Source organism: Oncorhynchus keta, chromosome 27 (genome assembly GCF_023373465.1).
Source record: "Oncorhynchus keta strain PuntledgeMale-10-30-2019 chromosome 27, Oket_V2, whole genome shotgun sequence".
In the NCBI taxonomy this organism is placed as follows: domain Eukaryota; kingdom Metazoa; phylum Chordata; class Actinopteri; order Salmoniformes; family Salmonidae; genus Oncorhynchus; species Oncorhynchus keta.
The window spans coordinates 40343683-40402151 of NC_068447.1; the positions used below are offsets into that span (position 1 = coordinate 40343683).

The window sequence follows — 58469 nt, forward strand, 5'->3', positions numbered from 1 at the left end:
TATTCCCTCCGCAAGGCAATCAAACAAGCTAAGCGTCAGTATAGAGACAAAGTAGAATCTTAATTCAACGGCTCAGACGCAAGAGGTATGTGGCAGGGTCTACAGTCAATCACGGATTACAAAAAGAAAACCAGCTCCGTCACGGACCAGGATGTCTTGCTCCCAGGCAGACTAAATAACTTTTTTGCCCGCTTTGAGGACAATACAGTGCCACTGACACTGACATTTAACAACATAGTACCCTCCAGACTCTTGGTCTCAACCCCGCCCTGTGCAACTGGGTACTGGACTTCCTGACGGGCCGCCCCCAGGTGGTGAGGGTAGGCAACAACATCTCCACCCCGCTGATCCTCAACACTGGGGCCCCACAAGGGTGCGTTCTAAGCCCTCTCCTGTACTCCCTGTTCACCCACGACTGCGTGGCCATGCACGCCTCCAACTCAATCATCAAGTTTGCGGACGACACAACAGTGGTAGGCTTGATTACCAACAACGACGAGACGGCCTACAGGGAGGAGGTGAGGGCCCTCAGAGTGTGGTGTCAGGAAAATAACCTCACACTCAACATCAACTAAACTAAGGAGATGATTGTGGACTTCAGGAAACAGCAGAGGGAACACCCCCCTATCCACATCGATGGAACAGTAGTGGAGAGGGTAGTAAGTTTTAAGTTCCTCTGCGTACACATCACAGACAAACTGAATTGGTCCACCCACACAGACAGCATCGTGAAGAAGGCGCAGCAGCGCCTCAGGAGGCTGAAGAAATTTGGCTTGTCACCAAAAGCACTCACAAACTTCTACAGATGCACAATCGAGAGCATCCTGTCGGGCTGTATCACCGCCTGGTACGGCAACTGCTCTGCCCACAACCGTAAGGCTCTCCAGAGGGTAGTGAGGTCTGCACAACGCATCACCGGTGGCAAACTACCTGCACTCCAGGACACCTACACCACCCGATGTCACAGGAAGGCCATAAAGATCATCAAGGACAACAACCACCCGAGCCACTGCCTGTTCACCCCGCTATCATCCAGAAGGCAAGGTCAGTACAGGTGCATCAAAGCTGGGACCGAGAGACTGAAAAACAGCTTCTATATTTCAAGGACATCAGACTGTTAAACAGCCACCACTAACATTGAGTGGCTGCTGCCAACACACTGACTCAACTCCAGCCACTTTAATAATGGGAATTGATGGGAAATGATGTAAAATATATCACTAGCCACTTTAAACAATGCTACCTAATATAATGTTTACATACCCTACATTATTCATCTCATATGTATACGTATATACTGTACTCTATATCATCTTGTGCATATTTATGTAATACATGTATCACTAGCCACTTTAACTATGCCACTTTGTTTACATACTCATCTCATATGTATATACTGCACTCAATACCATCTACTGTATCTTGCCTATGCCGCTCTGTACCATCACTCATTCATATATCTTTATGTACATATTCTTTATCCCCTTACACTTGTGTCTATAAGGTAGTAGTTTTGGAATTGTTAGCTAGGTTACTTGTTGGTTATTACTGCATTGTCGGAACTAGAAGCACAAGCATTTCACTACACTCGCATTAACATCTGCTAACCATGTGTATGTAAATAAAATTTGATTTGATTTAGCTAAAGGGATGCAAGATCCACAGCTATTGTACTCGTCCTGGCCTCAAAGAATAACAGAATATACTATTACTGCAACCTGTACGCATTGTTAATTTATCAATTAAAGGCCATTTGATCCACTTGGGAAGAAGTGAATCTGTTATGGTCACTCTATTCTACAGTGAGGCTAATGGGGATACTTAGCCCAATTCTGCAGCCTCTCACTGAGACACTGAAATGAATATGTCAGACAGATAAATGATCACCAAATTGTACATAAAAAGCATTTTGAGTGTGTGCCATAGTTGTCAATTGTAGATCTGTGGGACCATAATGTTCTGCTCATAAAAGGGGATATCCTGGTCCATAGCAAGGTTGGGTCATCCCATTTAAAAAAATCTCCTCTCAGTGTGAAAAGGCCAGTGTGAAAACACCTAGCTACTAACTGACAAACCCCTTGCGTAACAGACATGCTGTTGTTTCTGTGATCAGCAAATGTTGTTTACTATCCCTTAACTCTAAGCCATACCCAAACATTTGGAAATTAATGTTATGTCCTGAAACTAGATAAACAAATCCATTTTGACATGTAGTCAATAATAATGACTTTTCCCATGTTTTCTTCAGCCCAGGTGTCAATTGGAAACGGAAAGCAGACACAAACAGTGCTCTTAGCAGAACTTGGCTAGGCGAAGTGAACTGTGCTTGCATACTCCCTAAAGACCTACATTTGTCCCTCTTGATCCATCGTAGCAACAGCATAGCTATAACACTTCCTCAAAATAGTCAGAATTAATCTAAAATAAGTTTTTGCAGAGGATGTTTTAGTCACATGCAATGTTACATCTAACTAAGATGTTTAACGCAAATTGCATTAGAACGAGTCATCTGTTGTTGAATGACAACAAACAGTTCATTGAAGAATCCCGTCCATAGTTCCCACTCCTACCATTTAGTTTTACTGTTGACCAATCACCGACAAAAGGGCGTAGACTTCGGCTACCGAACATCGACTTGCCTCAAGAAAAAGAATGTGTGCAGGAACAGCCAAAACCCCCACCAAAACGAAGAAAAAAACCTTTGTTATAATATATGTATGAACTGTTTCAACTGGGAAGTTCATGCAGCCACGTTACAAGTTCAAACACTCTAATTAGTCATAAATCCCCCCATCCAAATTAACATGAAAACATGCATTAGCCTAACATCATTGGTTTAATATTTGAGTCATTCTTTTCTAACATTGATGGAGCTTACACTTTCTAGCGCCGTTTTGAACTCATAACGGGATAGGGATAATAAGGAAGCGATTGGTCTGTGACACACAAGAGCAGCCACTCACCAATAGCCTATGTCAGCTCATACTGCAGTTACACCTCCATATCCGTCGAAACATCTGCTATGTGCATGTCGGCTAACGATGGTTAAAACTCAATCTGATTGACTAGGTCTAATGCTAATCCGTTGACTGACAAGACAGTTCCACCATATACAGTTTTCTTCAATAAGGTCCTGTGATGATACGGTGCTATAACAAAGCAATGAGAGCACAAAGAAATGCACTCTTCTAGTTCAACCCTTTCTTCTGCTGTCAAAGGCATGTTGCTTCTGATGATACCTCCATCCAATAAGAGCTGGACGAAGTAAACACATTTCATGTCCTTTTACATAGGAACATACAGTCCCATTTATTTGTGCTGGATTGAAGAGAAAAATTATTGCGAGACCAGCAAGCAGTGGTGGCAGCCTAGACCAGCTGGACCAGAACTCAGGAGGGTAAATGACAAACGAAGAACTTGTTTTGCTGTCGGTAGCTAGCTAGCAATATAAGCTTTATTTTAACCGAGACAGTGTTGTTCAGTAGAGTACACTTTAGTGATCGATTCAGCCATAAAGGAGCTTGCTAGAACCACTACAAGCCAAGCTAGCCAAGTTTAGATAGCTAGCTAGCTGTGCTGTTTATCTTGATCACTCATATTAGTCTTGTAACTATAGTAACTATACCTGAATGCGGTAGCTAGCTAGCTAACGTGTGTCTGAGTTTTCTCATATTTTACACCATGCTGCTACAATTGGAATACAGACAGTACACAATGATTGCCATGAATGTGTAGCGTTTTCGTCTTTCTGCCACAGACAAAACAGCTTGGCTACAAATAAATTGATGACTCTCAAGAGGAGATGTAAAAGGTCACGTAACCACATCCTTATATAAAAGGTGACTCTGAACACCTCGTTGCACCATCCAAACATACCATTTGCAAGTATTCCCTTTGTACTACTGTAGTATTTACTATAAGCGTTAGTAGTATATTTATTTTTAACTGTATATACAGTGCATTCGGAAAGTTTTCAGACCCCTTGACTTTTTCTCCCCACTTTGGTACGTTACTGCCTTATTCTGAAATTGATGCAATAGTTTTTTTCCCTCGTCAATCTACACACAATACCCCATAATGACTAAGCAACTGTAATGAATACTCAGGGAGAAAAAGGTGTTGATTCACGTGCAGAGAGTGGCAGGTGTTTATTTCGCCTCCACAGAAGGCAGGAATCGTGGTCACAGGCAGGCAATGGGCATACACAGGTAGGCAAACAGGCAGGTGAATCAAAACTTAGACTGAAGGCTACAACTGGTTCTGGGAAAGGCTTAGTAAAGTCTAAACGAACAATACCTCACAAAGGCACAAACAGAATGAACTGAACTAAATAAGGAGCTGATGAGACCAGGTGAGTAACTAACACAGGTGAAAACAATGAATAAAAATGAAAGACAGGGCTACGTTCAATAACACAAAGAAACAGGGCTACGTTCAAGAAGACAACGAAACAGAACACAAAGTTGACAAAGAAAATAAATACAGAACCTTACAGCAATAACAGGTTTTTAGAACATTTTGCAGATTAAAAGAAAATACTAAAACTTAAATATCACATTTACATAAGTATTCAGACCCTTTACTCAGTAGTTTGTTGAAGCAATTACAGCCTAGAGTCTTCTTGGGTATGATGCTACAAGCTTGGCGCACCTGTATTTGGGGAGTTTCTCCCATTATTTTCTGCAGATCCTCTCAAGCCCTGTCAGGTTAGATAGGGAGCGTCGCTGCACCGCTGTTTTCAGGTCTCTCCAGAGATGTTAGATCAGGTTCAAGTCCGGGCTCTGGCTGGGCTACTCAAGGACATTCAGAGCCTTCTCCAAATGTTATTCCTGCATTGTCTTCGCTGTGTGCTTAGGGTCGTTCTCCAGGTGGAAGGCGAACCTTTGCCCCAGTCTGAGGTCCTGAGCACTCTGGGGCAAGTTTTCATCAAGGATACTTTGCTCCGTTCATCTTTCCCTCGATCCTGACTAGTCTCCCAGTCACTGCCGCTGAAAAACATCCCCACAGCATGATGCTGCCACCACCATGTTTCACCGTAGGGAGGGTACCAGATTTACTCCAGACGTGACATTTTGCATTCAGGCCAAAGTGTTCAATCTTGGTTTCATCAGACCAGAGAATGTTGTTCTCGTGTTTTGAGAATCCTTTAAGTGCCTTTTGGCAAACTCCAAGCGGGCTGTCATGTGCCTTTTACTGAGGAGTGGCTTCTGTCTGGCCAGTCTACCACAAAGGGCAGATTGGTGGAGTGCTGTAGATATGGTTGTCCTTCTAGAATGTTCTTCCATCTCCACAGAGGAACTCTGGAGCTCTGTCAGAGTGACCATCGGGTTCTTGGTCATCTCCCTGACGAAGGCCCTTCTACCCTGATTTCTCAGTTTGGCCGGGTGGCCAGCTCTAAGGAAGAGTCTTGGTGGTTCCAAACTTCTTCAAATTTAAGAATGATGGAGGCCACATTAAATACTGCAGAAATATTTTGGTACCCTTCCCCAGATCTGTGCCTCGACACAATCCTTCGACCTCATGGCTTGGTTTTTGCGCTGACATGCACTGTCAACTGTGGAACCTTATAGAGACAGGTGTGTGCCTTTCCAGATCATGTCCAATAAATTTAATTTAGCACAAGTGAACTCCAATTTAGTTGTAGAAACATCTCAAGAATGATCAATGGAAACAGAATGCACCTGAGCTCAATTTTGAGTTTCATAGCAAAGGATCTGAAAAGCTATTTTGTATTTATTTTTTAAACATATGCAAAAAATTCTAAACCTGTTTTTGCTTTGTCATTATGGGGTATTGTGTGTAGATTGATGAGGGAAAAAATGAATTTCATACATTTTAGATTAAGGCTGTAATGTAACAAAATGTGGAAAAAGCGAAGGAGTTTGAATACTTTCTGAATGCACTCTATGTGATGCATAATTGTTCCTGCATACTGTTGTGTAAACTCACCTCTGTCTCCAGAGCAAATAACCTTTGTCTTGAATACAAGCCATGCCTATTTATTTGCTATATTCACAGACTAATGTACTGTTTTATTAAAGCATGTTCACTTGCCAACAAATTACTGTAAATGATACACCAACTCCCAACTCCTCATCATTTGTTTTAGCAGTAAGTCTAAAGCTAGTTTATCTAATTACAATTCATGAATATCACAATGAATTGATCAAGAAGTTTAAGTCAACACTTTAGTCACATGTAAAAAAAATATTGAAAAAATATTGATGACATAAAACACCATTATAAACATACATATGTACAACAGCTAGCAATATCTATACCACAATGCAGTTGTGAGCATACTAAGCATTCTACATTATACTACAACATCAAATCAAATCAGATTCTATTGGTCATATACTGTACACATATTAAGCAGATGTTATTGTGGGTGTAACTGAATATGGATGTTGTGTGGGTTGAATGTTCCAGGCAGTTTCCAGAATGTTCTTCAGCTGGTGAACCTCTTCTTGTGTTGGGTAATGGCAGCTGATTTAGCAAGCTTTGTCACCGTGGCAATGTTGGCAGTGATGTTGGGTTAAAGGGGCTGTGGTCTGATCCTTTCTAAACTCTACAGCCAGGTGGACAAACCTCTCGTGCACTTTCTTCACCACCCACTGCTTCGACCGCTTACAAAAGATTTGTTTGTAACGCAAGTCTCCTGGAAAGACATGAAGACTGACCATGAGGATGTGTAACCATACAATAAACCATGTGTAACCAAAAAAAGGTACAGTAGACTGGTATGTGTTTTGTTACACTCTGAGTCAATAATGCCGAATTGCGATTGGCTTTTAGCAAAGAAGTGAAAGGTTTGAGAGGGGGCTTGACTTGTAGAAAGTCTAGTTATGTTTGGTTGTGTATGAGCACCTACAGTTGTGCTGTTGAGTAGACAAGCACTGCCAACAATAGAGTGAACATGCTAGAAGAGTACACTAACAGCCCCTCTCCTGCATGCCAAAGAACTGACTGCAAAGGTGTGAAAAGTTTGAGGAGCACTTATCTTCTAGACAGTGTATTGATGATTTTGTTTTCTCAAGGGGGTATTGTGCTTTTAAAAATATTGTTGGGGATACAAGTTAGGGATATTCAGCTGTGCGGTTACATGTGGCCATTACAGTCTTCACATACTAAGTAAACTCATAACATTTCCCAAAATCAAATACAAATTCATCACACAGACAGTACAATAATGATCTGAGAGGCATGTACTGTAGGAGTTCTTGTCAACATCAGTCAGTGTGTCTGGTTATGACCGGTTACAATTATGTTCCCAGTTCCCCCATGTTGTTTCTATTAGATTCCAACCTCCGATGGTAGATAATGGCGGGTAATGGGACAGAAGCACAATCAACCTGTCATCTGACTTCAGCGTGAATAGATCGTACTGCTGCCTCCACTTTCCCTTGAGGCTGACAGCAGCAAGCTAACAGAGTATTCCTTCCCACGGAAATGTAAACAATGCTAGCAGGAGTGTTGTGAACCTCTTGTTTGTTTTCTTTAGGAAAGTGGCACAGATGGGCAAATTCCTTCTCTTGGACTAAGTATGTGTAAAATAAACGATATCTTCTGTATTTTAAGTGAAAAAAATAAGGGACTAAGCTCAATGGACTTGACATTCCTTAAGTCTAGTACACCAACTAATCTCAGTCATACACCAACATCTGAAACCAGAAAGACGACACAAATAATCTGCTCTACGGCAGAGCTTTTTATTTTATTTTTTTATTTCACCTTTATTTAACCAGGTAGGCTAGTTGAGAACAAGTTCTCATTTGCAACTGCGACCTGGCCAAGATAAAGTATGATGGTGTGATGGTGAGATATGCCTTGGTAATTATCGGAAGGTAGTCTACCAGTTGATATTGCTACTATAGCTAGGTAAACAAATGGTTTACAAGGACTTCTGCAAGGTTTAAATGAAAATACACATAAAAAACTACATTTTGGTTTTTGTTTCATTAGTCCACTGTTAATATAGTCCCAAAATGTTTTGCACGTTGGCATTCAAGTTTTCAAGATATAGAACATTCAAAACAGAGAAAGTGTAACAGCAAGGTGCGTTTTGCATCAGACGATGATCCGGCTTTGCGTTATAGCACTGGGAAATTGCATTTGAGTCATTTGCTTTCTTGTCCAAAGTGACATGTAGACCACATAAAAAACTATTGATGAAGCAATTGCGTTTTTCTCTTCCTTCCAGTGACATGACTATTAATTCAAGCTTAATCTCTGGCCCTTGATATCTGTTATCAAGCCTGCTCAGCTTTTTTTGTAGCAAGCAGAGCCGTGTTGCAGAGCCGTGCTGGAAGTTGTACTGTGACAAATGAATAGGCCTACTGTACATTCTTCTACAAAATCATCCCAGATGGACTAAGAATCTATCAATAAAAGGATTTGCTGATCCAATGAACGTACCGATTAGACAAGTAAGACACAAATGGCCTACGTTTCACATCCTGCGAATGTGCTCTTATCGCTTTGTCTTGGAGCACCTATAGTATTTATGTGTGCCATTGTCTTGACTCTCTGTTGCGACTAAACTTGCGGTAACACCTTCATAGATTACCCCCTGAAGAGCCCATAAAAGTAATTCAAATTTTAAAAAGCAGCAACAAAAAAAGTCTCCAACAGCAGAGTGGAGCAGTCAAATTCATCCTCTCCTTATTCACATATCTGTGATCACCTGGACAGAATTACTAAACAACCTCAGCTATTGTAGTTGACAGATAGAGATGAGTGTTTTATTGATTTTTCCATTTGCATTACTTTAGCGTTAGTATTGCCCCTGACAGCATAAACAAAATGGCTGCCGTTAGATATGTATTTTTTTAAAGGAAGGCTACAATACACAGATGTACCTCCCTAGTTCTGATAACAGCCACAATAACACATCTAGGTTTCTCCAGTTTATTGTTGAAACTGATGCTGGATAAAGAGGTCTAGGTATTTTCCGCATATATTTAAACTTTGATGTGTTTGTTGTGTCTCAGAATTTGAGTGTGGCCAGGCTGAGGCAGGATGGGTTTTCCGACATGCATAATGCATGTTCACAATGGCTAGATAACTCAAACTGGAGAGAGAGAGATTGTTTATCCACATTACAGGAGTTGAGTTATAATTTGAGATGTATTGATCCATTATTGATATATCGATGTACAGAGAACCCTCCAATGCACACATCTCAGTTTATTGCCCAGACCTCCATCATTACAGTAAAATTCTGACCCATTATATCTAGAACTGCTTAATGAGATGAACACTCAAAAAAGGGTTAACTTCATACCTCTGCTCTGCCCCTGGCTGATGTTCATACTGCAGACCATTGGCTGGGGGGGTATTTGGGAGAGTGGAGAGGACACATCTTCAAATCTTTAAAAAATAATATAGTTATATTTACATGCTTTGGGACATTTTGTATGCTGTTGTTTTTGTGCGCAGAGCAGGTTATATTACTCCAGCATGGTCAGACATATGGTTCTCAGACATGTCACTATCTCCACGCTGCTCAAATGAGTTTCTGCTCCAGCCCCGTTGGTTTGGAGGGGAATTGAGTTTACCACTGGTTCCTAATTTTGTCATTAAAATTGCAATAAAAAGGGAGGGCAAATGGCAGCGAGTCAACGTGCCAATAAATCTCAAATAGAGGACACAAAACCAACTTGTAACTAATTGATTGTTTTGTATTTCGGTCTAGAGAAAGCTTGATAAACAGACTTTCGTAAGTCGTTTTTTTTGTCCTGTATGTTAGACAGAAAATCCCTGCTTATTGAATGTCCAATTGAATTATGTAGAAAAACATGTTCAAAGCATTCTTGCTCTTTAATATTCATATGTTTGTATTAGAATTAGCCCTAGATGTAATACATGTGTCAATATACATTTACTTTAGTGTACTGAATAGTTTGATTCATTATATTCATTGTCAACATGCATAAACATTGAGGAATAAAGACAGGTGGAATTTGATTTCCAGGATATTTTGTCATTGTTTTAATGAACACGAGGGGAGACAGAGAGCTGGTTTCTAGAGCGTTTCTACGAGTAGGGTGAGTCGTTGTGTTTTTTCTACTTGCATGAATGCACACACGCACACACACACACACAAATCAGAACCATGGACAGCCACATCATATTTGTCTTACGTTGATTGGAATAGTTTTTGGTATCTTTTAGTTGTCGCTGTTACCATAGGGGATTTGATGATGTTGAAATGGTCCTGGAATAATGGAGGTAGGTCCTGTTTTATTTGTGACTTGCGGTAACTCTCTGTGGTTCTAAATCAATAGTTGTTGAGTAGTCCAACAATGTTGGAAACATTAACTTGCTGGACCATGCTGTAGGTCATGTAACTGTTTGTTACATGCAATATGCTTTGTGGACTTCACTGGACAGAGGTTGCTCTCCGGTTTTGTCTTGGCCTTAGGCCTACATATCACAGTCGCAAGGCATATTAACTAACATGTTATAGAGCAAACAATGCAATTATCACAACACACAGCCAATAAAATGGCTTTTTTTTCGGGCTTCCCAAGTGATGTTACCCACGCACCACTACTGGCAACATCGGCACTTTCTCAGTTCTGTTTGGAATTATTCAATTAACCAAACACCAAAGCTTAGTTTCTGTCAAGCAGAGCAGAGAAAAGAAATTGGAATAGGCCCAAAAAAGTATAAACATTTGGAATTATCTGCATTTTTGTCCACATTTTGTTATTGACATAGTCTTGTTCTGTTCAATGCTCTCTACCTACATTACCAGTCAAAAGTTTGGACACACCTACTCATTCCAAGGTTTTTATTTATTTTTAAAAACTATTTTTCACATTGTAGAATAATAGTGAAGACATCAAAACTATGAAATAACACATATGAAATCATGTAGTATCCGAAAAAGTAATAAACAAATCAAAATATATTTTCTATTTGAGATACTTCAAAGTAGCCACCATTTTCCTTCATGACAGCTTTGCACACTCTTGACATTCTCTCAACCAGCTTCATGAGGTAGTCACCTGAAATGCAATTCAAAATACAGGTGTGGAATTTCTTTCCTTCTTAACGCGTTTGAGCCAATCAGTTGTGTTGTGACAAGGTAGGGGTGGTATACAGAAGATAGCCCTATTTGGTACCAAGTTCATATTATGACAGTCCATCATTACTTTAAGACATGAAGGTCAGTCAATCAAGTGCAGTCGCAAAAACCATCAAGCGCAATGATGAAACTGGCTCTCATGAGGACCGCTACAGGAAAGGACGACCCAGAGTTACCTCTGCTGCAGAGGATACGTTTTTGAGAGTTACCAGCCTCAGAAATTGCAGCCCAAATAAATGCTTCACAGAGTTCATGTAACAGACACATCTCAACATCAACTGTTCAGAGGAGACTGCGTGAATCAGGTCTTAATGGTCAAATTGCTGCAAGGAAACCACTACTAAAGGACACCAATAATAAGAAGAGACTTGCTTGGGCCAAGAACCACGATCAATGGACATTAGACCGGTGGAAATCTGTCCTTTGGTCTGATGATTCCAAATTGGAGATTTCTGGTTCCAATCACTGTGTCTTTGTGAGACGCATAGCAGGTGAACGGATAATCTACGCATGTGTGGTTCCCAGCATGAAGCATGGAGCAGGAGGTGTGGGGGTGCTTGGCTGGTGACACTGTCTGTGATTTATTTAGAATTCAAGGCCCACTTAACCAGCATGGCTACCACAGCATTCTGCAGCAATATGCATCTCGTTTGCTCTTAGTGGGATCTTTTGTTGTTCAACAGGACAATAATATAATATAATAATAATAAACAGGACAATGACCCAACACACCTCCAGGCTGTGTAAGGGCTATTTGACCAAGAAGGGGAGTTATAGAGTGCTGCAGCAGTAGACCTGGCCTCCACAATAACCCAACCTCAACCCAGTTGTAAGGTCCTGGGTGTCGTGAGGGTGAAATCAGGCGTAGGAAAGCAGAGTTCAATAAAGTGCTTTTTTTAATGTACACATGGTGAACTACGGTTACCCCACTTACGGGTGCTCAAACCAAATGCCCCAGACACAGGGAAACAAAAACAGTCTAGCACTAAGTACACAAACATGTACATCTAATGCAAACACCAGGGTTACAATAATCAATCCCGCACAAAAAAACAGGCGGGCCGGCTGACTAATAAAGCCTCACTAATTATAACCAACTCAAACCAGGTGTACTCAATAAACACATAAGGAGGGGGAGAAAAGAATCAGTGGCAGCTAGTAGGCCGGCGACGACTACCGCCGAGCACCACCCGAATGGGAGCCACCTTCGGTCGGAGTCGTGACACCAGTTGAGATAGTTTTGGATGAGTTGGCCCGCAGAGTGAAGGAAAAGCATCCAACAAGTGCTCAGCATATGTGCGAACCCATTCAAGACCTTTGGAAAAGCATTCCAGGTGAAGCTGGTTGAGAGAATGCCAAGAGTGTGCAAAACTGTCATCAAGGCAAAGGTGGCTACTTTGAAGATTCTAAAGCATAAAATATATTTTGATTTGTTTAACACTTTTTTGGTTACTACATGATTCCATATGTGCTATTTCATAATTTTGTGTAGAAAATGTAGAACATAGTCACAAAAAAAGCAAAACATTGAATGAGTAGGTGTGTCCAAACTTTTGACTGGTACTCTATATAATACTCTAAGTTCCAAATTCATGTTAAGTTCTAAATGGCCTTTATTGTTTATGCCCTTAATGCTGATTGGCTGAAAGCTGTGGTATATCAGACCTTATACCAGGGGTATGACAAAACATTTATTTTTACTGTTGCTATTACGTTGGTTAACCAGTTTATAATAGAAATGTGGCACTTCAGGTGGTTGTGGTGTACGGCTAAGGGCTGTTCTTAGACATATAAATTAGATATGTCTTTATTTCATTTTCAATACATTTCCAAAAACATGTTTTCACTTTGTCATTATGGATATATTGTGTGTAGATGTGTGAAGAAAAAATATATATTCAATCCATTTTGAATTCAGGCTGTAACACTACAAAATGTGGAAAAAGTTATCTTAATCTGATCTGTTTTTGCAGAGAATTTTCCAGCAAACCAGCGGCTTACAGTTAGTGCATTCATCTTAGAATAGTTAGGTGGGACAAGTACATCACAGGCATAGTAGGTACACTTTTCCTCAATAAAGTAGCTATCCGCAAAGTCAGAGCTAGGGGGGGTCCAAGTGCAATTGTGTTGGGGGGGGTCAGTTGAGGTGAGGAGGTTTTTTTTATTTAAGATACTATTTGAAGAGGTAGGGTTTCAGGTGCTTTTTGAAGATGGGCAGGGACTCTGCTGTCCTAGCTTCAGGGGGAAGATGGTTCCACCATTGACCAGGACAGAGAAGAGCTTGGACTGGGCTGAACAGGAGCTGGGTGGGAGGGCCAAGAGACCAGAGGCGCCAGAACGGAGTGCTCAGGTTGGGGTGTATGGTTTGAGCAATTAGGGTTTGAGCAATTTGAACAATTACAATCCACATAATAATTCACATTTCCTGTTGCTGCAGGATTATTTTCCTGCTGAGAAACTGGTCAAATTAAGATAGTAGGCTATATCTGTAACATTTTGAAATGGACATAGAGAATAGGATGGAGGAAGAGGGTATCTGACAGTGAAAAAATAACACTTTTTTTGTACATTGACAATGGTCGACTGTACCTACACCAACCACTAACTCTGGACACAGTGACAGCTGTCGGAGTACACAAGAGTGATGAGGAACCACACTATGTGAACCTCAGGAGGGTAACTTCAGGGGTCGCAATTTATATATATATCTTTATTTAACTAGGCAAGTCAGTTAAGAACAAATTCTTATTTTCAATGACAGCCTAGGAACAGTGGGTTAACTGTCTTGTTCAGGGTCAGAACAACAGATTTGTACCTTTTCAGCTCAGGGATTCGATCTTGCAACCTTCACGGTTGCTAGTCCAACGCTCTAACCACTAGGATACCTGCCGCCCGGAGCTGTATAAATATAAACTGTCCACATGAGTGATTATTCCTGTTTCGAAGGTGGAACCCTCCGCTATGCTCACCAGTTAGATGCTGGTTGCTGTGGATTTCTGTGAAAAGCTCTCAGAATAATGTCAGAATAGCACATCCCACCTGTGATGTCAGAGCTGCGAGACTAGCTGTTGATGTAGAGAGGAAGGGGGAGCCTATAGCCTGTTGCTCATGATCATCAAATAGCCTGCTAGTACTCTATAAGCCTTGTTCCTGTGCGCAGAGAGAGCAGAGTTGGTGTTCGATGCAGAAGCGACAGCAACAGTTAGGACTTCAGGTTTTCTTGTTTTTCTGATCACTTTGTACGAACTAAAACTCACAGCTGTGGGAAGAACTGATACGCGACCACAGTGAGTATTTCATCATATTTGTTCTTATTTACCTCATCTCAGAGGATGTTAATACACATACTGTAACGTATATCAATCCCTTTTGACAGCTCATGTAACAGTAAAATGCATGGCGGTATCAACTAAGTGCTATCAGTATTCACCAAGACTTCAGTAAGTGTGCATCTGTTGATGCTGACCACCCTATCAACATTATAGGGGCTGTAATTTGTTGTAATTTTCAGTATAACACATGATAAACCATTGAGTGGTGTAATATTAGAATTGCTAATGTACTAATCACCCCCACAGTTGCCATGATTATGATCATGTTTATCTAACGAGCATGTTTTTATATTCAGCAACAGTTAGTTGGAAAAAATGAGTCAACCATGTGAAAATATCAATGTGTGCAAGAGTATCATTATAAAAACGTCATAATTCAGATGACACAATTATGACGTTTTTATAATGATACTCTTGCACACATTGATATTTTCACATGTACAGTAGCTACGTGTATATACTGCAAGTTTACATTTCCCCTCAGGTTTTTGAATTTAATATGAATGATATACTGTTCTTCAAGGGCCATTAACATTTTAGCTACTGTCCACTCTGATTGTATCCAATGGGTCCCATCTGTTCATTTATTATAATGTTATCGCTCCATCTCCATGTCTCTGACAGATGACTATGATTAGCATACCGTAGATCACTACATGGGAATAGAGTGGCCGATATACTACATATGGTACATGGTAAGTCACTTTAAAAAGAAAATGTATTTGCCAGATTTTGTTGAACTTCCGTAGCTGTAGCATCCGAGCAACATACAGAAAATATAGTACATGTTCTATTCAAAAGGGCCAAAAAGACTTTAAGCTTCAAATCAAAATAAAATCTGAATTATTTATATAGCCCTTCGTACATCAGCTGATATCTCAAAGTGCTGTATAGAAACCCAGCCTAAAACCCCAAACAGCAAGCAATGCAGGTGTTGAAGCACGTTGGCTAGGAAAAACTCCCTAGAAAGGCCAAAACCTAGGAAGAAACCTAGAGAGGAACCAGGCTATGAGGGGTGGCCGGTCCTCTTCTGGCTGTGCCGGGTGGAGATTATAACAGGACATGGCCAAGATGTTCAAATGTTCATAACTGACCAGCATGGTCAAATAATAGGTCTGGGACAGGTAGCACGTCCGGTGAACAGGTCAGGATTCCATAGCCGCAGGCAGAACAGTTGAAACTGGAGCAGCAGCACGGCCAGGTGGACTGGGGACAGCAAGGAGGCATCATGCCAGGTCTGGCCACTGAGGCATGGTCCTACGGCTCAGGTCCTCCGAGAGAGAGAAAGAAAGAGAGAAGGAGAGAATTAGAGAGAGCATACTTAAATTCACACAGGACACCGGATAAGACAGGAGAAGTACTCCAGATATAACAAACTGACCCTAACCCCCCGACACATAAACTACTGCAGCATATATACTGGAGGCTGAGACAGGAGGGGTCAGGAGACACTGTGGCCCCAACCGATGATACCCCCGGACAGGGCCAAACAGGAAGGATATAACCCCACCCACTTTGCCAAAAACACAGCCCCCACACCACTATAGGGATATCTTCAACCACCAACTTACCATCCTGAGACAAGGCCGAGTATAGCCCACAAAGATCTCCGCCACGGCACAACACAAGGGGGGGCGCCAACCCAGACAGGAAGATCACACCAGTGACTCAACCCACTCAAGTGACGCACCCCTCCTAGGGATCGCATGAAAGAGCACCAGTAAGCCTGTGACTCAGCTCCTGTAATAGGGTTAGAGGTAGAGAATCCCAGGTGGAAAGAGGGGAACCGGCCAGGCAGAGACAGCAAGGGCAGTTCGTTGCTCCAGAGCCTTTCCGTTCACCTTCACACTCCTGGGCCAGACTACACTCAATCATATGACCCACTGAAGAGATGAGTCTTCAGTAAAGACTTAAAGGTTGAGACCGAGTTTGCGTCTCTCACATGGGTAGAAAGACTATTCCATAAAAATGGAGCTCTATAGGAGAAAGCCCTGCCTCCAGCTGTTTGCTTAGAAATTCTAGGGACAATTAGGAGGCCTGCGTCTTGTGACCGTAGCGTACGTGTAGGTATGTACGGCAGGACCAAATCAGAGAGATAGGTAGGAGCAAGCCCATGTAATGCTTTGTAGGTTAGCAGTAAAACCTTGAAATCAGCCCTTGCCTTGACAGGAAGCCAGTGTAGGGAGGCTAGCACTGGAGTAATATGATCAAATGTTTTGGTTCTAGTCAGGATTCTAGCAGCTGTATTTAGCACTAACTGAAGTTTATTTAGTGCTTTATTCAGGTAGCCGGAAAGTAGAGCATTGCAGTAGTCTAACCTAGAAGTAACAAAAGCATGGATACATTTTTCTGCATCATTTTTGGACAGAAAGTTTCTGATTTTTGCAATGTTACATAGATGGAAAATAGCTGTCCTTGAAACAGTCTTGATATTTTCGTCAAAAGAGAGGTCAGCGTCCAGAGTAACGCCGAGCTTCACAAGACACAATGCATTATTGGTACCTAGTAATTTCACAGTCTGACAGACGTATTAAACATTAGAGAGTGAATACTATTGATTGACAGATAGGTCACTCAATATAATATATGTTTCTGGAGTCAAAAACTCATAACAATGTTTTATCATGCTCCTTGCCCACAGTTCCCCATATTTGGTTGTAAGTGTAGAGACCCGCTACATTGATGTATTCAGGGCTTGGAGACACAAGTTAGACAGACATTGATAGATATATCAGTCTGACTACATGAATGTCGAGTCTATGCATAAGGAGCGAAGAGACTTTTGGCTGCTTTAGGCATTTCCACACTCTACATACAGTACCTAACATATTTCTGCTCTACACTGTAAACCCCTACACAGATGTTCTATATTTAGTTGCAACCGGCAACACGAACGAAGCAATGCTCAAAACCTTGATTACATCTCTGAAAGCCACTACTGGAAATTGATTAATGGCAAATTATGAGCAATACCAGACCTAAGAAGGGAAGCAATAAGAGCTGCGTTGATTTACTAGCACCACTGTTGTTGGATCACATATGTAAGAGGGTCATTAATCAATTGTGATACTACCAATAATCTGACCTTGGTTTTCCTCAAATGCAATCGTGCACAAAATGCAAGTTCTTTCTTCAGACCCCTTTATGATGTATGTTGTGTAATCTATAGATCTATTTCACCCACTCTGCAAGGTCATTCCGATTTGAATGAGATGAACTAATGACTTTCTTGTATTTACATCTATGGCAGTCATGCTCCCCCATTCCACTCCGACTGGGCCAGTGCAAGAGTAAATATAATCTGCTTATTCCCAGATGTCTTTAGAAGTGGAGGACCTGAGCGACAAGTCCTTGCATGTCATTAGATCAGACCGCAGAGTCGCCATTTTAACGGCATTAATTAACTTACATTCTCAATGCACCTGAGGAAAATAGTCTACAGAGCCCTTTCTGCTCTCTGGTCAGGGCTAACTGTCGACACAAATTAGGCTGGCATAGGTGGTGTGTGATTGGAGAGCAAAATACTTCACTCTTCCCCCATTTTCACATAACTTGAGTTGAGTGCCTTAAAACGTTGGTTAGTTCCAGCATTAAATATTCTATAGCAATTGATGTACAGTACAAATCTCCCATCTAGAATGATTTAGATATTTTGGGTCTGAGTAATTTGTGCAAACCAACACTGGCTGAACAGTAAGCAGACAGAAGCTTACATAAAAAATGATGTGCATTTAAACAGCATTAGACATTTAGACATTAAACAGCATTAGACATATCCTTTTCTACAATAACATGTTACAGTACAAATCCTTGCTGACAGCAGATTTTAATTGACAGAGGAATCTACTGGCCATCTTTTTGAGTCACTAACCACTCGATCAAAACGATCGTATTGGCTACCAGTACCACTGGTGAAAGTACCAGTCTTCACTCAACACCGCACAAAACAACTTTTCCCTTTGACTCACTACCATTCTATTTGCTACCTCTGCAGAAAATGCTCGCCTTCACTCAACTCCACACAAAACAACTTTGTCCCCTGTTGTAATTTCCTAGAGCCCAGATCTTGTTAATCCATCCCATCAACTTAAGTAGTTTCTCCTCTCTGTTCAGGCTGACACAAATCTAATAAGGGCTTCCAGAAAGACTGTATGTTGTTTTTTTCTCTCATTTTTAGTCCAAAACGATCCATCTCTCATCCCCCCCCCATCTCTCTTTTATCTGTCGTTCAATGTCCTCCCTGCCAGACCATCCCAATGAGGCCTGTAGTGGGGTCTGGCTCTGTCCCTGCAGTGACAGGACAGACAGGACAGGCAGCTCTCTTCATGAACATCAAACATCAGACTGTCTGTCTGTGCACATCCCTACTGGGACTCTTTTAGCAGTGAAGAGCAGGATTAGGGTCAATTGAACCTTAATTAAACATGCATACCCTGTGCCGTCCGAGACAGGTATGGACAGTACTATAACAGGATACTAATGTGTGGTTATGTAATGCACACAGTCTCACAGCTGAGATCTTGTGTAATCATTACGCAATCTAAAGTTGTGTTCTGTTCCATATGTGAGTTTACTTTCCAACTCAGAGAGTGTGATATCAAACAAAGAGATCACAGAAAATGTGGATGGGCAAGAAAGAAACCATATGCATAACAACCAAACCCATGAGAACAAGATAGGAATACTTACCTCATATAGCTAGATAGAAACTACATTTTGCTTTACAAATGTCCTTTTACAGGCATAATTAATCTATATTATGAAGATTGAGAGGTACTCTCTACAATTTACATGAAAATCTAAGTTTCTTGGGCAGAAAGATACAGTAGATTATGAGCAGAATTCCCCAAGTGTTGTCCATTAGCCAATTATGTTCCCAGTTCTGTAGCCTAATGATCACTTAAATATGACAGGGAAAACTACTCTCTATTCCAAACCAGTGCCGTAGTAAGTCAAGACACTTCAGAAAGAAGAATATGGAGGTTACGTTAAGGTGGAGGGTGGAAGGTGTAGGGTTGAGGGTGAGCATTTGGGTGCTACCCAAAATATTGTCAGTCACGGTGTGGTGTCTTAAGGGGATGAGGAGGAGTGATGAGGCATAATATGAAGCAGCCAGGCAGAAAAGGAGGAATTGGCAGTGTCTTCTCAGTTTCTGTCTGGGTAGTCCAGAGGGCACGAAGAAGGACAAGGACGGAACACTAAGATTAATGGAGAAAATGGTAAAAGTTCAATAATTCCCATTAGCGGCCTGACATTTGCTGAGAGTGGAAAGAATCTACTGAAGGAAAGACAACTGCAACTGCAAGAAAGGACATCTCCATAGGCTTTGCGTCGAAAGGTTCCCCACTACACACATAAATTAGAAAGATGGCATAAAGGATTTTCCTTTAAAAATATATTTTTTACCCCCTTTTCTCCCCAATTTCGTGGTATCCAATTTTTTTTAGTAATTACTATCTTGTCTCATCGCTACAACTCCCGTACGGGCTCAGGAGAGACAAAGGTCGAAAGTCATGAGTCCTCCGAAACACAACACAACCCAACTAAGCCGCACTGCTTCTTAACACAGCGAGCCTCCAACCCGGAAGCCAGCCGCACCAATGTGTCGGAGGAAACACCGTGCACCTGGCTACCTTGGTTAGCGTGCACTGCACCCGGCCCGCCACAGGAGTCGCTGGTGCGCGATGAGATAAGGATATCCCTACCAGCCAAACCCTCCCTAACCCGGACGACGCTAGACCAATTGTGCGTCGACCCACGGACCTCCCGGTCGAGGCTGGCTGCGACAGAGCCTGGGCGCAAACCCAGAGTCTCTGGTGGCACAGCTAGCGCTGCACTGCCCCAGGATTTTCTTTTAAAATAAGAGTGACAGGAAAGATAAAGATGGTAGTACAGTATGTAAAATATACGATATACTGTATGAAACCAACTGTTGGTTATATGAAAGATATAAAGTAAAAGTATTAAATTATGGTGTGGATTAATAATAAAGTAAATCACATTTGGATATTGTGGACCACGGTGAGGGCTAGCAAGGCAATTACATCCCTTGAGATATTTCTTGTTCCAATGTAGTCCGTATTTATTAAATCCACCCACTTACACCAGAAAAGGGTATTTTTTTCTATTCCGCAATTCCTGCCGGAGTTTCTGTTGGCATAGGTCTTACAATGTAAGGTTTGCTCCAGGCATTGAATCTTGCCTGCATTAAAAAAAAACAGATTTGAAAACAGAGAGGGAGAGAGCGAGCAAGAGGGACAGAGACAGAGTATTGGCTCAGTATTTCTGTGGTCAGAAGTCCATTTCAACACTACTCACTTCGAGTTCATTAAGTTAGATGGGTTTCTAAAGGAAAACAATGTTGTTCAGATGGTCATTATGTGGTCTGAATGGTCATTAGAGGAGACTGTAAGACTCCAGGCCAGGCTGTATACTGTTGTCATCTTGAATAGCCTACTTGCACCACGCATTTGAGATCGGGGTCAAAAACAAATGGTTTTCGGTCTACAGTAGTAGACACTGTTACTGGGTTGATGGGAAGGATAGTCCTCCCAGGAGAGGAGAGCACACAAGCCATTAGAAAAACAGGGACCCAGTCCCCCAAGCAGACTTGTTTTGATCAATTTTGGCAAAGTAGTAGTAGAGGGTGAAAAATAGTTACCACTCTACTCACACCACATAGACAGGATTATTAAATAATGACAGAGAATACAAAACGAATAAAAAGTAACGAATATTACTAAAGAAATATACAACACCACTCAAAAGTTTGAACACACCTAATCATTCAAAGGTTTTCTTAATTTTTTACATTTTCTACATTGTATAATAATAGTGAAGACATCAAAACTATGAAATAACACATACGGAATCATGTAGTAACCAACATTAAACAAAGTGTTAAACAAATCAAAGGATTTAGATTATTCAAAGTAGCCAACCTTTACCTTGATGACAGCTTTGCACACTCCCGGCATTCTCTCAACCAGCTTCACCTGGAATGTTTTTCCAAAAGTCTTGAAGGAGTTCCCACATATGCTGAGCACTTGTTGGCTGTTTTTCCTTCACTCTGCAGTCCAACTCATCCCAAACCATCTCAATTGGGTTGAGGTCGGGTGATTATGGAGGCCAGGTCATCTGATGCAGAACTCCATCACTCTCCTTTTTGGTCAAATTGCCCTTACACAGCCTGGAGGTGTGTTGGGTTATTGTCCTGTTGAAAAACAAATGATATTCCCACCAAATGCAAACCAGATGGGATGGCGAATTGCTACAGAATGCTGTGGTAGCCATGCTGGTTAATTACTTTAAGACATGAAGGTCAGTGAATACAGAACATTTCAAGAATTTTGAACGTTTCTTCAAGTGCAGACGCAAAAACCATCACGCGCAATGATGAAACTGGCTCCCATGAGGACCGCTACAGGAAAGGAAGACCCAGAGTTAACTCTGCTGCAGAGGATAAGTTCATTAGAGTTACCAGCCTCAGAAATTGCAGCCCAAATAAATGTTTCACAGAGTTAAAGTAACAGACACATCTCAACATCAACTGTTCAGAGGAGACTGTGTGAATCAGGCCTTCATTGTCAAATCGCTGCAAAGAAACCACTACTAAAGGACACCAATAATAAGAAGAGACTTGCTTGGGCCAAGAAACTTGAGCAACGGATATTAGACCGGTGGAAATCTGTCCTTTGGTCTGATGAGTCCAAATTCGAGATGTTGGGTTCTAGCCGCCGTGTCTTTGTGAGATGCAGAGTATGTGAACGGATGATCTCTGCACATGTGGTTCCCACCGTAAAGCATGGAGGAGGAGGTGTGATGGTGTGGGGTGCTTGGCTGATGACACTGTCAGTGATTTATTTAGAATTCAAGGCACACTTAAGGACTGTCAATTATCTTTGCTTATTTGAGCTGTTCTTGCCATAATATGGACTTGTTCTTCTGTTTACCAAACCTACCTTGACACAACACAAGTGATTTGTAAAATAGTAAAAATAAAGAAAAACCCTGGAATGAGTAGGTGTGTCCAAACTTTTGACTGTCACTGTATATGATTTGCATATTCAAATTCAACCTGAGTTTTGAATTTCATAGACATTGATTCAGTATTGAATTGTAAATATTTGATTTATAAGAGATTAGGAAAATGTGGACATTGGATTGAAACGTAACATATGAGTGTATAGATCAAAAAGGACTCGATAAGATGAATTTAAGCATTGTATAATTAGTCAACTATAATGTACTTGTTTTTACACAGACTTATCTGAAAACAAAACATATTTTACTCATGACCAAACCAATGGCCTCTGAAAGCTAACACAAACTTCAATGTTTATTTAAAGTGTGCCAGAATTGAGAAAATATCACCAAATAAGGATCACCCCTGAACAACTTTATATTTGGTCCATTACCAAGCCGTGAACAACACGACACCAGGATCTCAGTTATAGCCTTTCTCAGACACTTGAAGTGAGTTTATCACTACATTTCCAAAGCAGTTTGAGTCAGATTCTCATGGCGCTGTAGGAAATCTGCTGTATTTCTGTTACATTTCGAAGCCACAGACAACTAACATTTCAGTAATAGCGTTTCTCAGACACTTGAAGTGTCCTGTGTAATCTGGTAGTGCTTTTCAAAGACAGTTAGTGTCAGTTTCTCGAAGCACAGTTGGAGAAGCATGAGCTCTGCAGATAGAAAGAATCACAGCCCAGGCCAGTGACTCACAAGCAATCTGGAGAGAACATGCCCTTTGGCAAAGCTGCGATAGACAGCACGGCATAGCACCGGCACGGAGTGGCCCATCGACAGAGGGATAGACCTTAGGCGATCTGGTGGAGACAGAAACATTCTCTGACTCCGTGTTGTTTCATCTCTTCCTCAGAGATTTCTGGGAGATACAGCTCTCCCTCAAGGAGGTGTTTAAAGGCACAGTAGAGTTCAAAACACAACTACTTCACGGGTGCTCCTGTGACTGGAAACAGACCAAAGGACCACCTGTTACTACTGGCCCCAGAGAGAAAACAAACGGTGCCAGAGCGATTGAAGGGTTTTATCTATCCGGTCTTTGCCATCCATGTCTTTGGGCGAAGAAGAGGAGAGGAATTTAAGATCATTTATTTGATCATTTTATCTTTGGAGCATGAAGAAGACATAATTGTTCTGCAATTTAGAGTGGAATGTTCTTTTTACTGTCTTTGGGCAAAGAAGTGGAAAGGATTTTAATAATGTCTCACAATAATGTTTCTTCCAGATTGGTATCTATCAGTATAATATCCTTGGAGCATCAATAAATGAGCCAATTTAATGGCCATTTCATTTTACTGGATATTTAGGATTTTGTAAGCAGATAGGACAGTTTGTTGAAACTAAAATGGCCTATTTATCACACTACTGGTGATATGTTTTGAGTACTCCAGAATGCTGAATGCTGTTGAGAATAACTGCAGTGTCATTGGCCATCACAAAAGTGGCCTGTATAGTATGTTCAAGTGGTTGAGCAGATTCAAGCTGCTGTTCATTGTGACCGAAATGTTTCTCCTCACCCCATCTCGAACATATCCAGATATACACTTTAAATTTCCATTTGAGTCATCTATCAGACCCTCTTATCCAGAGGGATTAATCAACAATCCCATCCTTGCTGAACTCCACTGGCTTCCGGTCAACTGTACGATTGACTTTAAAATAATCCTCGTAGTGTTTTAAAGCCTTGAATGGATTGAGGCCTACCTACATCAGTGACCTCATTTCTATCAATGAGCCACCTCGGACTCTTAGCAACTCCCTATTGCTTCAATTCCCTAAGACACGTCTTCGTACTATGGAGAACTTTTAAAACAGCCTTAAAACACATTTCTACATACTGTCATTCATATAGTCCTCATCTGGAAAGTCCTTTTAGGACATATTATTGCCACTTCCTGCCTTGATTCAAAACGTAGAATGTTTATTGTCAGGAAGAGTGGGGTGTGCCCAACTACACAAGCGGCAATGAGTAAACACACAACAAAAGAGTTCAAGTTTCAGACGCTTTTACTTTAGCTTTTAGTTTGACAGATTTTACTTGCTAAGATTTTTAGTGTCTCTGTAGTTTTACTCCACAAAGTTTCCTAACTGCTTCACTTGAGTGAGGTCCAGCCTGCACTCTTGTGCCAGTCAGTTGATTAGGGAATGCCTTGCAGGTGTGCTGATTAGTAATCCTGCACAGGTGTGTTGGATGAGCAGAGCTGTGGCGCTGTCTTCAGCTGGCCTGGGGCCGAAGGCAGTGCAGCTTTCCACAGTGCTGCTGTCCACTATGCTGCAGCCAGGGCCACTGCCCATGGTGCTGAAGTGAGCACACCTGTCTCCTGTGCTGAGGTGGCTGGCTCTGTTCATGGTGCTGAACTGGGCATCCTTCAGCCACATCTATGCCCATGTCTCTCACGGTGCCACATGTACTGCATATTGTATTTTATTATAATTATTTATATTTTTGCCTATGTAGAGCTTTAAGACAACACTGTAATGAAAAGCACTATACATATTAAGTGCATTATTAGTAGTATTATTAACCTCTCTGGTACAAGTGGGATGCTAGCGTCCCACCTCGACAACAGCCAGTGAAATTGCAGGGCGCCAAATTCAAAACAACAGAATTCCCATTATTAAACATCCTCAAACATACAAGTAATATACACCATTTTAAAGATAAACGTCTTGTAAATCCAAACACAGTGTCCGATTTCAAAAAGGTTTTACTACGAAAGGACACCATGCGATTATGTTAGGTCAGCGCCTAGTCACAGAAAACCATACAGCCATTTTCCAGCCAAAGAGAGGGCTCACAAAAGTCAGAAATAGCAATTAAATTAATCACTAACCTTTGACGATCTTCATCAGATGGCACTCATACGACTTCATGTTACACAATACATGTATGTTTTATTCGATAAAGTTAATCTTTATGTCCAAATACCTCCTTTTTGTTTGCGCGTTTAGTCCAGTAATCCAAGTGCACAATATTGCAAAGGCATCTCTTGAAAAACTACAAACCTCAGATTTCCCACTTCCTGGTTGGACTTTTCACAGGTTTTCACCTGCCATATGAGTTCTGTTATACTCACAGACATCATTCAAACAGTTTTAGAAACTTCAGAGTGTTTTCTATCCACATCTACTAATGATATGCATATCCTAGCCTCTGGGCCTGAGTAGCAGGCAGTTTACTCTGGGCACGCTTTTCATCCGGATGTGAAAATACTGCCCCCTACACCAAAGAAGTTAAGATACTTTTTCCCTTCTGTTCTTTAGAAACAACCAGTGGCAAACAAAACACAGATTGCTCCCATGGGAAACCAAGCAGGCTAAATGAGAGGAATAGGTGAATGTCAATGTACTACATCATCTTTGGCTTCGCTTGGGGTGGTTCACTCTAATGTGACAGGTGGGAAACAGAGAAGTAATCATTGGCCTGAGGCACTGACAGTGCAAACACCTAATGACCACTCACTGACCATGACGCACTCTGATACATAAATTTTTATGCGTTTTGTCATATGGGTTTTTTATTCACAGCTAAAACGTGTGTTGTATTGTGGGATTGGTAGTCATTTCACACACAGCAAGATGGAAATTGGAGTATTTCAAAAGGCTATTCTTTATAGTTGCAGAGAGTGAGGCTGTATAACTAAGAGGTGATCGTAATGTAAAAAGTGTTAAGTATCACATGCAATCAATCCATCCCTAAGTGCTATAGCTACCATATAGTCTGAAAAAATCAAAGCAGCACTGGAAAAACTACACTGCAACTGTTACGCAATGGATAGCAGATGTTTTCTGACAGAAAATGGTTGGCTATGTTTATATCAATTCATCTAGATGAGTAAACGTGTTCAAATATGTGTGCATGGTATCTTTATGTAACAGGGACCAACAGTGTGGGTTTAGTGTTGCATCATTAGACGATAATGATCAACTTGTTGTGACAGAACTGGGTACTGGGGTTGGGGTTGCCTCTGCTTAGCTGCCTAAAAGTTATAGGGGTCCGCCATATGATGTACAAGTAGGGGGACATCAAGAACAACTACATTTGTCCAATGTTGTTGAACCAATGTGGCATGAATGTTCATATTGGGAAGAGCCAATATTGTCAGTCTTGGCAGATTAGAAATCCATTTTTGTAAGCAGGAAGTCACTCTGCTCTTTATGATGATATCACATTGCTGAGTCTAGGTCTACCTGTCTGTGTGTTTGTATCTGTGTGTGTGTGTGTGTGTGAGTGTGTGTACTGTGTATGCAGTGTCATTATGCAGTAGTCCTGAAATAGAAGTTTGCTATAAGATCTTGATTCCCATGTACTGTAAATTTAACTATATCACCTTCGGCTATGAATTAGTCTTGCCAAGTTCTCACCAGTGTTTTCGTTCCAAGTACATTTATCATCTCACCCCAGTGTTTATCATAGTTACATGACTCTACATGATACATGGTTGCCCTACGGCTGTAAAGAATCAACAGCATGTGTGGCATCCACTACAATTACATCCATTAGACAACCAGACCCCAGATCATTTCAGGTGTTGTCCATCGAGCATCAACATCACAGTGAAATCATATGTTGCCTATCCATTAGACAGAGCTTTTAAGTGCATTACAGGGGAAATCAATCACAATCAGCAACCGTTTCAAGCATCTAAAAATCAACCAATCAACCAACGAGAACCAACCAGTTTATTTATTTATTTTTCCTTTATTTTCCTAGACAAGTCAGTTAAGAACAAATTCTTATTTTCAATGACGACCTAGGAACAGTGGGTTAACTGCCTGTTCAGGGGCAGAACGACAGATTTGTACCTTGTCAGCTCAGGGATTTGAACTTGCAACCTTTCAGTTACTAGTCCAACGCTCTAACCTCTAGGCTACCCTGCCGCCCCATGTAACAGGGTTTATTTTATTGAGGCTTTTGCCTATTAGTGACATATAATGAGAAAAGACAGGGAATCAATGATTTATTAATGTTTTTAGTTTTTCATATGATTCCACATCTGTTATGTGTTAACTGTACATTATGGTCACATCAAATCAAACCAAAGTTTATTTGTCACGTGCGCCGAATACAACAGGTGTGTTTCACCTTACAGTGAAATGCTAACTTACAGGCTCTAACCAGTAGTGCAAAAAAGGTATTAGGTGATCAATAGGTAAGTAAAGAAATAAAACAACAGTAAAAAGACAGGCTATATATAGTAGCGAGGCTATAAAAGTAGCGAGGCTACATACAGACACCGGTTAGTCAGGCTGATTGAGGAAGTATGTACATGTAGATATGGTTAAAGTGACAATGCATATATGATGAACAGAGAGTATCAGTAGGGTAAAAGAGGGGTTGGTGGGTGGTGGGTGGCGGGACACAATGCAGATATGATAAACAGAGAGTAGCAGCAGCGTAAAAGAGGGGTTGGGGGGGGCACACAATGCAAATAGTCCGGGTAGCCATTTGATTACCTGTTCAGGAGTCTTATGGCTTGGGGGTAAAAACTGTTGAGAAGCCTTTTGTCCTAGACTTGGCACTCCGGTACCGCTTGCCATGCGGTAGTAGAGAGAACAGTCTATGACTGGGGTGGCTGGGGTCTTTGACAGTTTTTAGGGCCTTCCACTGAGACCACCTGGTGTAGAGGTCCTGGATGGTTGGCAGCTTAGCCCCAGGGATGTACTGGGCCGTACGCACTACCCTCCGTAGTGCCTTGCGGTCAGAGGCCGAGCAATTGCCGTACCAGGCAGTGATGCAACCAGTCAGGATGCTCTCGATGTTGCAGCTGTAGAACCTTTTGAGGATCTCAGGACCCATGCCAAATATTTTTAGTTTACTGAGGGTGAATAGGCTTTGTCGTGCCCTCTTCACGACTGTCCTGATTACATCCTTGAAATTGAAAAATATGTTATCCTATTTAAAAGTCAAAGGATTTAGGCCTACTACATCTGTGACATGAACAGACCACTTGAATGAACTTCTAAGTTAAATTGCAGGAAACATAAAGTCAATAAAGAATTCTAACTAGCAACAAAGATGCTTTGCCTCTTCCTCTCTGTTAGCAAGTACATTCCCCCATATGAACAGTACATAGAATACTAGCTAGCTAGCTACCATTATTACATTAACCAACATTATCTTCGATCTTAATCAAGATATTGTGGATGACTGACTGACATCAAAAATAATAATGGGTAGTCATTAAACAAATATGCCAAGAATACCAATGCTACTAAAAACAAGTTAGAACAGTTAATAAAGTTTCTAACGAGAAATGTCCACCGAGTTGTGTGGACATAGGACGAGCAGCTAGCTATCTTCCCAGCTAATTTGTATTTGCTACCAGCCAGAAAAGTCAAAGCAGAGACGGTATTTTGTAGCTAACTACCAAGTTACACTACCAAAGTTATGTCGGTAATTCAGTTAAATGAAAAGATGTAGCGTTAGCAAAAAGTCTCTCACCAGAACAGTGAACTCTGGAGTCACCGGTTTGTTTTTCAGACAGAGTCTGACTTCAACTCCAGTGAGGTGGAGGAGAACTTGGAGTTTGATGTATACTACATCCTACATTTTAAAACATAATTTCAAGCAAAAGTATTTTTCAATACTTAATGTCTAATATGATCAGTTGGTGGCTTTAACACTCAAAGAACACAACGATCTTAATCAGGAAAGAGTTCAACCTGGTCCTGGAACCCACAATCCAACAAAGAACAATCTATGAACGTTCCTTTGTAGTACATGTAGGCCTACCCAGTACCTGTACCCTTTGCATATGAGATTATGAAATAATGATACATAGAATTTTGTGTTTGTCCTTTCCTCTCCTTCTAAAGGTAAGCATGTGCCAGAGAAAGGTCGACCACAGGGATGTGACCAGCGATGGAGGTAGAGGGGTTGTTCCTGTATAGGTAAAGATGACGTTGCTGGCAGGTGATGGCTCGGACTACGACTACAGCGCTCTGAGCTGTGCCTCTGATGCCTCCCTCCTCCTCCTCCCTCAACCCCCGCCCCTGTCAGAGCAGGAGGCCCTCAAGGGGGCCTACTACAAACGAGCCCAATTACTCACCAATGCTACCTCGCTCTTCGCTACACATAAACTCCACGTCATCATCAACGTGGGTGGGCTGCGTTATCAACTACCCTGGACCACCTTGGAGGACTTCCCCCTGTCCCGACTGGGCCAGCTGCGCCTCTGCAGCAGCTTCGACGAGATCATGTGCGTCTGCGATGATTACGACATCGCTCAAAACGAGTTCTTCTTCGACCGCTCGCCCTGTGCCTTCCGCACCATCCTGACTTTCCTGCGGGCTGGGAAGCTGCGGTCCCTCAGGGAGATGTGTGCCCTCTCCTTCAGGGAGGAGCTGCACTACTGGGGGGTCCCTGAAGAGAACCTGGAGTGGTGCTGCCGTCGCCGCCTCATCCAGCGGGTGGATGAGTGTGACGAGTTGGAACGGGCTGCCCAGGAGGACGAGGAGGAGGAGCTGATGATGGACACGGACAGCGGGCACCGTAGGGGTTCCACCGCCCTGGCTACGGAGACCCGGATGGGACATTGTATGAACAAGCTGAGGGACATGGTGGAGCGGCCCCACTCAGGCCTGCCAGGAAAGATCTTTGCCTGTCTGTCGGTGCTGTTTGTCACCATCACAGCTGTCAACCTGTCCATCAGTACCATGCCGGCTATGAGAGAGGAGGAGGAGCAAGTAGGTGGAAATTTTGAGGACCAGGAGGCCTCAGTACAGGGCAACACTTCCCAGACACTTGATAACAAAACTTGCACTTTGAAATTGTAAAATAAAATACATTTTGAATATCAGAGCTGTAATGTAAAGCACAAAGAGCATTTGTCAAGTTAAAGTAATAATGGATTATGTGCATGGGCTATAATTTGCAAAGAAAACACATCTGAAACATTTGGAAAAGTCTAGTTCGAATTGAATATACATGCTCATGAACATGGCTGACTTGAATCACTGCAGTAATTCCTCTTTTTTTGGCCTCAGTAGCCAGATAAAAAGAAAATTGGAGTGACACACACACACACACACACACACACACACACACACACACACACACACACACCACTGCACTTCTCTGGTTTCACTGTGAGTTATAGGAGAGTACTTCCAGGAGCAAAAGCAATTAATTCATTTTTAGCCTCCGTTATCTGGTGGTAACCATCATGGAACATATTTTGTAACCCAGAAGGTAATTCATTACCCCAGAGGTGATGGACTTTAGATGGTGCTCCAAAGGCTGATGCCTGAGCACAGCATTCCAAAATTGCATCCCTGATAGATTATATTGTTAGATGGTTAGAATCAATTGAAGAATAGTATTTTGCTATCTAAACGCTGTTCTGTCTGAGAACAAGCTTATTGTACACTCTGTGTAGAAATGATACACTGGTATAAGTTGTTTCCTACTCTGTGGGAGTGTTTCGTGATAATACTGCATGTTTTCTTCTGAAATAGAATCAACTCAAAGGCCACTTTATATCATACCGTATGTGCTTGGAATTGGTTAATAATTTAATATCCATAATCGAAAAACTATTTCTAAGAAACAATCTCCCAAATAGTACATAACCTTCAGCCTTGGAGAGCATTATTTTGTGTTAACTAAATTCAGGAATTTGTTTATGGTTTTGTTTCAGTACACAGATTTTTTAAATATTTTATGTAGCTGAATAAAGCGACACGTACTTTCACAGCACCTCACTCTGTGCAAGAACTGTCTGAGCAGAGAACAGAGAACATAAAACATATTGGTAACAAGCTGTGAACATAAAACATTTGGGCTGTAATGAATGGAGTCTGTGTTCAATGCCCTGCAGTCTACAATATGACATTTGAGGAATAGAATTTGGCATACCTCAATGACGTACCTTGGATTTTAGGCAGCACCATAGCTCCCTCTAGTGTCAAACTACTCACGCAACAACCAAAAGTCAAGAACGAGTTCAGAACAAAAGCCTAGACACCTTGTGGCTTGGTGTATAGAACACTGCTGTATATGCTAGATGTTTATATACAGGTGATAACCAGTATCTCGTGTCTCTTAGGGCAAGTGCTCCCAGATGTGCTACAACATCTTCATTGTGGAGACGGTGTGTGTGGGCTGGTTCTCCCTAGAATTCACCCTGCGCTTCATCCAGGACCGAGACAAACTAGCCTTCCTGAGGCGCCCTCTGAACCTCATAGACGTGGTGGCAATCCTGCCCTACTACATCACCCTGGTCGTGGACAGCTACCAGGGGGAGAAGAAGCTGGGTTCGGGAAGTAGTTACCTGGATAAGGTGGGCCTTGTGCTCCGTATCCTCCGCGCCCTGAGGATCCTATATGTGATGCGACTGGCCCGCCACTCCTTGGGCCTGCAGACTCTGGGGCTGACGGCGCGGCGCTGCACACGGGAGTTTGGGTTGCTCCTCCTCTTCCTCTGTGTGGCCATTGCCCTCTTCTCCCCGCTGCTCTACCTCATTGAGAACGAGATGGCCGCCACCCACGAGTTCAGCAGTATCCCCGCCACCTACTGGTGGGCTGTCATTACCATGACAACGGTGGGCTACGGGGACATGGTTCCGAGGAGCATCCCGGGTCAGGTGGTGGCGTTAAGCAGTATCCTGAGCGGGATTCTTCTCATGGCATTCCCAGTCACCTCCATCTTTCATACGTTCTCCCGGTCCTACGTGGAACTGAAGCAGGAGCAGCAGAGGCTACTGCAAAGACGGACACACTTCCTGTTACGCAGGAGGATGGGTGGGCTGGGAAGTAACATGTCGCTGGAGAGTGACTACCCCAGCTGTGGCTCCACTAAGACCAGGGACCGGGATGACTGAAGAGGAGGAGGAGGAGCAGGAGGAGCAGTAGGAGAAACAGTAGGTGGAGGAGGGAGAATTAAAGGACACGAAGCACAGAGGGAATAAAACAAAAGAGGGGTTAGGACTTGTCAACTTCATCTGTGAACAGCGACCTAAATGACTGTGGATGATGAGAGAAAGAAATCAAGGACACAAAGCACAGAGACTACGGAGAGAAAATCTGAGAGAGAAACAAATAAGGGTTAAGAGGACCTGGCAATGCTCTGCTAAAAATGTTTTAGTTTATTATTCTTCTCTGGATGATGTCATCTCTGTCTGCCATTATGCGTTAATAGAGGCCAGAAATATTCCCAGAAACCAGAAGATCTGCACAATAACAGAAAGAAGATTGTAATGAATCCTATTAGATCATTGACATTTTGCTGTATAACAGTACATTATATTCCATAAATGCATAAATCCAAAATAACCTACAGTATAAGCTATATGTAATATTTTATTTTTATTTATTTTTTTTATTTCACCTTTATTTAACCAGGTAGGCTAGTTGAGAACAAGTTCTCATTTGCAACTGCGACCTGGCCAAGATAAAGCATAGCAGTGTGAACAGACAACACAGAGTTACACATGGAGTAAACAATTTAGCAATATGTGATTGATTTCTTATTCATTTTTGTGTCTCAATTGTGAAGAGTCCAGTCCATAACCATATTTCTTAAGAGTTAGGTATATTGGAGGTGTATTGGTGCTCAGCACTGTTAGGGGTTGCATATGCAATTTTATGTATGAAACATTGAAGAAACATGTATATGTCCGTAGTTGTTGTGTGCTCCATGTCTTGAAAATGTATTTCTAAATAATGCTGGCGGTTGCTAAATATTTACAACTGAACTGAAGCTGATCTGCCTCATGATTGCTTGGACTTATTTGTAATTTCACTGACTTTGTTGCTATTTCCCAAACAATTATACGTCTATTGGGTCCTACTAATCACCCCAAACAACCCAAAAGTACCAACAAGTACCCAATATAACCCAATAATAGCCAAAAGAACCCAAAAGTACCCAGGAGAATAACAAAAAACCCTAATCAGGTACCCAAAATAACTCCAAACAGAAGTGGAGGCTGGTGTAAGGAGCTATAGGAGGACAGTCTCCCACATTGTAATGTGGTTTCTATATATTTGATGTGTTTGATACCGTTCCATTATTCCATTCCAGGCATTACAATGAACCTGTCCTCCTATAGATCCTCCCACCTGCCTCCTCTGCCAACCCAGTACCAAAAGAACCCATAAACAAACCCAAACAGTTACTCAAATGATCAGTTCAGGTTCACGTTTCTGATGTTTCAGGTGTTACGCCACATGCTAGTCATAACTAGGAAACTCTGAAATGTCTGACTTGCTGATTTGTTGAATGCGGCAGGTCTATAACTACAATCAATTAGGATCTTTTGGGTTCTTTTGGTACCCGGTTTGGCAGAAGAGGCATGTGGCATGATCTATAGGAAGATGGGCGCGTTCACTTTTGTCAACGATGGTCACCAACTTTCAAAGTGCGTTGCAATATGGGCATAAAAATTGTCCGACTACATCGGCTGCATGACCTTTACAGCAATCATACGATCAAAGGTCATGAACTTCGACTGCAGTCAACTGAAGATTTCTCAGCAACTGAAACTTGAATTCGAAACCAAAGCATTGTGTGAGATGAGCCTCTTCAATTTGTTTTGATGTTGCCACCTATCATTGGTTATTTACATTTACATTTAAGTCATTTAGCAGACGCTCTTATCCAGAGCGACTTACAAATTGGTGCATTCACCTTATGACATCCAGTGGAACAGCCACTTGCATCTAAATCTTTTTTTTTTTTTTTTTTTGGGGGAGAAGGGGGGTGAGAAGGATTACTTACCCTTACTTACCCTATCCTAGGTATTCCTTGAAGAGGTGGGGTTTCAGGTGTCTCCGGAAGGTGGTGATTGACTCCGCTGTCCTGGCGTCGTGAGGAGTTTGTTCCACCATTGGGGGCCAGAGCAGCGAACAGTTTTGACTGGGCTGAGCGGGAACTGTACTTCCTCAGTGGTAGGGAGGCGAGCAGGCCAGAGGTGGATGAACGCAGTGCCCTTGTTTGGGTGTAGGGCCTGATCAGAGCCTGGAGGTACTGAGGTGCCGTTCCCCTCACAGCTCCGTAGGCAAGCACCATGGTCTTGTAGCGGATGCGAGCTTCAACTGGAAGCCAGTGGAGAGAGCGGAGGAGCGGGGTGACGTGAGAGAACTTGGGAAGGTTATTATCAATGCATGTTTACTGTTTTGGGGTGGATGACTATTTAGAGCATAAATACATCTTTATCTTTACATCCTAACAATCTAATTACATAGGCCTACATGTGATCCACGTTTCTAACATAGATAAATGAAATATCCAACTAGATGCTACTGTAACGTTGTGTCGCATGTTATATCCTGCAATTTATTTGTTCAGTCTGTAATATTCTTGTCACCAAACAAATGCAAATGTGTTGATTGTCTATTAAGTGTGAATAAAATGTAATACATATTGTAAGCTACACATGAGGCTTAATCTGTGTCCGGGAAACCAGCCCTTAATGAGCAAGTATCCCAGACGCCAGTCGCGGGGTCAGTACCAACTGCGTTTGACTGCTTGGCATGTTGTTTGGCATATTGTTTGCCAAGTAATTCATGTGAACTGATGTACATGTATAGTCTAATCCTGTTCATATTGTTTACCCAGTATGTGAACTGATGTACATGCATAGTCTAATCCTGTTCATATTGTTTACCCAGTATGTGAACTGATGTACATGTAAATTATTCCTTTTCTGTACAGTGAGTGTTTTGTCCTTCATGCGCTTGAATCAAATGATGTTCTTTACATGCTGACAAAAGCAACATAAAGGTTGAGAATTAAAGAAATTACACTCCCGGCTGTAGCGATGCTGCCGTTCAATCAATTACCATACAGTAAGAATCTTTGTGGACTAGGTTTAATCACATCTGTTACAACTCCATGTTGCACAAGCACAAATAATGAGGAAGGTGCAAGGCCATGAAGAAATTGCAAACAAGTGCCTATGCACTCACTATCTGGTTGTGTTTTGAGAAACCCATCACAAAAATACAGAACAATTCCTGTGAATGTTAGAGAGCTTGGACTGGTATCTAATTTCCTCATCAGCATATTAATTCGTGGGACAATGTTGATCGTGTTCAGCTTCGGGTATGAGATGTCGAATTTCGATAGCCTCCACTTCCTCGGCAGTAACAAAGGCGAATACCACATCTGCAATTGGCTATGTTTCTGTTAAGGTGTCCAGTGATTTTCTTGTCGACATTTAGAAAGTGCTCGCATAGAAAATAGATGCGACAATTGCCTGCTAGGGTGAGTTTCCATTTAGGCTAACTATCTTGTGTCGATAAAAGCAGCATGACATCACACCTAAGAAACACCTGTGGTCAGTGTCGAATACAAAGGTGGAGGTTGAAGTGTTTCCATTAGCCATTTTGGCAAATTGCACATTAATAAATTGGCCACAGCCTATAGGCCTATGTGTCATGTGTCAGGTAGCCCGCGAAAGCCTGCATGTACAGAATGCAATAATTGACTAATATTTGCCAGTCTAATAATTATCCTGTGCCAACCTATCGCCACAGTCCATGCCAGGGTGGAACTTGCACTCATCTAGATCTGAAATAATTGGATGGTGAAACTAGAAAAGCAAGGCGAAGCAATTCAGGTATTCTGGAAAGTCAGGACAATCCTTGTCCTGCAAAGAAACATACATTTTATAGCTGAGAAAAAAAGGATTTTGCAAGCAGTAGGCATTTAGAAGTAAATGTGGGTGGAGTGGAGTTTTATAGTTATGTGGGTGACATCAAGTGCCTTCAAAATGATTCAGCATTTCTTTTTAAACATTGTTTCCATCATAATTTGTCGCAATAAAGAAAGTTCGACAAAAGACAAATCCACCTGTCAAACATATAAAAATGTTGTTGATCTTTAGAAAATGTTTGTTATTGGCCTATCTGCATTTCCATTATGGAATAAACCTGGGTCAATGGAAAACTGCCTATAGAGCCCCACTGTGGAGGTGTAATAATACCCATAAAACCTAGCGGTCAAACAGGGAAATGGTTCCAATGATTTTTCCACCATTCATTTTTCCCATTGGGAATTTTAGAAACACTTAAAATAAGGGCTGTGTTTTTTGTAGGCTTACCCTGGCGTGACGTTTTGATAACCATGTAAATCTCTCTCTGACAAGGTGACTGTTATCAATATATTAGGCTCTATTTACTCTCTCTCACTTACTCTTGAAAATGCTAATTAGCATCAAAGTAAACATCATGCAAGACTACAAATCCCTGCAAGCTCCTGCATGTCATCTCTAGCTGACACCTATGCTAACAGGTATTGTGTCCATTTAAAACATGCACGAGACAGTTCACAGAATTGTTAATTTAAAGAAATGTAGCCAATTTATTCATTGCTAAATTTAGCTACCCTTCTCAATCAAATCATATTGTATTGGTCACATACACTTGTTTAGCAGATGTCATTGTGGGTGTAGTGCAATGCTTGTGTTTCTAGCTCCAACAGTGCAGTAATATCTAACATTTTTACAACATATACCCAATACACACAAATCTAAGTAAAGGAATGGAATTGAGAATATATAAATATATGGTCAAGCAATGTCAGAGCGGCATAGCCTAAGAGTAGAATGGAATATAAACTATCGGTCAAAAGTTTTAGAACACGTACTCATTCGAGGGTTTTTCTTTATTTGTACTGTTTCCTGCATTGTACAATAATAGCGAAGACATCAAACTATGAAATAACACATATGGAATCATGTAGTAACCAAAAAAGTGTTAAACAAATTAAAATATATTTTATATTTGAGATTCTTCAAGTAGCCACCCTATGCCTTGATGACAGCTTTGCATACTCTTCGTATTCTCTCAACCAGCTTCACCTGGAATGCTTTTTCAACAGTCTTGAAGGAGTTCCCACATATGCTGAGCACTTGTTGGCTGCTTTTCCTTCACTTTGCTGTCTGACTCATCCCAAACCATCTCAATTTGGTTGAAGAATGCTGTGGGAGCCGTGCTGGTTAAGTGTGCCTTGCATTCTAAATAAATCACAGACAGAGTCACCAGCAAAGCACCCCAACACCATAACACCTCCTCCTCCAAGCTTTGCGGTGTGAAATACACATGCGGAGATCATCCGTTCAGCCACACCGCATCTCACAAAGACACAGCCGTTGGAACCAAAAATCTCCAATTTGGACTCCAGACCAAATGACACATTTCCTCCATGTCCATTGCTTATGTTTCTTGGCCCAAGCAAGTCTCTAATTAGTATTGGTGTCCTTTAGTAGTGGTTTCTTTTCAGCAATTCAACCATGAAGGCCTGATCCACACAGTCTCCTCTGAACAGTTGATGTTGAGATGTGTCTGTTACTTGAACTCTGTGAAGCATTTATTTGGGCTGCAATTTCTGAGGCTGGTAACTCTAATGGCCTTATCCTATGCAGCAGAGGTAACTCTGGTTCTTCCTTTCCTGTGGTGGTCCTCATGAGAGCTAGTTTCATCATAGTGCTTGATGGGTTTTGTGACTGCACTTGAAGAAACTGAAAGTTCTTGAATTGTTCAGTATTGACTGACATTCATGTCTTAAAGTAATGATGGACTGTTGTTTCTCTTTACTTATTTGAGCTGTTCTTGCCATAATATGGACTTAGTCTTTTACCAAATAGTGCTATCTTCTGTATACCCACTTACCTTGTCACAACACAACTGATTGGCTTAAACTCAATAAGAAGGAAAGAAATTCCACAAATGATCTTTTAACAAGGCGCACCTGTTAATTGAAATGCATTCCAGATGACTACCAAATGAAGCTGGTTGAGAGAATGCCAAGAGTGTGCAAAGCTGTCATCAAGGCAAAAGGTGGCTATTTGAAGAATCTCAAATATAAAATATATTTTGATTTGTTTAACACTTTGTTGGTTACTACATGACTCCATATGTGTTATTTCATAGTTTTGATGTCTTCACTATTGTCACATCTTCTCCCGCTTCCTCTCTCTGGAGCTCATTGTCGACAGTTTACTCATTATTACGCACACCTGCCACCATCGTTACACGCACCTGCTCCTCATGAGACTCAGCTGGTCTCTATTACCTTCCTGATCACCTCCCCTATATCTGTCACTCCCTTTGGTTCTTTCCCCAGGCGTTATTGATTCTGTTACTGTGTGTCTGTATGCTACTTGTGTTTCTTGTTTTGGTCCATGGTTAATTTATTAATTAAATTCCCTCCCTGTACCTGCTTCCCAATTATTAGCGTACACGTGAAAGAATAATGCATCGCCAAACGGAAGCAACAGGGATGTTTTATTTATTTTTTACTGGTTATGTCGGGTCCAAGGGTGGCTGCTGAAGCAACTGGGGATACCTCAGCTGGCTCACGCTTCCATGCCTCAGCTGGATCGACAGGTTCCCAAGCCTCGGTTAGCTCGTCAGGCTCCCGCGCCTCAGCCGGCTCGTCAGGCTCCCGCGCCTCAGCCGGCTCGTCAGGCTTCCGCGCCTCAGCCGGCTCTACAGGTTCCCGCGCCTCAGCCGGCTCTACAGGTTCCCGCGCCTCAGCCGGCTCTACAGGTTCACGCGCCTCAGCCGGCTTTACAGGTTCCCGCGCCTCAGCCGCCTCGTCAGGCTTCCGCGCCTCAGCCGGCTCTGCAGGTTCCCGCGCCTCAGCCGGCTCTACAGGTTACCGCGCCTCAGCCGGCTCTACAGGTTCCCGCGCCTCAGCCGGCTCTACAGGTTCCCGCGCCTCAGCTGGCTCTACAGGTTCCCGCACCTCAGCAGAAGCGACCGGCCCGCTCCTGGTCCTTTGGACGTCCCTCTGGTTGGCATCCTGCGGCTTGAGCCGTGTATCAGGGATGTGGTACTGTCACGTCTACTCCCACTCCCCCTCTCTGGCGCTCCGTGTCGCCAGTTTACTCATTATTACGCAGACCTGCCACCATTGTTATGCACACCTACGCCTCATGAGATTCACCTGGACTCCATCACCTTCCTGATTACCTCCCCTATATCTGTCACTCCCTTTGGTTCTTTCCCTAGGTGTTATTGATTCTGTTCCTGTGTTATATGTCTGCACACTACTTGTGTTTCTTGTTTTGTTCCATGGTTCGTTTATTTAGTAAATTCACACCCTGTACTTGATTCCCGATTATTAGCGTACACGTTACAACTCTTATTCTACAATGTAGAAAATAGTAGAAATAAAGAAAAACCCATGAATGAGTAGGTGTTCTAAAACTTTTGACCAGAAGTGTACATATGAGATGAGTAATACAAAATATGTAAACATTTATCAAAGTGACTAGTGTTCCATTTATTTAAGTGTCCAGTGATTTCACGTCTATGTAAACAGGCAGCAGCCTCTAATGTGCTAGTGATGGCTATTTAACAGTCTGATGGCCTTGAGATATAAGCTGTTTTTCAGTCTTTCAGTGCCAGTGTTGATGCACCTGTACTGACCTCCCCTTCTGGATGATAGCGGCGTGAACAGGCAGTGGCTTGGGTGGTTGTCCTTGATTATCTTTTTGTCCTTCCTGTGACATCGGGTGCTGTAGGTAGTTTGCCCCCAGTGATGCGTTGGGCAGACCGCACCACCCTCTGGAGAGCCCTGCAGTTGAAAGCGGTGCAGTTGCCGTACCAGGGGGAGATACAGCCCAACAGGATGCTCTCAATTGTGTATCTGTAAAAGTTTGGGAGGGTTTTAGGTGCCAAGCCAAATTTCTTCAGCCTCCTGAGGTTGAAGAGGTGCTGTTGCGCTTTCTTCTCCACACTGTCTGTGTGGGTGGACCATTTCAGTTTGTCAGTGATGTGTACGCCGAGGAACTTGAACATTTCCACCGTCTCCACTGCTGTCCCGTCGATGTGGATAGGGGGGGTGCTCCCTCTGCTGTTTCCTGAAGTCCATGATCATCTCCTTTGTTTCGTTGACATGGAGTGAGAGGTTATTTTCCTGGCACCACACTCCCATAGCCCTCACCTCCTCCCTGTAGGCTGTCTCGTCATTGTTGGTAATCAAACCTACTACTGTTGTGTCATCTGCAAACTTGATGATTGAGTTGGAGGCGTGCTTGGCCACAAAGTCATGGGTGAACGGGGAATACAGGAGGGGGCCGAACACACACCTTTGTAGGGCTCCAGTGTTGAGGATCAGTGAAGTGGAGGTATTGTTTCCTACCTTCACCACCTGGGGGTGGCCTGTCAGGAAGGCCAGGACCCAGTTGCACAGGGCAGGGTTCAGACCCAGGACCTCAAGCTTAATGATGAGCTTGGAGGATACTTTGCTTTCTTGGGTACAGGAACAATGGAGGCCATCTTGAAGCATGTGGGGACCGCAGACTGGTATAGGGAGAAATTGAATGTGTCCGTAAACACACCAGCCAGCTGGTCTGCACATGCTCTGAGGATGCAGCCTTGCGTGGATTTAAACGCTTAAATGTCTTACTCACTTTGGTCACAGAGAAGGAGAGCCCACAGTCCTTGGTAACGGGCCGAGTTTGTGGCACTCTATTATCCTCAAAGCGGACAAAGAAGGTGTTTAGCTTGTCCGGAAGCAAGATGTCGGTGTCAGCGACGTGGCTGGTTTTCCTTCTGTATTCCGTGATTGTCTGTAGACCCTGCCACATATGTCTCGTGTCTGAGCAGTTGAATTCCTACTCCACTTTGTCTCTGACGTTTGATTTCCTTAGATGGTTAATCCAGAGATTCTTACCTTTGCCTCGATTTGGCAGTTTCGTCCAGATTATCATGGCATTTGTAGTTCTTTGATAGCCACATTAGCAGCTAATTATAATTTCATTTTGGGTGGGTAATTACAAGCGAATATATTGATAAAAGTCACCTTGTCCTAGAGAGATTTACACAGTCCTCAAAACATCATGCCAGAGTAAGCCTACACGAAACACAGCCCTTAGGGGATTTTAGAAACATTTAAACTATGGGAAAAATGAACGGCGGAAAAACATTTGGAACCATTTCCTTGTTTGACCGCAAGGTTTTATGGGTATTATGACTCATTCTGTGGTACTCTATTGTCGCTTTTCCTAGTAACATCAGAAGTTTTATGATTTGCTGTCGGTGCATATGTACCTGCTCTGACTTTACTCTTCGACTTCCGTCTACAGTTGGCTACTTTCAGTTTACCACTCGCGTGCCCAGTATTACTCTATGATAGACAAACAATAGCCCTTGTAGACTTCAATAAATGACTGCTGTACTGTTTTGTAGTTTACCGCGTATAAACTATGTTTTCTGGGTTAAGCCTGTGCATGATCTTTTATTGACATGTTGTTACATAATGCACTTGAAGTGAAAAAAGCCGTATTGATCAAGATGTGAGCCACAGGGAATCTGTTAAAGTCAATCCATACTGTAAATAATATACAAATATACATTTAAGATTATATGCTGTCAACTATGTGATTACCACCTACAGTGGGGCAAAAAAAAGTATTTAGTCAGCCACCAATTGTGCATGTTCTCCCACTTAAAACGATGAGAGAGGCCTGTAATTTTCATCATAGGTACACTTCAACTATGACAGACAAAATGAGAAAAAAAATCCAGAAAATCACATTGTAGGATTTTTAATGAATTTATTTGCAAATAAATGGTGGAAAATAAGTATTTGGTCACCTACAAACAAGCAATATTTCTGTCTCTCACAGACCTGTAACTTCTTTAAGAGGCTCCTCTGTCCTCCACTCGTTACCTGTATTAATGGCACCTGTTTGAACTTGTTATCAGTATAAAAGACACCTGTCCACTATGGCCAAGACCAAAGAGCTGTCAAAGGACACCAGAAACAAAATTGTAGACCTGCACCAGGCTGGGAAGACTGAATCTGCAATAGGTAAGCAGCTTGGTTTGAAGAAATGAACTGTGGGAGCAATTATTAGGAAATGGAAGACATACAAGACCACTGATAATCTCCCTCGATCTGGGGCTCCACGCAAGATCTCACCCCATGGGGTCAAAATGATCACAAAAACAGTGAGCAAAAATCCCAGAACCACACGGGGGGACCTAGTGAATGACCTGCAGAGAGCTGGGACCAAAGTAACAAAGCCTACCATCAGTAACACACTACGCCGCCAGGGACTCACATCCTGCAGTGCCAGACATGTCCCCCTGCTTAACCCAGTACATGTCTAGGCCCGTCTGAAGTTTGCTAGAGAGCATTTGGATGATCCAGAAGAAGATTGGGAGAATGTCAGATGGTCAGATGAAACCAAAATATAACTTTTTGGTAAAAGCTCAACTCGTCGTGTTTGGAGGACAAAGAATGCTGAGTTGCATCCAAATAACACCATACCTATTGTGAAGCATGGGGGTGGAAACATCATGCTTTGGGGCTGTTTTTTCTGCAAAGGGACCAGGATGACTGATCCGTGTAAAGGAAAGAATGAATGGGGCCATGTATCGTGAGATTTTGAGTGAAAACCTCCTTCCATCAGCAAGGGCATTGAAGATGAAACTTGGCTGGGTCTTTCAGCATGACAATGATCCCAAACACACCGCCCGGGCAACGAAGGAGTGGCTTCGTAACAAGCATTTCAAGGTCCTGGAGTGGCCTAGCCAGTCTCCAGATCTCAACCCCATAACAAAATCTTTGGAGGGAGTTGAAAGTCCATGTAGCCCCAAAACATCACTGCTCTAGAGGAGATCTGCAGGGAGGAATGGGCCAAAATACCAGCAACAGTGTGTGAAAACCTTGTGAAGACTTACAGAAAACGTTTGACCTCTGTCATTGCTAACAAAGGGTATATAACAATGTATTGAGATAAACTTTTGTTATTGACCAAATACTTATTTTCCACCATAATTTGCAAATAAATTCATTAAAAATCCTACAATGTGATTTTCTGGATTTTTTTTGTAATTTTGTCTGTCATAGTTGAAGTGTACCTATGATGAAAATTACAGGCCTCTCTCATCTTTTTAAGTGGGAGAACTTACACAATTGGTGGCTGACTAAATACTTTTTTGCCCCACTGTATATTCTCATTACTTGGCTACAGCGTCCTGGGCCATATTTTTTAAATAAACCTTGCAACAGGCAATCACTCCTAGATTTGTCCTTTCCAGACGTAAAATATGAATAAAAACAGGCATATTTGCCTTTCAGCTATAGGATTTATTAGAATGTTATACCGCTAAAGGCCTGTAAAGGGTAAAGAGAAAGTGTCTGATAGTGTCGATAACAGACTAACATAGAATTGCACACAATTTAACATTCGACCCACTCTTTTTAGTCATACCACTTTCACGCTATTACAGGTGACTCTATTTTTTATTTTATAGAGTTGGGTAGGATTTGAATGACCAGTTGAAAAAAGTTGTGATTAAGGTGGTCCAGGGAGAGGGCATTATGTGCTGCACCAGTTTAGCGATTTCAGATGGTCACACTCATATTAACAAGACCACACCTTGCCACACCCACCAAACGGGAACAGACCTACCTCATACCTATTTAGGAATGTAGTGAACAACTAAAAATTGTTTAAACTGTAAATAGTAAAGTATAGATACCCCCCAAAACTACTTTAAGTAGTACTTTTAAGTATTTTTACTTAAGTACTTTACACCACTATAAATTTCACATATAGGCTAGGACGTACTTAGAATTAAATACAAATTATACTAAAAATGACTTATTAGTGCCTTTGAATTTATTTTTAGAAGCACAAGTTTGGCCAGTCTGTGGCTTCAGGCTCATGCAATATTGCCTGGAGAGCAGGCCAGGAGCAGAGAATATCCTCTCCACACTAGCAGAGTCACTGGGGATGCTTAACATCCTTTTGGCTGTTCTTGACAGGCTGGGCAGAGATGCAGAGTTGCTTTTATTTTTATAGGTAGGCCTAAAGGTTTTTAGGCAAAATAACCCAATCAAAATGGAAAGCTTTTTGAACATGGAAATATGCCAGGTCTATTGGGCCAAAATAACGGATGGTCTATTGTATAGATAATAGAACAAAAAAATGAACGAAACGTTTAAGAGATCGGATTTTTAGTTTCTAAATTATTTGCTACAATGACACACTGAGTTATCTAACCACCTCATTTCCTTTCATTTACAATGTGGATGTAATAAGAAAACTATCATGCTTTTGGGATACTTGTCTTTTCAGATTCCATTATAGTTTTTTAGTCGTAGACGCAACAACACCACACTCCCTCTCTTGCTCCTGGTCATCATCTTTGTAAGTCACCTTGATTTTGCACCTGTGTGTTTTATCAGTTTCTTTGTGAGAATATACAGCGAACTGCATTACAGTAGCTAAAGCAAGGGGCTATAGCAGCACACAAGTAGACTACAAATGCATGCTGGGTCAGGGCATGCCCTGAGCTCGTGAAGTGAGCGCTACTGGAGCTAAATTGGAGTGGGCGAGAAGGCCAAGGCTCCAGCCTTTGGGAATATCGCTCCACACTCCAGTCAAATTGGGATCGCTGTGCTTCAGTTCCAGCTCCACTCACACACACTACATATACAAAAGTTTGTGGACACCCCTTCAAATAAGTGGATTTGGCTATTTCAGCCACACCCATTGCTGACAGATGCAGGGGCACAACTTGCACTAGGGACCTGGGGGACATGTCCCCTCCACATTCTGAAATTGCATTTTTGTCCTCCCCAGCTTTATCATTGAAATGTGATACAAAACAAGGCACCGGTGTGCTTTAGGACAATGCGGACGCCTCCGAGTGGTCGGGTAGGCTGTTTGGAGTGTTTATCCGACTAGATCAAAAATAAATAAATAAATGATGCCCCCTACTTCTAAAACCAAAGTTGCGCCCCTGGACAGACGTATAAACTCGAGCACACCGCCATGCAATCTCCACAGACAAACATTGACAGTAGAATGTCTTTACTGAAGAGCTCAGTGACTTTCAACATGGCACCATCATTGAAAGCTACCCTCACTAACAAGTCAGTTTGTCAAATCTCTGCCCTGCTAGAGCTGCCCCGGTCAACTATATGTCTTAATCTTGGAACACAATCTAAATCTCCCATAAATCAAATCAAATGTTATTAAATTGGAACGCCGACTGTGGACCAGGACTAACTACCCAACATCATTGTCCGACCACACTAAAGCTCTTGTGGCTGAATGGAAGCAAGTCCCTGCAGCAATGTTCCAACATCTAGTGGAACATCTTCCCAGAAGAGTGGAGGCTGTTATAGCAGCAAAGGGGGGACCAACTCTGTATTATTGCCCATGATTTTGTAATGAGATGTTCGACAAGCAGACGTACACACACTTTTGGTAATGTAGTGTATTCTATTCTTAAGAGTGTCGAATCTGGTTAACAAAAAAGGTAATGGTTTATTTGCTAGGTGTGGCTTATTGATCGAATAGAAGTTTCGTAATGATTAGGTTGTTAGAAGTGTACTGATACAAATAGGAAACGTGACATCCCAGTAACTAAAAAACAACAACGTTATATCAGAGGCCAGTTGTCTCAGTGACTGCTGCTGGGCTAAGAAATATGCACCTCGTCCTGTTTTCAGTATTCCCTATGGGAAATCAGACTAGTGACACAAACCCAACCAGTGGCCAGAATTACATTACACCCGGTTGTTTTAGAAACCCCATTGACAATGCATGGGAAATGGTTTAGGGCTGTTGAGCCAAAGAATCCGCACGCTGGGACAACTAGCAAGCTAAAGTTAGCTAGTGAGTCACAGAAATGTACGTTCAGCCTGTTAATTACTTCAGTCCAATTGGATTTACCTTACTAAATCAGCATGGCTTAATTAACATATTTAATTTGGTTTTCGACTTTGACATTATTGCTGGACACGCAAGCACTGCTGGCTAGCTAATGCTAACAACACTAGGTATGTGGATGCCTCTAGTTCCGAAGAGCAGCAGACCAATAAGTCAACTTTGCTTTCAAACTTTGTGATCATCTCTAAAGTGGTTTTACATGCAACCATTGCTAACTAGATGGACCTTTAGTTAAAAAGACTGTGGATGCCATTGGTTGTCTCTTTGGAGCTAAGTTAACTAGTTAAGCTAATAGCTTAAATTAGATACTATTATCGAGCGATCACACATTCATGCAGATGTGGTGGTGTCACATTGTCTTTATCCATACCATAGCTGCTGCTATTGATATGCCTTTTACTTGAGCCCTCTTTGCTTGGTCTTCCTTGAATTTTTTGTTATTTTTGACCTGGCGAAATAAGATAACGGTTTTGTGTACACTCACTAGATTGAATTGTGTGGTTCGGTGGTAGATTTTCAAAAGAAAATAGACGTGCAGTATATCATCAGCAATTCACAATCAGATGAGATAAACAGCTAACCCACCTTGAATTTCATTCATAAATGTGTCCACAAATTATTGTTGATATTACAATTCTTTAGGTCCTTCCAAAACCCGAAGTCCCCTGTCCCCAGCAGGAAAGACAAGGGAACGTGTTGGCTTAAGGTACAACTTCCTATTGAGGAAATGTAAGATAACTCAACTAGATGTCGACCTATTTCCCATGTCGATACCGATTACCGATTATTGGAGGACCAAAAAATAGCCGATACCATTTTTTTTTAAAGAAATGTATTTGTAATAATGACAATTACAACAATACTGAATGAACACTTACAATACATCAATAAAATCAATTTAGCCTCAAATAAATAATGAAACATGTTCAATTTGGTTTAAATAATGCAAAAATAAAGTGTTGGAGAAGAAAGTAAAAGTGCAATATGTGCCATGTAAGAAAGCTAATGTTTAAGTTTCTTGCTCAGAACATGAGAACATATGAAAGCTGGTGGTTCCTTTTAACATGTCTTCAATATTCCCAGGTAAGAAGTTGTAGGTTGTAGCTATTATAGGAATTATAGGACTATTTTTCTCTATACCATTTGTAATTCATTAACCTTTGACTATTGGATGTTCTTATAGGCACTTTTTTTAGGCACTAATTTTTAAAAACTCACAAAAGCTCTGACGGAAGGCGGCGAGGCTGGTACGTAAAAGCTTATTAAAGAGCAGTGTGCAGGTTTCTTTCTCATTTTATTCAACTGTTACCATGCACCTGAAACAAAAAATGGCTCAGATGTGCCAAGTGCCTTTTGAATTATACATTTTCCTTTGGAAATCTCTTGAAAGGATTGGAGAAAGAGACAGCAATGGAGAGAGTAAGAATTGTAAAAAGCGAAACCCTTAGAATTATGTTTTTCTTCTGCCTCACTCTCACTCACTCTTCATGTCCCTCAAACACATGACCACAGATCATCAGTCTCTGTGCACATAATAACCATATTCAGATGAAGGGAAAGAGATGGGGAGGATATGTGATTGTTTGGGGGCAATGGCATAACAATATAGGGTACCCAAACATTATACATACTTTCGGTAAGGCTTCCAGGATTCCAAAGTGAAGCTATGGCAGAGCAGATTTTAAACATTTCAACACTAAATCAGCCATTCTATTGTTAGTGTAAATATACCATATACAATAGACACAAAATGGATCTGCTTATGGTCTATAGAATGCACACACAGGTCACTGCAGTGCAGTCACGTTTTATTTTCATTGCTGAGCCCCAGATGCTTAAAGGCCCTGTGCAGTCAAAAACATACATTTAGCTGTGTGTGTGTTTATACAGTGTTTCCACACTGTGAGGTTGAAATAATACTGTGACTTTTATGAAAACGCCCTTTTAGTGTAAGAGCTGGTTGAAAAGACTGATTTTGGGCATGAGAACTGGTCCAACTCCTCTTTCTCAATTCTCAAACAGAAATGGGATGTGCCTTTGAACTACGAATATGTTATTCTGGTCATGTGCGCCACGACCGGCATAGCTAGTTCGTTAGCTAAGCTAGCCACTTGTAACTAGAGGTCGACCGAGTATGATTTTTCTATGCCGATACCGATTATTGGAGGACCAAAAAAAGCCGATACCGATTAATCGGCTGATTTTATTTATTTATAATAATGACAATTACAACAATACTGAATGAACACTTATTTTAACTTAATATAATACATCAATAAAATCAATTTAGCCTCAAATAAATAATGAAACATGTTCAATTTGGTTTAAATAATGCAAAAATAAAGTGTTGGAGAAGAAAGTAAAAGTGCAATATGTGCCATGTAAGAAAGCTAATGTTTAAGTTTCTTGCTCAGAACATGAGAACATATGAAAGCTGGTGGTTCCTTTTAACATGTCTTCAATATTCCCAGGTAAGAAGTTGTAGGTTGTAGCTATTATAGGAATTATAGGACTATTTTTCTCTATACCATTTGTAATTCATTAACCTTTGACTATTGGATGTTCTTATAGGCACTTTAGTATTGCCAGTGTAACAGTATAGCTTCCGCTGCTACCTGGGCTCGAACCAGGACTGCTCTATCAAATCATAGACTTAGTTATAACATGATAACACACAGAAATACGAGCCTTAGGTCATTAATATGGCCGAATCCGGAAACTATCATTTCGAAAACAAAACGTTTATTCTTTCAGTGAAATACGGAACCGTTCTGTATTTTATCTAATGGGTGGCATCCATAAGTCTAAATATTGTTGTTACATTGTACAACCTTCAATGTTATGTCATAATTACGTAACATTTTGGCAAATTAGGCAGCCCAAACTGTTGCATATACACTGACTCTGCGTGCAATGAACGCAAGAGAAATGACACAATTTCACCTGGTTAATATTGCCTGCTAACCTGGATTTCTTTTAGCTAAATATGCAGGTTTAAAAATATATGCTTCTGTGTATTGATATTAAGAAAGGCATTGATGTTTATGGTTAGGTACACATTTGAGCAACGATACGCACTGCATCGATTATAGATAGATAAACTAGTAATATCATCAACCATGTGTAGTTAACTAGTGATTATGATTGATTGATTGATTGTTTTTTATAAGATAAGTTTAATGCTAGCTAGCAACTTACCTTGGCTTACTGCATTCGCGTAACAGGCAGTCTCCTCGTGGAGTGCATTGAGAGGCAGGTGGTTAGAATGTTGGACTAGTTAACTAAGGTTGCAAGATTGAATCCCCGGAGCTGACAAGGTAAAAAATCTGTCGTTCTGCCCCTGAACAAGGCAGTTAACCCACCGTTCCTAGGCCGTCATTGAAAATAAGAATGTGTTCTTAACTGACTTGCCTAGTTAAATAAAGATTAAATAAAGGGGTAAAAAATACATTTTAAAAATCGGCCAAATCGGTGTCCAAAAACATAGATTTCCGATTGTTATGAAAACATGAAATCGGCCCTAATTAATCGGCTATTCCGATTAATCGGTCAACCTCTACACTCAATGTCATATTTAGAGTTACTGACATGAAGAGAAGTATATGCAAGCACTCAATCAATGTTGTTTTACATCAGCAGTTGTCACAAAGTGCTTATACAGATACCCAGCCTTAAACCCCAAAGAGCAAGCAATGCAGCTGTAGAAGCACAGTGGCTAGGAAAAACTCCCTAGAAAGGCAGGATCATAGGAAGAAACCTGGAGAGGTGCCAGGCTCTGAGAGGTGGCCAGTCTTCTTCTGGCTGTGCTGGTGGATATTATAAAAGACTACAGCTATTTAGGCCAGATTGTTCTTTAAGACATTTAAACGTTCATAGATGACCAGCAGGATTAAATAATAATCACAATGGTTATAGCGGGTGCAATAGTTCAGCAACTCAGGATTAAATGCCAGTTAGCTCTTCATAGCTGAGCATTTAGAGGTTGAGACAGTAGGTCCGATAGAGAGAGACAGGATCAAACAGCAGGTCTGGGACAAGGTAGCACTTCCAGTGAGCCCTGAGCAGTTCAGGGTTCCATAGGCGCAGACAGAAACAGCAGAAACTGGATCAGTAGCACGACCAGGTGGGCTGGGGACAGGGACAGGAGTCATCAGGCCAGGTAGTCCTGAGGCATGGTCCTAGAGCTCAGGTCCTAAATTCTTTATTTAATTTAAGTGTAGACTAAGCCCGAGAGGTGATTTAGCCAACTTGTCAATCCTAATCTGAATATTTGATATCCTTTTTACTGTACAATGTTGATAATAATTTTTCCAAAGCTAATCACTGAATGTCCTACAACAAGGATGTGGTCAGGTTGACACACTTCTGAGTGTAACGGCCGTTGTTGGTGGTGGAAGAAGAGGAGGTCCAATGCGCAGCGTGGTAAGTGTCCATATTGATTTAATAGAACAATCGAACACTGAAACAAAACAATAAAGCGACAACGAACGAAAACGAAACAGTCCTGTACGGTGAATACACAAAATACACAAAACAATCAGGGACAACGATTGACAGCTGCCTCTGATTGAGAACCATACCAGGCCAAACACAGAAATACCAAATCATAGAAAAAAGAACGTAGACTGCCCACCCAACTCACGCCCTGACCATACTAAAACAAAGACATCACAAAGGAACTAAGGTCAGAACATGACACTGAGTCACAATAACACAGAACACATACACCACAGTTTGCGAGTGCAAGTACAATGGGCAGTTGGGAAAATGAAGTCTGCTACGTGATTGCCCTATACACACACACAAACACTTAATTTAGGTTAGTGTGTAGTCAAGGCTTTGTCATTAACATAATATTGTGCCTATCATTCAGATCTGCCAACTCGGCTCGGTGGGTGACAGGTAACCGTGTTTCCACCAAGCTGTTCCAGACCTGGAGTGGCACTCTGGAACTAGAGGCTTGTAGACTTGAAGTAGTGTGATGTGGTCCAGGTAATTATCGCACACACGTATACACACTCACTCACTTAATCACTCTCTGTTTTGTTGTATAATTATTTTCACTTAAGAAAATTGTGCCGATCTGACACCCCTATTAGCTCAAGCATAGCCCTCATAGCCGCAGTCGTCTGCTCCTTTCACCTGTTACACAGGCCGCGACAGGTGATACAGGTAATTATCACATACAGTACCAGTCAAAAGTTTGGAGTTTTTCTTTATTGGTACTATTTTCTACATTTTAGAATAATAGTGTAGACATCAAAACTATGAAATAACACATATGGAATCATGTAGTAACCAAAAAAGTGTTAAACAAATCAAAATATATTTTTATTTTAGATTCTTCAAAAGTAGCCACCGTTTGCCTTGTTGACAGCTTTGCACGCTCTTGGTATTCTCTCAACCAGCTTCATGAGGTGGTCACCTGGAATGCATTTCAATTAACCTTGTTAAAAGTTCATTTGTAGAATTTCTATCCTTCTTAAGCTAATCAGTTGTGTTGTGACAAGGTAAGGGGGTATACAGAAGATAGCCCTATTTGGTAAAAGACCAAGTCCATATTATGGCAAGAACAGCTCTAATAAGCAAAGAGAAACGACAGTCCGTCGTTACTTTAAGACATGAAGGTCAGTCAATATGGAACATTTCAAGAACTTTGAAAATTTCTTCAACTGCAGCCACAAAAACCATCAAGCGCTATGATGTAACTGCCTCTCATGAGGACCACCACAGGAAAGGAAGATCCAGAGTTACCACTGCTGCAGAGGATACGTTTTTGAGAGTTACCAGCCTCAGAAATTGCAGCCCAAATAAATGCTTCACAGAGTTCAAGTAACAGACACATCTCAACATCAACTGTTCAGAGGAGACTGCATGAATCAGATGGTCAAAATGCTGCAAATAAACCACTACCAAAGGACACCAATAATAAGAAGAGACTAGCTTAGGACAAGAAACACAAGCAATGGACATTAGACCGGTAGAAATCTGTCCTTTGGAGATTTCTGGTAACAACCTCGGTGTCTTTGTGAGATGCTGAGTAGGTGAACGGATGATCTCCGCGTGTGTAGTTCCCACCGTGAAGCAGCTTTGATGGTGTGGGAGTGATTTTCTGGTGACACTGTTGGTGATTTATTTAGAATTCAAGGCACACTTAACCAGCATGGCTACCACAGCATTCTGCAGCGATACGCCATCCCATCTGGTTTGCTGTTAGTGGGACTATTTGTTTTATAACAGGACAATGACCCAACACTCCTCCAGGCTGTGTAAGGGCTATTTGTATAACGACACAGATGCAGAGACAGGAGGCAGATGGTTCAAGTCTTTGATATTTATTAAAATACAAGGGGCAGGTTGAGGACAGGCAGAATTTCATTAACCAACCGAGTCTGAAAGGTACAGGGTGGCAGACAGGCTCGAGGTCAGGGGAGACAGGGGGCCTCTGTGTCAGGGCAGGCAGAAAAGGTCGGGAACAGGGAGGGCTAGAAAACAGACTAGGAAAACCAGGAATACGGAAAAAACACGCTGGTAGGCTTGTCAAGACAAAACAAACTGGCAATAGACAAACAGAGAACACAGGTATAAATGCACTGGGGATAATGGGGAAGATGGGCGACACCTGGAGGGGGGTGGAGACAAGCACAAAGACAGGTAAAACAATTTGACGAAGAAGTGATGGATTGCTGCATCAGATGACCTGGCCTCCACAATCACCTGACCTCAACCCAATGAGATGGTTTGGGATGAGTTAGACCACAGAGTGAAGTAAAAGCAGCCAAAAAGTGCTCAGCATATGTGGGAACTCCTTTAAGACTCTTGGGAAAGCATTCCAGGTGAAGCTGGTTGAGAAAATACCAAGAGTGCAAAAATCTCAAATATATTTTGATTTGTTTAACACTTTTTTGGTTACTTCCATATGTGTTATTTCATAGTTTTGATGTCTTCACTATTATTCTACAATGTAGAAAATAGTAAAAATAAAGAAAAACCCTTGAATAAGTAGGTGTTTCCAAGATTTTGACTAGTACTGTACATGTATACACATATCTATTGTCTCCATCACTTGGGGCTCTGTTCAATCACATCCGCTTTAGCCGACATCCGCATAGCGTTTGTTTTGGTGGTTTCATTGGCGGTGTCATCATTATTTCTAAAACGTCCTCTCACTGTCAATTGCGTTTATTTTCAGCAAACTTAACATGTGTAAATATTTGTATGAACATAAGATTCAACAACTGAGACATAAACTGAACAAGTTCCAAAGACATGTGACTAACAGAAATGGAATAATGTGCCCCTGAACAAATGGGGGGTCAAAATCAAAAGTAACAGTCAGTATCTGGTGTGTCCACCAGCTGCATTAAGTACTGCTGTGCATCTCCTCCTCATGGACGGCACCAGATTTGCCAGTTCTTGCTGTGAGATGTTACCCCACTCTTCTACCAAGGCACCTGCAAGTTCCCTGACATTTCTGGGGGCATTGGCCCTAGCCCTCACCCTCTGATCCATCAGGTCTCAGACGTGCTCAATGGGATTGAGATCTGGGCTCCTCGCTGGCCATGACAGAACACTCATAATCACACACAGTACGAGCAGTATGGCTGGTGGCATTGTCATGTTGGAGGGTCATGTCAGGATGAGCCTGCAGGAACGGTGCCACATGAGGGAGGAAGATGTCTTCCCTATAACGCACAGCGTTGAGATTGCCTGCACTGACAAGCTCAGTCCGATGATGCTGTAACACAGTGCCCCAGACCATGACGGGCCCTCCACCTCCAAATCAATCCCACTCCAGAGTACAGACCTCGGTGTAACGCTCCTTCCTTCGACGATAAACGTGAATCTGACCATCACCCCTGGCGAGGCGAAACCGCGACTCGTCTGTGAAGAGCACTTTTTGCCAGTCCTGTCTGGTCCAGCGACGGTGGGTTTGTTCCCATATGCGACGTTGTTGCCGGTGATGTCTGGTGATGACCTGCCTTACAACGGGCCTACAAGCCCTCAGTAACAACTCGGGCAGTTGTTGTTATTGCCATCCTGTACCTGTCCCGCAAGTGTGATGTTCGGATGTACCGAGCCTGTGCAGGTGTTGTTACATGTGGTCTGCCACTGTGAGGATGATCAGCTGTCCGTCCTGTCTCTCTGTAGCGCTGTCTTAGGCGTCTCACAGTATGGACATAGCAATTTATTGCCCTGGCCACATCTGCAGTCCTCATGCCTCCTTGCAGCATGCATAAGGCAGATGAGCAGGGACGCTGGGCATCTTTCTTTTGGTGTTTTTCAGAGTCAGTAGAAAGGCCTCTTTCCTAAGTTTTCATAACTGTGATCGTAATTGCCTAACGTCTGTAAGCTGTTAGTGTCTTAGCGACCGTTCCACAGGTGCATGTTCATCAATTGTTTATGGTTCATTGAACAAGCATGGGAAACAGTGTTTAAACCATTTACAATGAAGATCTGTGAAGTTATTTGGATTTTTACAAATTATCTTTGAAAGACAGGGTCCTGAAAAAGGCACATTTCTTTTTTTATATAGCCTACACTTTCTTGTTCGGAACTTGTATCACGAGTAGGATGGGTGTGGCTTTGTGACAATGATCAAGAGCAGCTGCATACCGATTTTACAACTCCAACGTAGTTAAACCTCAGACACCGCCAAAACATTGGCTATGCGGGAGTCGGCTATCTGAGGCAGGTAGTCTAGTTGTTAGAGTGTTGGGCCAGTAACAAAAAGGATGCTAGGTTGAACCCCTGAGCTGACAAGGTAAAAATCTGTCTTTTTTTAACCTTTATTTAACTAGGCAAGTCAGTTGAGAACAAATTCTTATTTTCAATGACGACCTAGGAACAGTGGGTTAACTGCCTGTTCAGGGGCAGAACGACAGATTTGTACTTTGTCAGCTCGGGGATTTGAACTTGCAACCTTCTGGTTACTAGTCCAACACTCTAAACATTAGGCTACCCTGCCGCCCCATTCAGCCACTGAACAAGGAAGTTAGCCCACTGTTCCTAGGCTATCATTGTAAATAAGAATGTGTTCTTAACTGACTTGCCTTATTAATTAAAAGTACAAAAAAATCTTTAGTATCTGATTGAATCTTAAAACGTGTGTCTCTCTCTTTCTGATCTGCCACCCTCAGCAGTTCAGCTGCAGCCACAGCAGTCCTCTGCAGTCCTCTGCTGCACCAGGTCCTACTACACTGGCCGTGAAGGGAGAAACTTTTATTACATTAACACACACATTAACTCAGACCAACAGATGTGCACACACAAACATGTTGTTGAGCTATATACTTACTTCCACTTTGTGCATCTCTCTTTCAGATTTACCATGCACTCCACCAAAGCCCGACAGCCTCACCCAGACGTGCGTACACTGGGCCTATCAAGACTGACAAAGCAGAGATGGGTGAATGACAAGGAAAAATAAAACATAACATGCACACACACACACTCTCGCTGTCACACACACATTATCCCCAATGTAAATCATTTGTAATTACTTGTTTATTTTATGTATGCTCCATTTTATTTTAGGATTGGAGATATCTACTCCTACATTATCACATATACATAATGAATCTAAATAGCTATCAAATCAAAGTGTGATTGATAATATTGTAAAAGAGTATTGCTTAATGTGTACAGTTTGAGGAAATTCTGTGTGCTTTTTCTGTTGAAAAACATTACTCCCTCTCATCTCTCTCTCTCCCTCACATACAGCATATACAAGGTTCCCAGGAGTGGCAGGCAGATAGTTTATTGTCCTGCAAAAGTGTTTTTAATGTACTAAGGCCCCTAGCTACCCATCACATTGCTCTGGCCAAACTGATGTTTGTTCTCCACAATGAATGTATGTAGCAATTTCATTTCAGTGTGAGTCATCAGGCAACCAAGGCCAAGGAATGGAGAGAGATGGCCTGGAAGGAGTTCCAGACCTCAGCTTTTTATGAAGCAGAAAAGCAGAGATGGGTGGCTGACAAGGAAAAAATAAAACAACCTGCACACACTCTCTCTCCTCTCTCTCTCTCACACACACACACAGTCTGTAAATATATAAAGACATTGTAAGATATCTAGGTCTCTAACACTCAAGTGCAGTAAAAAAAGGTTTATCATAAAAATGATCATTAATAACGGACACAATTATATAATTAATACATAGAATAATAATACATGTGACCAATAGTTACTGTATTGTGATTGTTTAAGTGTTATAATTAGTCAACAAGTAGTGCCCCAAGGGGGGATCGAACCATGTCCCAAAAGCAGCAGAAAAGGTAAAATAAGGTCACAAGGTCACAAAACTGTTCATTATGGCTATACAAGTCTGGCAACAACGTGGTGCCTTGTCATCACTAGTTACCACAAACACAAAGTCATATAATCCCAACTATTTATACAATCCATCTTCTCAAAATGTGATTTTAAACCTAATTCTAACCTTAACCACACTACTAACCTTAAATTAAGAGCAAAAAGCACTTTTTTCTCCCCATACATTTTTAGGATACAGTTTCGACTTTGTGGCTGTGGTATCTAGTGGAAACGGTTGCACCTGTTCACATGCATATCCGTTCTCTCATTGGCTAGAATGTTCCCGCCTGATCTTGCCTTCTCCAACTGCCTTCCATTTTTGAAGACATGGGACACGTTCGAGTGTATCGTTGGTCACCGCCTTTCAAAACGTGTTGTGTTATGTGCATAAAAATAGCCTGACTTGCTCCCACATGTCGACTACATGGACTTTACAGAAATCATGTGATCAAAGGTAATGAAGTTGACTGCAAGTTTCTGCAGCTGCTCTTCACCAACATCCTCCTGCAGCCTTGCCTGCATTATGGGAGGCACTATTGTAAACCAATCAATTGGGTGTTTTTGTTTGATCCATGTGAATGGGACCAAAGACATGACTGAAACAGGAACCAACTTCTTGTATACAGTGGATAACCTATATACAAATTAATGTGATATTTCATACTCTCAGTAAATAATTGAACAATGAACACACATCATTTCAGTTTGTGAGCGTGTGATATGGGTATTGGAGTCATGTTATTTCGACATTATAGAGAAAAACTTTGATAAACAATGACAACACTGGGATGTTGGTCTGAGCATTGCTGTTAGAAAATCACTGCCCAACTTTTGGCCATCGAAGATACACCTCCCCCCACTTCACTCCTCGACTTTTGTCTACAGTCGGTAGCTTTCGCTTACAACTCAAACACACCCATTGCTAGTGTTTGAGAGCATCAAAACGACTGCAGGTGACTGACTGATCTACAAACCTTGCATCATAAATAACAACTAATTATTGGTAGATCAGTCAGTCACAATTTAACCATTATATATTGAGGTTTTGATCCTCTCGAACACCATTTATTTTCATTTTGATTGATGTTAGAGCAGCCACTGCAGTATCTGGTCAATATAGTGGATAGTCTGTATAAAATAACACAATAAATCTATTATTATTTACATTTTTGTATAAAAAAAAATGTCACCCAATTTTACGTCTAACTAAGATGGTTTTGAGGTAGAGTATCTTATGATGAGCTGTAGACAACGCTATCGACCTAGAGAGTTTTCATATATATTCTTCTTTGCTGTCTATTTACCGCCACAAACCGATTCTGGCACTAAGTCTACCCTCAATGAGATGTTTACGGCCATAAGTAAAGAGGAAAATGCTCATCCAGAGATGGCGCTCCTAGTGGCTGGGGACTTTAATGCAGGGAAACTTAAATCAGTTTTATCAGCATGTTAAATGTGCAGCTAGAGGGGGAAAACAACAACTCTAGACCACGCTCTCCGCAACCGATGTGAGTAAGAGTAAAGAGGTCAACATTCACAAGGCCGTATGGCCAGACGAATTACCAGGACGTGTACTCAGAGCATGCGCTGACCAACTGGAAAGTGTCTTCACTGACATTTTTAACCTCTCCCTGTCTGAGTCTGTAATACCAACATGTTTCAAGCTGACCACCATAGTCCCTGTGGCCAAGAACACGGAGGTAACCTTCCTAAATGACTACCGACCCATAGCACTCTGTAGACATGAAGTGATTGAATGGCTGGTCATGACCCACTCCAATTTGCATACTGCCCCAACAGATACACAGATGACACCAATCTCAATCGCACTCCACACTGCCCTTTCTCACCTGGACAAAAGGAACAACAATGTGAGAATGCTGTTCATTAACTACAGCTCAGCGTTCAACACCATAGTGCCCACAAAGCCCAGGAGGTAAGGGTAGGCAACAACACCTGCCACGCTGATCCTCAACACTGGGGCCCTTCAGGGGTGTGTGCTTAGTCCCTTCCTGTACTCCCTGTTCACCCACGACTACATGG

The 58469-nt window shown here is 41.8% G+C and overlaps 2 protein-coding genes across 4 annotated transcripts; both read left to right on the plus strand.

Annotated features, from left to right (window-relative positions):
* Positions 1–14260: 14260 nt before the first annotated feature.
* Positions 14261–33155, plus strand: LOC118360025 (potassium voltage-gated channel subfamily G member 1-like). Of its 3 annotated transcripts, XM_052482404.1 has the most exons (4): positions 14347–14382; positions 15052–15122; positions 29278–30147; positions 31509–33155. In XM_052482404.1, the coding sequence occupies exons 3-4, from the start codon at positions 29359–29361 to the stop codon at positions 32280–32282; spliced, it is 1563 nt and encodes a 520-aa protein (XP_052338364.1). In that variant the 5' UTR covers positions 14347–14382; positions 15052–15122; positions 29278–29358; the 3' UTR covers positions 32283–33155. The 3 variants fall into 3 exon arrangements, with proteins under 3 accessions (XP_035594948.1, XP_052338364.1, XP_035594949.1); XM_035739055.2 differs by lacking the exon at positions 15052–15122 and having other exon boundaries at positions 14261–14382; XM_035739056.2 differs by lacking the exons at positions 14347–14382; positions 15052–15122 and having other exon boundaries at positions 27165–30147.
* A 5556-nt stretch (positions 33156–38711) lies between these two features.
* On the plus strand, positions 38712–39430 carry LOC127912562 (sericin-1-like). The gene is made up of 3 exons (XM_052482595.1): positions 38712–38793; positions 38863–39241; positions 39421–39430. The coding sequence occupies exons 1-3, from the start codon at positions 38712–38714 to the stop codon at positions 39428–39430; spliced, it is 471 nt and encodes a 156-aa protein (XP_052338555.1).
* The last annotated feature ends 19039 nt before the right edge of the window (positions 39431–58469 follow it).

Bases quoted from the DNA above. Each gene is read 5' to 3' on its own strand.
- LOC127912562 (XM_052482595.1), top strand. From the start codon at position 38,712: ATGTCGGGTCCAAGGGTGGCTGCTGAAGCAACTGGGGATACCTCAGCT. The intron at 38,794-38,862 runs GTTCCCAAGCCT...CCCGCGCCTCAG, and splicing joins TGCCTCAGCTGGATCGACAG to CCGGCTCGTCAGGCTTCCGC.
- LOC118360025 (XM_035739055.2), top strand. From the start codon at position 29,359: ATGACGTTGCTGGCAGGTGATGGCTCGGACTACGACTACAGCGCTCTG. The intron at 30,148-31,508 runs GTAGGTGGAAAT...CGTGTCTCTTAG, and splicing joins TGAGAGAGGAGGAGGAGCAA to GGCAAGTGCTCCCAGATGTG.